The sequence below is a fragment of the Danio rerio genome, chromosome 6, assembly GCF_049306965.1.
Source record: "Danio rerio strain Tuebingen ecotype United States chromosome 6, GRCz12tu, whole genome shotgun sequence".
NCBI lineage: Eukaryota > Metazoa > Chordata > Actinopteri > Cypriniformes > Danionidae > Danio > Danio rerio.
The window spans coordinates 44,504,255-44,576,343 of NC_133181.1; the positions used below are offsets into that span (position 1 = coordinate 44,504,255).

At 34.1% G+C, this 72,089-nt stretch overlaps 3 protein-coding genes across 7 annotated transcripts; 1 reads left to right on the forward strand and 2 right to left on the reverse strand.

Moving 5' to 3' along the window:
* The first annotated feature begins 404 nt into the window (after positions 1 to 404).
* On the forward strand, positions 405 to 21,130 carry oxtra (oxytocin receptor a). Of its 3 annotated transcripts, XR_012407138.1 has the most exons (4): positions 405 to 506; positions 713 to 1,793; positions 17,552 to 18,807; positions 19,945 to 21,130. XR_012407138.1 is itself a non-coding variant. In XM_005166001.6 (3 exons), the coding sequence occupies exons 2-3, from the start codon at positions 878 to 880 to the stop codon at positions 17,800 to 17,802; spliced, it is 1,167 nt and encodes a 388-aa protein (XP_005166058.1). In that variant the 5' UTR covers positions 405 to 506; positions 713 to 877; the 3' UTR covers positions 17,803 to 21,130. The 3 variants fall into 3 exon arrangements, 2 of the variants coding, with proteins under 2 accessions (XP_005166058.1, NP_001186299.1); XM_005166001.6 differs by having other exon boundaries at positions 17,552 to 21,130; NM_001199370.1 differs by lacking the exons at positions 405 to 506; positions 19,945 to 21,130 and having other exon boundaries at positions 878 to 1,793; positions 17,552 to 17,802.
* Positions 21,131 to 27,490: 6,360 nt separating this feature from the next.
* On the reverse strand, positions 27,491 to 33,796 carry LOC141375079 (uncharacterized). Of its 3 annotated transcripts, none has more exons than XM_073905888.1 (7): positions 33,413 to 33,796; positions 32,953 to 33,012; positions 32,728 to 32,846; positions 32,248 to 32,362; positions 31,439 to 31,548; positions 28,881 to 30,522; positions 27,491 to 28,747 (listed from the first exon to the last, which is right to left on the reverse strand). In XM_073905888.1, exons 6-7 carry the CDS (start codon positions 29,205 to 29,207, stop codon positions 28,088 to 28,090), a joined length of 987 nt encoding a protein of 328 aa, XP_073761989.1. In that variant the 5' UTR covers positions 29,208 to 30,522; positions 31,439 to 31,548; positions 32,248 to 32,362; positions 32,728 to 32,846; positions 32,953 to 33,012; positions 33,413 to 33,796; the 3' UTR covers positions 27,491 to 28,087. The 3 variants fall into 3 exon arrangements, 1 of the variants encoding a protein (XP_073761989.1); XR_012382227.1 differs by lacking the exon at positions 27,491 to 28,747 and having other exon boundaries at positions 30,279 to 30,522; positions 33,413 to 33,468; positions 33,741 to 33,796; XR_012382226.1 differs by lacking the exon at positions 27,491 to 28,747 and having other exon boundaries at positions 30,279 to 30,522; positions 32,728 to 32,849; positions 33,413 to 33,468; positions 33,566 to 33,796.
* Positions 33,797 to 40,457: 6,661 nt separating this feature from the next.
* cav3 (caveolin 3) lies at positions 40,458 to 48,194 on the reverse strand. The gene is given in 2 exon segments (NM_205738.1): positions 40,458 to 41,140; positions 47,839 to 48,194. Coding segments are annotated over 2 exon segments (453 nt in total). The 5' UTR covers positions 47,950 to 48,194; the 3' UTR covers positions 40,458 to 40,798.
* Positions 48,195 to 72,089: the final 23,895 nt, after the last annotated feature.

Below are 72,089 nucleotides of genomic sequence, written 5' to 3' on the forward strand. Positions count from 1 at the left end.
CTGACTGCTATTTCACATGAATAAGTCAAATATTTTGTGTTGATGTCCTTGAGAGAAAAAGGCTGAAAAATATTATTCATATTTATTATTGCATGTAATTTAAGGATATTTCAGTTTTTTTTAAATATACAAAATAAGACCAGATTTTCCCAATATAAATCATTTGATTTAATTGCTGTAATAACTGCTCCATTTTCAGCATAAATGCCCCTTATGAAAAATGAAATATCGCCTAATTACAACGCAGTATGCAAGAAAACATACAGAGAATTCAGGCTATGACCAGAGGAGCTCAATGGTTTGTAATAGACCACACAGACCCCTAGTGGAAGTCACTGGTAAGGCAGGGTAGGGAGAACCATTGAGAAGATGTATAAGTGGTGATATCGTGACGCGATCCATTCAGTGTGAGCCGAGTGAGAGCAAAGCAGCTCCTCCACCTCCAGGACTCTCATTTACACCTACTCTGCATGCTGCTGGAGAACACCAAGCAATGGATAATAACTGTAAGTACTTGGTCTATTATGATTTAATTATTATTACAATATTTTAAGAAGTAGCCTGTTTTTAAGTTTGTTTAAAGAAATCCAAATGACTGTTTAATTGCATATTTAATACATTTTAGTTGTAAAAAGCGTGGTAATAATTACTCCCTAAAAACTTTAGGCAAAATGTCATATTTTTAAAAATAAAATCTGCTTATATCTCACAGTAAAGGTTGAAACGAGTTGAGGGATCACCACAACAGATCAGCAAAAGGAATATCCCTGTTCCTAGAGATCACCTGTTCGGTTAAAAGCTGCATTATGCGCGAGGAAAACTAGTTTCTGGCGTTTTTGTTTTGTTTTTGGAGACGCGGGCGTGCGCTTTGGACACCATGGAGGACATCTTCAAGGATCAAGACTTTTGGTCCTTTAATGAGTCATCCAGAAACGCCACCAATGAAACCTACGGCGTGAACCAGACGGTGAATCCCCTCAAGCGGAACGAAGAGGTGGCCAAAGTGGAAGTTACCGTGTTGGCCTTGGTGCTGTTCTTGGCGCTCGCCGGTAACCTTTGCGTCCTTATTGCAATCCACACAGCCAAGCACAGCCAGTCTCGCATGTATTACTTCATGAAGCACCTCAGCATTGCAGACCTGGTCGTGGCCGTCTTCCAGGTTCTTCCTCAACTCATTTGGGACATCACTTTTCGCTTTTATGGTCCGGACATCTTGTGTAGGTTGGTGAAGTATCTTCAGACTGTTGGGATGTTCGCCTCCACCTACATGCTGGTGCTGATGTCCATAGACAGATGCATGGCGATCTGCCAACCTCTTCGTTCTTTACACAAGAGAAAGGACCGCTGTTACGTGATTTGTTCATGGGCACTGAGCTTACTTTTCAGCATCCCGCAGGTTTATATCTTCTCCCTACGGGAGGTGGGTTCAGGAGTCTATGATTGCTGGGGAGATTTTGTTCAGCCTTGGGGAGCGAAAGCCTACATTACGTGGATTAGTCTGACAATATACATTATACCAGTGACCATTCTGAGTGTCTGCTACGGGCTGATAAGCTTTAAAATATGGCAAAACTTTAAAAGGAAGACGAAGAGGGACCAGTGCATCACTCTCACACCCAAAGCATCCAAAGGCAACGCGCTCGCGCGGGTCAGCAGCGTCAAACTCATTTCCAAGGCCAAAATCACCACCGTTAAAATGACTTTTGTTATCGTACTGGCTTACATAGTGTGTTGGACTCCGTTTTTCTCCGTGCAGATGTGGTCAGCATGGGATCCTGAAGCACCGAGGGAAGGTGAGTTAATTTTTTTTGTGTGGTTTGATTTGTGTTTACGCACGTGCAAATGGATTCAAATGAAATTTGTTGTGATTATTAACTGTAAAATAAGGTAGTTTGTGGAATCAATCAAAAGTTTGAATAATCTGTTTACTTTATTATCTTCTGTTCAAATTGCAAATGTTGTCCACCGTGATTTTGCTTTGTTTTTAACATGTTTTGAACTAATATTCTTAGTGACTTTTTGTGATATTCTTTGGGTAGAAAGATTGAGACTACCGAAAATTATCTTGAATTTACGATTTGTTATCGTTTTATTCTATTAAATACTAATGACATTTCTGCCAAATTTAAAAGCTATAAAATATTGATTAATTAATTGATTGATTTATTGATTGATTGATTGCACGATTACTGCCAAGTTTTGAGATATCTTTAATAAACACAATACGTTTTAGTTTTGAAGTGTTAAGAAATAATATAGCCCTGATTTTCTGTCACAACAAAACATTTGATATTTTTAGCAATTGTAAATTTCTTTTAAAAATCGTCACGTGAAAATGTTTATGCATTTTGAAGAAATTTTGACTTCAGACAATGTATCTTACTTACTGAAAATATATATATAAATGTAAATATATACACACACACACACACACACACACACACAGACAGACAGACAGACAGACAGACAGACAGACAGACAGACAGACAGACAGACAGACAGACAGACAGACAGATAGATAGATAGATAGATAGATAGATAGATAGATAGATAGATAGATAGATAGATAGATAGATAGATAGATAATTCTGCAGGGATATATTTGTTGTCTGTAATATTGCTGTTAAATAGGCTAGTTACCAAGCCTTTAGTGTTATTAAATATATAGCAATTTAAACAATTAAACTTTCTTCTAATATTTAGTATTGTCAGGGTACAAAAATGTCAAAGAATACAAAAATGTAAATGGTTGTACCAAGTTTTTAAAATTCATTCACAGAGCAAACATTTCGGCACTTGTTTACATTTTAACTGATGTTTTTCCTTATTTTTTGGCAAAACATGATGGGCTGTAAAAAAAAAAAAGTGCATACACTCTCGAAAATAAAGGTAGGAGAGCTGTCACTGGGGTGGTACCTTTTCAGAAGATACACATTTGTACTTAAAGGGTCCTTATTGGTATCTCAAAAGCTTACTTGTACCTACAAATTTGAAGTGGTAAACTTTTCTACTTTTAGGTACTAATATGTACCTTTGAGGTATCTTTAGGGAACCTATAGGTACAAATGTGTACTTTTGAAAAGGTACTACCCCAGTTCTTTGATGACATCGATTTTGAGGTCAACCTGGAAGTTTAGTTGATTTGAAAGTTTTCTCAGGGATGGTGGTGATATAATATGGAATAATTCAGCTTTAAAAGACCCTCAAAAACAGGTTACGTAGTCATGCATCAGAAATCAATAAAAAAATTGGCTTAAAGAAATAATCTACTGTCATCTGGACGGTGTTTTCAAGCACTGATGTTTTCACACCATCTAATATCTTTTTTCAGCTGATAAACATTTTCAGCTACCACTTAAACACACTTTTCAAAAAGTCCAAAGGTGAAAACTGTGGTTATCAGTCTGGTCTTGTCAGATAACCAACACATTTTAAAGGGCAGCCTAATGAGTTTTCAGCACTACGTTAAACGCTTCCTGACCATGATATTGTGTTCTTTCAAAAGCTAAGGTGCTTTTAATTTTTTTGTAATTCAAGGTATGAGATGAATAAGATTCTATCAGTCCAGAGCTGGTATTGCTGTGATGGGTATCTCACTTTTAAATCACTACAGATGTAGTCCACTATAAACAGCAGAGCCATAAAGACCGGCCTCGGGGAAACATTAATATTCAGCAGAGCAGCACCGCTTAAATCATGAGCGTCTGTATGAGAAATCACCCACCCAAATAAAACCCCAGACACAACTCCAGATTAAAAAAAATGCTGTTTTGAATATATAAGCATAATGAAGCTAGAAGACATTATTTGCACTGCATATGATGAGATCAATGGCTTGACGTTTACAAATAGAGACATCCAGTAGCTCTAAAACTTACAGAGATATTGCATTTTATAGAAATAGTAAGTGACAAATTTGACGTTTTGGTAAACTCAAAAGTTCAAGGTTACAGTAACTGCATTTCTCCTCTTGTGTGTTTTAAAGAAAATGTCAATGAGCTAGATTCTTGCCAGGAGTTTTACTATGTTTGTCTTGTAGCAATAAAAAGAGTAAGGCATGGTCACACGTCATACACTTCAGAGAGACAAAATACACACTGTAAACCCCAACAGTCTACTTTAAAATTGACTAAAAGTTAATTCTACTCATTTGAAAAGAGTTTTGAACTCAGTGTTGAAGGTAATGATCTAATTAAATACCTCATTACTTTAACTTAAATGGAGTAAGTTCACAGTCCCATTAGGATTAGTTTTTTTTACTCAATGGTTTGTTGCAATAGGTTTCCTCAATTAGTTTTACAGTGCATACTTTTAGAAATGCAACTAATTCTAAGTTCAATTAAGTTCATTGGATTTCACGCAATTCCTTTATGTTCTTAACACAAATCTATTAAGTTAACTTGTTTTTACAAATTTAAATTGATTGAACATAAAACAATTAAGTTATCCCACAAAAACCCCAAGAATTGTCTTGATTCAGCTCATTATAAATAAAGACTGTAGTTTGAAAAAGCAGCAAAAAATATTAGTTACTTAAAGCAAGTAAACCAATGGCATTAAAAGCAACAAGTTAACTTTAGAAAAATAATGTAAGTAAACCCATTGTAACTTGGAACTCCAAAGTTGACCTAATTTTTATAATTATGCTTATTGTTCTTAGTTTTTTTTAAGTCAACTAATCCCTTTTTACTGTGTCAGACTATTTTAGAACGTTTGTTTTCAAATAATTACTGAAATTATCACAATATCTCATATTTGGTGGTTCATTAAGTCTACTGTATGAAATGTACAATTATAGACTGAACACACACTGGAGTCTGGAAGAGCAGATTTAATTTACTATATGTCATTTTGCTTGATACAGAAAAGCTTGGGGAGAAAATCAAATATAATAAAGGTGTATTGGATAAAAAGTGATTAGTTTACTTTTATTTATTTATTTTTTTTAAAGTGAGTACAATTTGCATAATTATAAAAATTAGGTCAACTTAACAGTTTCAAGTTACAATGGGTTTACTTACACTATTTTATAATCAAGTCAACTTGTTGTTTTTAAGGCGGTTGGTTTACTCGCTTTAAGTAACTAATCACTTTTTACAGTTTGTTTATTTAATAATTTTAAGGTGTACTCATTTTTCAAAGTAAAGTCATCTAAACACTTTTTACTGTGTATGAGATACACACAGCCTCACAGCAAGTAACTGGTTCAAATCCTGGCTGGGCAAGTTGGCATTTCTGTGTGAAGTTTGCTTGTTCTCCTGTGTTTGTGTGGGGTTCCTCCGGGTGCTCTGGTTTCCCTACAGTCTATAGGTGAATTGGATAAACTATTGGGCATAGTGTATGGTTGGCGGTTCATTCTGCTGTGTCAGTCTCTGACGATTAAAGGGACAATGCTAAGGAGAATGAATGATTAATTTTTTTTTTTTTTCAAATTTAAGTGGATTGTTAACTTAAAACAATTAAGTTGGCCCCCAAAACACTTGAGAATTGTGTTGTTTCAACTCATTTTAAATTAAAAAAGCAAAAGTCATTTTTTAGTGTACTGACTTGTTTAATAAAAAAGTAACTCTGATGATGCACACATCATGGCAAAACATAAATATTAAGACAACACAGATTTATGCATTTACAGTGGCTGACATCACAGCTATAGAAAAACCCATGACATTTCTATAAATGTGTGGGGAAAAGCAGTTTCTTTTGGCTGAGAGCCGTGTTGTGTTTGGAAACATTGAAGATATAATGCTCAAAGCTCAGATCTAATAAGATTAAATGAGAGCTTTATGTTGAGACTCTTCTGGGTTTGGCAGTGTCATGGCAGGTTTGGCTTCTAGTGTTGTTCTTCTCTCCATGGCACTTACTTAAATTGCAAGAGCAAAACAGCTTTCCAGTAAGTCTTCCAAACTTTAGGAGTCAAAACATTTGGACAAATGAGAGTAATTGACCTGTTGGACTACAATAGGAACATGCGTAGAGTTAATTTCATTTTATGCAATGGAGATCAAATATTTTGGGTTAGTAGGATTTTTTTGAAAGAAAATCATGCATTTGTTCAGCAAGTGTGCATTCAATAGAACCCTATTTTTTGTTTGTTTGTGACGCAGTCATAATTTGTTGCTGTTATATATTGAATGCTATCAATTTGTCACATTTTTAATGAATCAAAAGAAGGTCAGTGCACTTAAATTAAACTGTGATTTACACTATTAACCACAAAAAGACTATTTGGGTGCAAACACTTGTCTGCTTTTGGGGATGTTTTCATCCACTCTGGGGTGATTTTAAAGCTTAATTTGGCCACAACTGTCTCTGTGTTTCAGCAAATGAAATGATTTTTGGTGACAAGTCTAAATTTGGGAGAAGTTTCAAAAACACAATAATACACTTTGGGCAAATCTGTCCTTTGTTTTAGTGGCTGCTTTTGCCCCATTGACTTCCATTATAATGACATTTTCTGATTTCAAAGCCTTGACATCATATTATTATGTGTCTTTATTGTTGGTGGTTTTCCAGTTGGGAAGAGGTCAAATTTTTCATTTTTTTGCTGTTGATCATCAGTTACAGTTCAAAGAAAGCTTAGTTTCCTGTCGGTGTGTCTGCATGTGTGAGTGAGTTTTGCGCACTTATCTTGGTGTGTCTGAGAAACCAAATCAAAATAAGCACCTCAGCTCTCAGAACACAGTAAACACAGTAAGTGTATTTATGCATGCAAACTAAAATCTGCTGTTTTATTCTATATAAAATACAGACACTTTTTTTAAGGCCCATCTAAAGGGTGTATGGTGCCAACTGACGATCAGTAAGAATTATACATTTTTAACTTTTACCAGCGGTACACTGCAAGAGGGTTGCTGGTTCGAGTCCTGTCTGGAAAAGTTGGCTTTTCTGTGTGGAGTTTGCATGTTCTCCCTGTGTTTGCGTGTGTTTCCTCTCGGTGCTCCGGTTTCCCCTACAGTCCAAAGAGCTATAGGTGAGTTGAATAAGCTAAATTGGCCAGAGTGTATGTGTGGGTTTAATTCAAGAGTGTATAGGTGTTTCCCAGTGCTGGGTTGTGGCTGGAAGGACATCTGCTGTGTAAAACATATGCTGGATAAGTTGGCGGTTCATTCTGCTGTGGGGACCCCTGAATAATAATAAGACTAAGCCAAAAAAATGAATGAATGGACTTTTGCCAACAGGGAAAAACACCAGCAATCAAAAATGCATGATCATTTGATGTCAAGGCTTTGCAATAGAAAAATGTTGTTATAATGGAAGTCAATAGGGCAAAAACAGCTACAAACATAACAAAAGGTAGTCAATTTGAACAATACACAAGGCTTAATGTCTTTGTGCATTTTAACATTTTATGTGAGAAAAAAGCATTTTCATAATGCGCACAGAACTCAAGAATTGTTATGAATGTTACTATCATGCAGATTAAGGTTAATCTTATTTTAATAATATTATAATATTAGACGGCACGGTGGCTTAGTGGTTAGCACTGTGACCTGACAGCAAGAAGGCCGCTGGTTTGAGTCCCGGCTGGACCAGTTGGCATTTCTGTGTGGAGTTTGCATGTTCTCCACATGTTGGCATGGATTTCCTAAAGTTGCTCCGGTTAAATAAGCTAAATTGGCCATGGTGTAGGAGTGTGTATGTAAATGTGAGAGTGTATGAGTGTTTTCCAATGCTGGGTTGCGACTGGAAGGGCATTCGCTGTGTAAAACATATGCTGGAATAGTTGGCGATTCATTCCACTGTGGCAAATCCTGATAAATCAGGGACTAAGCTGAAGTAAATGAATAATAATAATAATAAAAGAGCATAAATTATCCCCATGTTGTAATTACAATAGTACTTTGCCAAAAGAAAAAATAATAATAATAATATTTCATTTGAATAAAAGATACATTTATGAATTATTAATTAACAATTTATTAATTCATTTACAAAACAAAGTTACATAACACAGAACTTCTTTTTAAAAAGTTAATACTAAAAACACATTTATGGGACTTTTATTACAAAAACAAAGTACAATAAATGATAAAATGTAATGCAGTAATGTAACAATTTACACATTTTAATATTTCATTATTAACTCGCATAACTTATGCTTTCAACTTAAAAAAATTGTTTAACCATTAAAACATATCCTTTTTTTCTTTGCACCCTATTTTTTTTAAACCTTTTCATTCTCTCTTTCTTTGTGTTCATTGATCTCCTTTCGATGGTACAGAGATGTGCTTGCCCAGTTTAACTGAGGCCTGTGATCTCAGCACAAATAGAAAGTAGCAAACAGAAAAGCAATACACTTGACTGAAGCCCCATCTGGGTTTGTTGCTTACTCCTTTATTTCTAAATTCAATTTCCACTTCTCCGAGACAGAAGGCTCAAATACTGAATCTTTATGTCTTAACATTTGCTGTGAGTGACCACACAGATACGTACACCAAAAAATAAGTTCTTGCCAACCTGTTTGACTCTCAGTTAATCATTTATTTGCTTACATGTGATCCATATGTCTTATTTTCCAAGCTTGTTTTCCCAGTGCTTGCTCTTATTTAAAATGTGCCACTGCTAATAGGGGCACCCTTGATAAATACAAAGCAAAGAAGGCTGTGAAAAAAATGTTTAAATTGTCTAACCATTTGCAATTATTCTTTTTATTTTATAATAATATTATTAATATTATTTAAATTTTATTTAATTAATAGTAATAATTAATATTATTATTATTCACAAAACAAATATCTTATTGTTTAATACATGAGTGCTACAAGTATTGGCTCCCCTATGATTTTATATGACCAAAATATTTTTAATGTATATTGATATCTCTCATATAGTACACCTAATTAATGAGGAAGTTGAAATTGTTCAAACATGATATACTGTTTGACAGGACTTTACATATAAATAAACACACATAGTTCAGACTGTCAGTCATTCATCACAGTGGGAAAAACAAAGAACAGAGCTGTGATTAAAGGCAAAGGATTGTTGAGCTTCACAAAATAGAAAGCAGCGTTAAGTAAACAGTAAAAACATTAAATATGACCATTTCCAGAATCAAGGAAGTAATGAAGAAATTCTAGTCAGCTGTAAGTGTTATGGATCAGTCTGGAAGAGTCATGTGTCTGTCTTTTAGGAGGATGGTTTGAGTAGGTAGAGAAATCGCCAAGAATCACAGATGATGGATAATTGCTAAATTTAGTTTGATCTTAAGGTAAGAAAATCTACAAAACTACAACACAATATCACAAACATCACCACAAAGTGTTTGAAAGGGTTTCGTTTTATTTTTTTTTTGTACTATTATAATAAAAAATAATGTCTGTTAGACTAAAGCAATTCACAGCACTGGCAGGATCAAATATATAAATATATGATAGCTTAGGAGTGACCAAAATTGCTTGGATATTGGACAATCAAAAAACATATATACTAATGTCTCTGCTTGTTTGCAAAAAGAACAGGAGCTATCGATGTCCAAAAATGTAGAAATACTGGAATTTACTGGATAAATTTTATGTAAAATTTTACAATTAATTATTTATTTTATCTTGTTGGAAATACAGTATTTCCCAGGTAAAAGCCATGTTAGCCTTCATTGCTCATATAGCTTATAAAGTGCCAGTATACTGAAAGGCAGTATAAATGAATGCACTGAAAAATGTGGTCCTACACATTTGTTTATTTGTTTTAAATCCCTATTGCTGTTTCCATATAAGCAAAAAATCATTTTAGATATTTAAATTCTGCATCGATTGATTTTTTTTATTTTCAAAAATCATTGATGTTCTGTCTTGAATTGATTCTGAGCTTAGTTCTTTACAGCAGATGGCGCTGTATGATTTACAAACAGCCGTACTCTGCTTGCATTCAATTCCTTACAAATACCGCCTGAACCAAAAATACTTAATACATTTTGGAAAGTTGAAGTGCATAACAAGAGTTTGCATTATTTTTGGATCATAAAAACCAGCTTGCACAATGGCTCTTCCTTATAAGTGTTTGAGCGTACACATAAAAACTAGCCTAGAGCGCCATCTGCTCAGAATGATTCAAAAGAGAAAATACCAATGCATTTTTTAAATCTCCAAATCGTTTCATTTTTTTCACAATTCTAATGCTGTGTTCACACCATTCACAATGCACATGAATAAATCGCATGTAAACAAACTTTCTGAGTTTAACTGCTTTAAATACTATTAAATCCTGTGTTAAATTCACTTCTGAGTTGACGCGAATTCGCATCAGGGGCAGGGATTCTGTCTGCCTGGTGACCCCAGCTTTTTGTTGCTAAATGACTAACATGGATTTTATTGAGAGAGTAGCAGTGTGCTTTATGTGCTTTAGGAATGTTGAAAAACAGTGTAGATTCTTTCAGCGTCGTGTCTGAGTCCACTAGATCCTTTCTGAGGTGCACACAGCTCTGTGAGTTCATAAACTCCTCCAAAAACTATACCAGCAGGAGGATTTCCCGTCGAGACACCAACAACAGGTGCTATGTCCTAATCAGGCTTCTACAAGAGCAAGCTCCTGATTAGTTAAGTTCAGATCTTCCAACTCAAGCTAATCACTTGATTCGTGCATCAAACATGCAAAATGCTCAATTTGCATTGCTTCATTTGCACGAATCGCATGGTACAAGACGCCTCATTTGCACAAATCGTGCAGTAGGAAGTCTAATTGTGTGTATGCATTGTATTAACATGTAAATCACTCACGCTTGATGCTTCATCCACATCTGGTGTGAATGCACCATTGTGGTGTGTTTTTGTTGATCTCCAATATTCATTCCTTCATATGTTTTTTTTTCTTTCCACTGGGTTATTCTTTTCTTTCTATGTAGCCTTACAAGCACAACTTAGCTGTTTCTCTATTCCTGACACAGACCGATCTTTTTAAAATGCACCACAGTTTTTGGGGAAAGGTCTGTGGTACAGTAGGTGCATGGTTCATGTCTCAGATTCTTCTTTTTCACCCAGATGCATCATCCTTTTTTGTCAGTGTGTGGACATCACTGGAGTTGATATCATACAAGCCAATATACTTTAGTATGCAATAGGCATGTTTAATTTAAAACAGTCTACTTGCCAGCTAAATATTAATCAAAATATTGTCCCCTCTTTTCCTCTTTTCATCTTAACAATCATATTTAAGGACTACTCAAGGTGCCAAGCACTGCAGTCATGCCGGTATTTCTAATGATAAACATTATTCATTTATTCATTATTCATGTTTGGATTCACAGAATTTGCAATATATAATTTTCTTTTTTTTAGCTGAAAACAGGTTTGCTCAATGCCAGAATTCTCAGAACTCATAGTAGTAAGCAAAACTCAGTGCTTTATTTAATTAATTTAGATTAATGGGACCGCACCATGATCAAAACTGACAGAGGGGTCACCCACACTCAAATACAGTACATTACAATAATATACTGTAACAAAAAAATAATTTAACACAAAAACAACTAATTCAAAAACAAATAATGAACATAACATACATAAATCATATTCATTTATACATAAATCATAAAAATAAACAATTAATTTTTCTCATTGTTTTTAATATTTACCAGCATGCACTATAGCAAATTAATAATTAGGAACTCATTGTCACCCTTTTCCATGCAAAAAAAAAAAAAAAAAAAACTAAACAAAAACATAAACTGCATAACTTAGCACACAAATGAAATATAAAAATGAAAATGAAAACATAACAAAACAAACAAATAAATAAGCAATCTTAACTTTTAAATAAACCTTTTTAATTTAAATTCTTTTGGCTTCAGTCCTCACACCATAAACTGTAAAAAATATGTACATAGTATCCGCGACATCACCCATAGGTTTCTGAAGCTACAAGTGGGCATGGCCAATGGTTGCCATTTTGTCCACGGGTCATCGCACCGACTGGGGGTAACCAAAAATGGGCAAAGAGGCGGGGCATGAGCGAGCTACAGATGCCTGCTAGCATTTTGCTTAGATGAGTTTTTCTTTTCTTTGTTTGTGTTCTGACTAGGCATGGGCTGGTATAAGATTCTGACGGTATGATAACCTTGGATATAAATATCACAGTTTCACGGTATGACAGTATTGAGATTACTGCTCTAAAATATATTCTTTTTAAATGTCTGAGTAAAAAACAAAACCTTTTTTCTTCTTTGTACACAATATATTTTAATTGATAACACTTTACAATAAGGTTCATTAGTTAATGCATTTACTAACATGAACTAATCATGAACAACACATGTACTGCATTTATTAATCATAATTAAACATTTACTAATGCATTAATAACACCCAAGTCCATGCTTGTTAACATTAGTTAATGCACCATGAGTTAACATGAACTAACAATGAACTACTCCATTTTTATTAACTAACATTAACTAACATGAACAAATACAGTAGCAGATGTATTGTTCACTGTTTGTTCATGTTAGTAAATGCATTAATTAACATTAACTAATGAACCTTATTGTAAAGTGTGACCTTTCAATTTGAGGAACATTTAAAGTGTTTTGGAACAGTAAGGTAATTCAAAAAATTATTGACTTCTGTTGCCTTCATTTGTTTCAAAAACATTTTTTTTTACAATTTAAAACGACATCTTTAGAGATCTTTTCTGCTGGAGATACTGCTGTCCTAAAAAAAAATGTAAGAACAGTATAGCAGAAAATTTTGATGGTTTTAAAACCTTGACTTTTCCAAACCGTGGCATACCTTGAACACAGTTATCGTCCCATGCTTAGTTCTGACCATGTGCTTGGTTGTGTACTAAAATAACAAATTCTGTTTGGTCTTTTAAAAACACTGTTGTAATACACTGAGCCACTAAGCATTGTTCTTATGATATTTTTCCACAGGAGGAAATTGCGAATTACTTCCAAATACTTTAAATATAGTCTGTGCTAGCAAAAGCAACGCTATTTATGAAATCCTATCATGACACTGCATGACAGTGTTTCAGATGACTGTTAAAGAATTTTTAAGAATAAAAATTTCACTCACCTGGGAAAAAGAGATCACTTGAAAGGTTTGTGAGCACAATTATGTGTACACAGCAAGCCATATTATCTAATAATTGTAAGAAATAATCCCAAAAGGCCACATAATATGTGTATAGCAACATATAACAAAACAAAAATATGATATATGTGCAGAGCTCAGTGGCTAATCAGCTGAGGTGAAGTGACAGCGACCGGCAACATCTAGCTGTCACTCAAATGGCCATGCCTTTAATTATGCAAACTTAATTTAAATAAAATGTAAAAAAACAATACTGGTTGAAACTGGCTGTAAACATGTTTGTATCAGCTGTAAAATTGGCCAGTTTGGCATAGCAGTCAGTGGATATCTGGAGTTTCTGGAGCCAGCCCCCTAAGGTCAGTTAAGGAATTGCAGTTTCAGTTACGTCTGTATTAGCTTCAAAAGGGAGAGCTGGATGTTGCCACTTGCCTCGCTTTCTCTTTATATATTTGTTCATTTGAGTTGCAAGTTCTGTTTGTTTTTTTCTCCAGGTTTCTTTTTTTTTATCATAGATTCATTGCTAAAACATTTTTTATGAAAAGATTTCACATAACAAGTCCAGTTTTCCGATTCTAATTAGATGAGCTGCTCTCTCTTTTCTATTCTGATCAGCTCTGAAAATGCAACTCAAATTTGAGTAAAATGTTGATAAACCAAACTGTTGTTTCTTTATTGTTACTTGAACAGTTTAACTCATCCTTGCTAAAGTATGTCATTCTTATGCATCGCAGTGTTCTGTAAACTACGGTATACAGTGTTATTAAAAAGCAAAATCGACAGTTAACCCTCTAATGCACGGCGTAACCATATGGTAACATGATACTCATATTCATTTCCCTGCCCCTGTTTCTTTGAAACCAACATATTATTTTTTTGAGCAGCCAATGATGTGCTTTGGTTAAGCCACATGACATCGAGTGTTTTTCTGTAGCTCGATTCCTGACAGACTGGCTTTTATTGTGTGTAGTTGTTAAATGCAAATGTAAACGTCAATAAAAGCAAAGGATCAAATTATGTCAGATCCACAAAAAAATCTGAAACATCACCTCCAGTAAGTTATGATGACATATTCACAACTCAAAATTTTTTAAATCAATTTAGTTTTTTTGTATGTTACCAAATGGCAACACTTTGCAATAGTGGAACATGCAATATTGCAAGGGGTTAGCTAGATAGCAAGGTCAGCTGTGAACTTTTAAGTTGTAACAATAACAACATAAATGCTAGTAATATAATGTTGAATTCTTGTATGTTAATGACAGTTGCATTATGGATAAAATCTAGTTTTAATGGCAATACTTTTGAATAGATATGAATACAGGGAACAGTGTATTAGCAAGCACCATGTTCTATGGTAATTTAAAAAAGAAAAGGACAGAACTGCTCTTCCTGCAGATGAAAATGAGGATGAGAAGGGTTTAGTGACCATGAGAATAATGCAGACTGGACATTTGATAGGGACAGTTCAGGTAAGTTAGCTCAAACGCAGATAAGACAGGCATAGTATAGTATATAGGATAATATATTTAAACATTGTTAGCTAGTAGCTGATGCATCTGGATATACTAGACTTGTTATTTATTTGTTATAATATTTACTGGAGAAAATATTTATATTTACTGTATGTTGTATATGTGATTCATTCATTTTCTTGTCGGCTTAGTCCCTTTAATAATCCGGGGTCGCCACAGCGGAATGCACCGCCAACTTATCCAGCAAGTTTTTACGCAGCGGATGCCCTTCCAGCCACAACCCATCTCTGGGAAACATCCACACACACATTCACACACACACTCATACACTACGGACAATTTAGCCTACCCAATTCACCTATACTACATGTCTTTGGACTGTGGGGGAAACCAGAGCACCCGTAGGAAACCCACGCGAAGGCAGGGAGAACATGCAAACTCCACACAGAAACGCCAACTGAGCCGAGGTTCGAACCAGCGACCTTCTTGCTGTGAGGTGACAGCACTACCTACTGCGCCACTGCCTTGCCGTTGTAAATATGATAATACAATTTTATGATTGTTTTTAATAATATTCAGCAAAAAAATAAAAAATAAATAAATGAAAGCTGTTGGAATATGAGTTGTGGTAAAGTATGTATAAGGTGTCATTTATAAGTTCTAAAGCTCATAATGCTGCAACACCAATTAAATTATTTTAACTAAATAAATGATTAATTATGCGGAAAGTTTTAAATTTGAAATTTCTCAGGTAGATCCACTGTTGGACGTTGTTGCCATACGGCAACATTTCATAAAGTACCTTAAAAAAAAAGAATTGTTTCCTTTTTTTTTTTTTTTTTACAGCACTTTAAGTTAAGCCATTTTAAGAAAAGAAAGTCAAATATTTTTTTTACAGGTTTATCAAAATGTGTGCGGTGGAGGGTTAAATCTCACAGTTAAGGGTTTTCTCACTTCAGCTCTTGCTTGCGAACACTCCTTTCCCATGATGAAAATCACAACAACTTTGACCTCGAGTAGCTTATTGCTTAAATGTAAATAGGAGCATAATGAGTTTACCTCTTTCAGTCATCTCCTGCTTTCTAGCTTAGCAGATCTTTCAGCATTGTTATGAGCTAGCAAACAAGTTCTTGTTTATTCTGTCTATATGCGTCTGTTTGTAAAGCAAGGACAGCTCAGTGACAGATTCCACAGGCCGCTAACACTGTTTTTATAATAAAGAAGTCACATGACATCATGCAGTTTTGCAGTGCAAAACAAGATTGTCGGAAATGATAAAGCATGTCTGATTTTGGGGCTCAATGCTGAATGACACCAAAGCTTTTCACATATTTCTGAACTTCTTAGATAAATAAAACAGTGGCGCAGGCCCTTATCAAGATACATAACCAAAATAAATTGCTTCATTTGCAATGACTGTTGTATTAGTGTGCAACGTTTTCCCAGTGACATGTTTTCATCTTTCCTTCTGCAGTTGCTCATTCAGACCTAATCTGTGCTAATATGAGATCTGAGAGATTGCTCTGTATGAGGTTAGATATAGGACACAGCCTATGTCATTCATCTTAATTTTACAGTTTGGCACTGAATATCACTCTTATTTGATGTAAGGTTTACTTAAAAATATTCAGAAATTGCTAACAAACAGTAGATTTGCCTAATGAATCTTTGTTAAAAGTTTGTAGTCTTCTTGATTCAGACACCCGTGTCATAGTAATTTTATTATTTCAGTCACACATCCTTCAAACAATACTTACACTGTAAAAAAAGTTGATTCAACTCAAAATTGTAAGGCAACTTGCTGCAGAACTTTTTTGAGTTTACTCAACTTAAATTGTCAAGTGCAGTACTCGGGTTAAGACAATTAAAAAAGCTCTGCAGCAAGTTGCCTTACAATTTTGAGTTGAATCAACTTTTTTTACAGTGTGTGTCTTGTCTAGTTACTGCAGCTTAAATTTTCTAGTTAGCTCAAATTTAACTTTCTAGTTAACGCAACTTCATTTTTATAGTTCTCATAGATTATTCTTTTTCTACTTACAAAACTTAATTTTTCTAGTTACTGCCACTTAATTTTTACCGTTATAACAGCTTTTTTTCTAGTTACCGCATGTTACATTTTCTAGTTACTGCAACATAATTTTTATAGTTCTCATAGCTTTTTTCTAGCTACTAAAACTTTTTTTCTAATTACTGAAATTGTGTTCTTATAACTTTCTTTCTAGTTACAGAAATTTAATTTTTCTTGTTACAGCATGTTATGTTTTCTAGTTACTGCAACTTCATTTTTATAGTTCTTATAGCTTTTTTTCTTGTTACTGAAAATAAGTTTTTCTAGTTACCACAAATTCTTTTTTTTCTAGTTGCCGCAACTTAATTTTTTTGGTTACTGCATATTGTTTTCTAGTTACCGCAACGTCATTTTCATCATTCTCATAGCTTTTTTCTAGTTACCGAAACGTAATTTTTTCTAGTTACTGCAAATTATTTTTTAGTTACTGCAGTTTTATTTTTCTAGTTACTGCAAAATAAGTTTTTTAGTTACTGCAACTCTATTTTTATCGTTCTCATAGCTTCTTTTTTCTAGTTACCAAAATTAAATTTTCTAGTTACTATAACATATTTTTTCTAGTTTCTGCAACTTATACTTTTCTAGTTATAATTACAAAATGATTACGACAAAATTATTAGCCCCTTTAAGCTATTTTTCCCCAATAGTCTACAGAACAAACCATAACTATACAATAACTTGCCTAGTTACCCTAGCCTGCCCTGTTAACCTTATTAACCTAGTTAAGCCATTAAATGTCACTTTAAGCTGTGTAGAAGTGTCTTGAAAAATATCTAGTAAAATATTATTCTAAAATATTATTATTAATATTATACTGTCATTGTGGCAAAAATAAAATAAATCAGTTATTAGAGATGAGTTAATAAAACTGCTGTTTAGAAATGTGTTGAAAAAATCTTCTCTCAGTTAAACAGAAATTGTGAAAAAAAACAATAGGGGGCTAATAATTCTGACTTTTAAAGCTGTTTTCTTCTCCTCCAAAGCGATGCCCTTTATCATCTCCATGTTGCTGGCCAGTCTGAACAGCTGCTGCAACCCCTGGATCTACATGTTTTTTGCTGGCCATCTCTTCCATGACCTGAAGCAGAATCTGTTTTGCTGCTCCACGCTCTATCTGAAGTCCTCTCAATGCCGCTATGATCCAGAGCAAGATTCCCGTAAGAGCAACTCCTCCACCTACGTCATCAAAAGCACCAGCAGCCAGCGGAGCATCACCCAAACCTCCATCACATAAACCAGACATACAATCCCGAACCCATATACACCACAGGAAAGCTAAGAGACTGCGATGCAAGCTAAATGTCACAATCGGTTTGCTTCAGCTGTGTTTTCATCTGGGAAAAATTCAGAATGTCAGTTTAATTACTCCACTTGTGTTTCACCCATTTTCTTATCTCCAAGGACCTCGAGTGGCAGTAATCTGTTTTTTCTAGCTTCATGTTTTGTGTTTCTAGACTTTACAGAAGGAATGTTCTTTAATTCTGGTTCATGTTTACACTTAAAACCTGTTTACACACATTACTAAAATGCAGTTTAGGCTTGAAACACAATTAGACTTGGGAGACATTTCATTTTACACGTGGCATTTTAACCTGTACTTTTTGTCCACTTTTGACCATTTTCCTGATTTCCTTGAAGGGAGGATCTATGGGTGGGTGTATATCTGGGCTTTCAATTTGATATTGCAAAGTAAAGTGTACAAATTATACAATGCATCCGGAAAGTATTTATAGCGCTTAGTTTTTCCACCTTTTTTAAAGTTACAGCCTTATTTCAAAATGGATTAAATTCATTTATTTTCTACACACAATACCCTATAATGACAATGTGAAAGAAGAGTTTTTGAAATTGTTGCAAATTTATTGAAAAATAAAAAACCTGAAAATCACATGTACATAAGTATTCTGTGAAACTCAAAAGTAAGCTCAGGTACATTCTGTTTTCACTGATCATTCTTGAGATGTTTCAGCAGCTTAATTGTTGTTCATCTTTGGTAAATTTAGTTGATTGAACTTGATTTGAAAAGGCATACACCTGTCTATATAAAGTCCCAGGGTTGACAGTGCATGTCAAAGCACAAATCAAGCATGAAGACAAAGGAATTGTCTGTAGACCTCTGAGACAGAATTGCCTCGAGGCACAAGGCTGGGGAAGGTTACAGAAAAAAAAATTCTGCTGCTTCCAATGAGCACAGTGGTCTGCATCATCCGTAAGTGGAAGATGTTTGGAACCACCAGGGGCCTCATGTATCAATGCTGCGTACGCACAAAAGCTTTGCGTACGCCAGGTTTCACACTCAGAATCACTCACGTTAGGATTTACTAACGATGAACTGAACGTGGGAATGTGCGCAGCTCCACGCCAGCTTTATGGCTGGCGTATGCACATTTTTTGTGCGTGTCTGTTTTATTTCCATTGGCGACTCCTAGAGGCAGTTGTGTTAAATTGCTCTCTACAAAGTGTCTTTGAGCCTTGCAATGGCAGCTGTATGAGACGGGTTCAGCAGGTATATAAGGTTTCCATACCATACAGTTGACCAGCCAAACATTAAAGCGCAATTTGCAGCGGTCGCCTGTTTTCCCAATGTAATCTGAGCGATCTACTGCACGCACATTGCTATAAAGACACTATCTGAAGATGAATTTGCATGCGTGAATCAGAAACATTTCCATTCAATAAATGTGCAAATAAAATATGATGCACAAACTTATTAATGATTCCTACTTGTCTTTCTCTTGATAAATAGTTGACAAAATCTGATATGTAGTGGGAAAAAGAAAAATGAGTTCATCAGACGCTGGATTCGAACCGAGTTCAAGCTTGAACGTGTCAAAACATGTTGACATGCGTATTACAAGCTGCACCACTGAGACTGTTAAGGGTATAGCAACATTTTACACCTATAAACCACACTATTTCCTTTTTAATTCACTCAGTGCGATGTTCAGACCCAACTGTGTTAACCGCATCAGCAAAACTCTCCCACTCTATTTTTTTCTTTTGTTGTTAATTCTGGAGGACAAACTCGCAAATAACAGTTTTTCTCCGATCTACCTCCGAAAGCAGCACCTCCAATTCACATTCTGTTCAAAGTTTCTCTTTTTGCTTGCTTTTGCCATTGCTTTTTCATTGGGTTTTGCCAAAGTAGAGTCATTAGCATATTCATACGGGGGAGGAGGCAGGGAGGGGTTTTGTGCTCGTGCATGTTGCGCTCAGTTTCACGTTCATTCGGATGTACAAAAGAATGTGCGTGAGATTCGGCGTACGCAGTGTTTCATACATTTGAATTTTTTTCTGTGTACGCACATTTACAGCTTTGTGCGTACGCAATGTTTTAGTATGATTTCCACGCAAGTCTTCGTACATGAGGCCCCAGGACTCCTAGAGCTGACCGGCCATCTAAGCAGAGTGGTCGGGGGAGAAGGGCCTTAGTCAGGGAGGCGATCAATAACCTGATGGTTATTCTGCCTGAGCTCCAGCGTTTTTCTTTGGAGAGAGGAGAACCTTACATGGACAACCATCTGTGCAGCAATCCACCAATCAGGCCTGTACGGTAGAGTGGCTAGACTTCCAGACGGAAGCCTCTCCCTGCCTGGAATTTACCAGAAAGCATCTGACGGACTCTCAGTCCATAAGAAACTAAATTCTCTGGTCTGGTGAGATTAAAATTGAACACTTTGGAGTGAATGCCAGGCGTTACGTTTGGAGAAAACCAGGTACTGCTTATCACCAGGCTAATAACATCCCTACAGTGAAGCATGGTGGTGGCAGCATCATGCTGTGGGGATATTTTTTTAACAGCAGGAACTGGAAGACTAGTGAGGATAGAGAGAAATTTGAATGCAGTAATGTACAGAGACATCCTGAATGAAATGCTGCCTCAGAGTGCTTTTGACCTCAGACTGGGAAGATGGTTCATCTTTCAGCAGGATAATGACTCAAAGCATACCACCTAAATTTCAATGGAGTGGCTTCACAACAACTCTGTGAATGTCCTTGAGTGGCCCATCCAGAGCCCAGACCTAAATACTATTGAACATCTCTGGAGAGATATGAAAATGGCTGTACACTGTTGCTTCCCATCCAACCTGATAGAGCTTGAGAGGTACTGCAAAGAGAAATGGGCAAAAATTCCCAAAGACAGGTGTGCCAAGCTTGTGGCATCATATTCAAAAAGACTTGAGGCTGTAATTGCTGCCAAACATGCAGCAACAAATGCTTAAGTGTGAATACTTATGTATATGCGATTTTCAGTTTTTTTTTTTTTTTAATACATTTGCAGCAATTTCATAAAATCTTTTTTCACATTTTCATTATGGGGTATTGTGTGTAGAACTTTGAGGAAATAAATGAATTTAATTAATTTTGAATTAAGGCTGTAACATTAAAAATGTGAAAAAAGTGAAGTGCTATCAATACTTTCCGGATGCACTGTATTTAAACACAACTGGAGGCAACAGAAAATTATACAGACAGCAGTAGATTTTGTTCCTTCTTTCTGAACACTGTGGGTTTGTGTTAGAGATGGATGATAATACAATTATACACCTAGCAATGTGAAACGCTACAGTTGTATTTTTCTTAAATTTTTAACGATACTGATGCCAATGCCAATACTACTTTTTATTTTAAAAGTGAATGTCATTTTTCAAAATAATGTTTTTGAATAAGATTATTACAAATTATCTAATGCAAATTATTAAATATATAGCAGTGTGATATGGCTGTATGTCAGCACTGATGGGACACTGTTAGTGTCTTACCAGTGATGATATACAGCCATATCGCACTGCTGTGAGAGTAATATTGCGATAATACAACAGTTCGATGGCATAATCATATGTCACAAAATCCTTTTGCATGAGGAACTACTTCCATTTATTCTTAGGTGATTTTGTTCACATGTTAAGATTTTAAGGCTTAACGGCATGCAAATGCATCAGTCTAGAGACATTTCCCTGCATTTCTCTGTTGCAATTGGGATGTAGCAATAATTAACCCCAAAAAATCAAAAGCAAAGCAAAAACTATCAGACCACTGTATAAATACAGCACTACAACAAACAAGAGAGAGATCAACTTAGAGGAGAAAAACTCAATCAAATTGAGGTAAGCGACTTTCTAAGCGCTTATTATGCAGTCTCTGTTGCCATCTTGTGGTGGAACATCAACCTCCTCTGTTCAGTATGACAGGCTGATGGATGCCAAGGCACTGTATCTCAGAAATTATAAATATTTAAAATAGGCACTATCCTCATAAATAAACTGCATAAATAAACTACATTCTTGACTAAAAAAAGCCTCAAACGTACATTATGTTGTCCAACAGCTGCAATATTTGTCAAACTGTAGTGAGTTTATTAATCTGCGGTCACTCTATGTGGGCGGAGTAATACAGAAGGGTAAAGAGGCTATACGAGTACTGTTATTAATATTGTTAATTTTTTTTACTTTGATACTTTATATAAAACTACTTATTTCGATTTTAAAACTAACAATTTATAATGCTTAAACAACTTAAACATAAATCTTAATAAGGAACAACAGCACCAACAAAAACTGCTAGCAAACATTCACTGATTTCTTAATTTAAAGCGACTTTTTGTCTTCAGCATTCAACTGTCTAGATTTTTGTAGTTTTTATTTAGGCTCTGAAGATCACTAATTTCAGAAAAGCAAGTCTAATTAGATGTGAGTCTGACCAATCAAGAAATAGCAATATGCTGTATCTTTAGATGCAAGTCTGACCAATCATAAAAGACCAGTATATCATCGTCTGACTGTCCGATGATCATCCAGCACACAGTACTAAAAACATTTAGTTCTGAATTAACTATTAATATAGTTAAAATATCAATACTTTTAGAAAATAGCAATGCTGAATAAGTAGCTTTGGAGTATTGATTTATTATTGATACACACATCCCTGGTTGAGCTTAGAATCAGGAATGGTATGAGTGAATTCAAGCCATATTTACGTTTTAAAATAGAAAAAAAAATGTAGATCCTTTCTGCTACAGAGCTTCTACACTCCCCGTATAGACTCCCTGTGGAGGTGGTTCAAAGTGGACAAGCTCACAACATTTCAGACAATGTATTCACCTGTATTTTACATTGTCTATTCATGGTCGTATTCACAGAAACACGTTTTAATATCAGTTGTAAACAGTAAATTATTTACAGATCTTTATGATTTGAATGATTGTCTGATTGTGCATGGCTACATAAGTGTGTTTTGGTGCTGGGCATCAAAATTTGCTACATTTAACATGGCTGCTAAAAGCACGACGTGGCTGAATTAGCTTTGACATTTGTGGTACAGAGAATATTGTGTGCCACATTCTCTTATAAGACATCCGTACACTGAGACAGATCTGTTCAGGAGCAGCAAAGTTTGCATATGTGGCCTGAACAGCCAGATGGATTTACACTTGGCTAAATCTCTAAGCACCAGATCGGGTTTCTGTCGGTTTTAAATGTGTCTTAGAGTTTCCAAGTGTAAATATCCCCGCTGTGATGTAAACATGCAAAATCCACTGAACTTTAAAGGCATAGTTCATTCATGTCATTATTTACTTCTCTTAAATTAATTCATTTTTCCCATTAAAATGCCCATTCAAGAAAAAAAAAGCATAAAAAAGATCATCGTGTGTTCACACTGTCAATGTTTTTATTGACAGCCTTGTTTACTTATATACAGTAGATGTGAATCTCAAAATATTCACACAACAGCTTAAGATAAAGGCTTAACCATCTGTATAAACGCTGAACTAAAGTTGAGCTTGTGCAGAGCTTAGTGAGGAGAGCATATTAAATTTCTGACAGGAATGAAAACAAGGCTCTGAAGGATATTAGTACAGAATGTTCAATGGATTTAATTGTTGTTTGATTTAAAGTGTTAGACCTTTACATGTAAACTTTAAAGTTTAAGCAAAATGATAATTAAACAAAATGACAATGGTACAAGGCTTTAATGAGGAAAACGAATGTAATTCCATGAAGCACTGTAAACAACATAATAAAGAAAAATTATGGGGAAATATAAATATATTTAATAAATAAAAAATATAAAATAAATATAAATATAAAATATGAATAAAAAATATAAAATATTATAGTATTAATTTAAATAAATATACCTCTATAATAAAATTGTTGGTTGTATAGCTACAGGAACAGTATTTCAATATGTAACTATATACTGTAACTTTATATAATATTATTGTAGTACTGTATATACAAGCCAGTTTACAGATATTAAAGTTTCTGAGAGTTTAGAGAGATCAGCTTTTTTTTCTTCTTTGCTGTGCTTCATGGGAGATGGCGGAGCTAAAGATTACTAATAGCTGGTGGATTTGGTTGAAGACATTTACAATTTTTTTGATGTCTATGGGAAAAATTCTTAAGGACTGCTGGGAAAAAGTGTACAGACACTTTATTTACAACTCTTCTAGATTGTGACTTTAGTAGATATCAGATATGGCAATGCAGAAAAGGGCAAAGTCACAACCAAAGTTCAAATGATGCACAATTTAATCCATTCATTTTTAATTAACCTACAGAATGTTTATACTTCAGTAAAATCTTGACGTGGTTTATATCAGCCTCTGTAAATTACCCAAACCACACATCACAATGCACATGCAGCATACCTCTAGCTTTTTTTGCACTGTTTGATGTTCATTACACGTTCAACAATGCTATCTCCCAGCAATTTGTACAGTTTAGTCGGATTTGCTCATCCCCAATGATGGTTGGGTTTAGGGGTGAGGTTTGGTGCCATGCCTCCTTTAAAAAAATTTGTACGATGAAACTGACAAAACGTAAAATAGTTAAGTTTCCAAGTGACATCAGGCTGGAATGGAAACTTCATCAGGCTTAAAACCCAAGGTAGGGCTTTAGTTAAAATATGGTCATGACCTGAACATTTAAAGGTGTGAACTGTTCGACACTAAGTTAAAGGAGTGGTTCACTCAAAAATGAACATTTTCCCGTTCCAATTTGTTCCTTTTTTTAATCTGATGTATACACACAGACTCACACAAACAAAGACTTTTCGAAGAATGCTGGAAACTAGTAGTAGTGGAAAGAGTACTGAAAAATCATACTCAAGTAAAAGTCCCATTACTTGGCCAAAAATGTGCCAGTCGTGTTTAATGATCTTAAATACTTTTGAAAGTGCTCAAGAGTAGTGATTAGTGAGTATTACGCTGGGAAAGGTTGATGAGTTACATGTAATTTGTACATATGTAAACGTAACATTCTGTAGTGCATTTAGTGATTGTTTAAGACCATTTCGGTCATCATCTAGTCAACATCTGCCATATTCTCACCAGTGACATGCAGTCTAAAACAAAACGGTCTCTTAGTAATTGCGTGTAAAGTATCTTCTTGGACACTTTTAATGTCTCCAAACAATTTGCTGCATTTCTTAAAGTAGTTCAGTATGATGTAATTTACTTTCTATATGTAATTTGATTGGACAGGAATCACAGGATTAATTTTTTTAACCCACATAGACCGGAAATAATAAAGTAGTGACTGCAGAATAAAGGAAAGTAACGGATGAAAAGTACAAATACAGCACTAAAATGTCCTCAAGGGCAGTGGTCCCCAACCTTTTTATCACCACGGACCGGTCAACGGTTGTCAATTTTACAACGGACCGGTGTGGGCCGGGGGGGCTTGGGTCTTCACGTGAACACAGCTGCTGCGCTCGTGCATCCAGGTTAATCATGAACAACTCAGTGTGCATGCGCTAGTTGCACTTTCACGGTCTGATTATGTTTCAATTAAGGTTTATATGCATCAAATACATAACATTTGTGCCAAACATTTCAACTGATGAACATAATAACAATAATACAACCGTATAGCCGAATTAAATGTATGCATTGACATGTTACAGCCCTAATGAGTATGATTATGAGAAACTCCATATAGATACATATTGCAATGATTTCGGGTACTTACTTAGCGATGCACGCACACAACGTTATAAGCACAATCCTTAAATGCTCTGCTGATATGGACTCTATACCTGTTTTATAACTTTAAACTATCAACAACCACTATGTTCTTCCCGCTTCGTGGTGAATTTTGGCATAGTCCATTTCAAGTGAGATGAAGGGGGTGAGTGGAAGAAACCAAGGGGAATATTTTCTACAGAAATAATTTATGATTTCTTATGTGGCCCAGTACCAATTGTTACACGGAGGTGGTTGGGGACCACTGCTCAAGGGAAAGTAAAAGTACATGTTTTTAAAACTACTCACTAAATTACAATTTCTGAAAAAAACTACTTAGTTTGAGTATTTGTAGTTCATTACTTTACACTACTAGAAACTAGCCATTGAATTCTATAGTTATTTTTTCTGCTTTGGGTTTCAATGGGTAACAATTTCCAACGATCTTCAAAATGTCTTCATTTGTGTTCAAGAGTAATTGAAAATGAAGATTTACTCATCCGCAAGTGGTTACAAGCTAAGCTTTTTTAAGTTCCAGTACTGACCAGCGCATTCTGCTTATTGCGGCTGATGAAGTTTGACATCATTGGTAGGCCTACTAAAGATGTTATATAATTTTATGGGTTATATGGAAGCCGCTGTCGGACACTGCACAAAACTGCTCATGTGGTTTTGAGCTGAGGAGGTTAACAACACGCAGATGAAAACAAGATGTTGATGAGACACAAAATGTTTCTTCTCTTTCTTTCGTAACCTAATGAGAAACACGGCCAGTCACTCTTCATAGTGAACATGGACTTGTCAAAAGAGAACTTTTTTTTGTTGTTTATATTATAAACACAAGCACTTTTATTTTTGGCACATCTACATGTTCTTGATGTTATCACTGTTCTTTATCATTTTACATGTAAACTTTACTGTCAAGCCCACAGGACCACATTCTCTTTGCACAATGTTTCTGCAACGCATCACAGTAATCAAACATGACAAACGAGCAAATCGTTTTTAAAAGTGAAGGACTGGTTGTTTGTTTTGTAAGACAGTGTTTGTAATCGATGAGATTAAAGTGTTTATTGCAGTTACATATTTTTTGCTTAATATTGCTCTAAGGAACATGATTTCAGTCTAAGTTTGTTGCTTCATCTTTATATAAAAAGCAGGTTTACAAGAGGACAAGTACATTTCATATAATTGTTTTTGAGGGTTGTCAGATGAGGATAAAGAAAATGATAATGGCAGTATTATCACAAAAGATATTTATTTGATAAGATTCAATACACTATTAACTCTTATTTTTGACCGTTATAAAGCTGCTGATTTTCCTTCTGAATAATACACTGCTTATTTACATTCAATATGTGTAGTTGTAGCTTTTATTTATTGAAATAAATGTTATGTGTTGATGTCTTACTGTGCATAAATGTGTTGACAAGACGAGTATAATTAGCCAGCTAAAGTGAGGAATTAAAATCTAGTCATGTACACGCACGCACACACACACACACACACACACACACACACACACACACACACACACACACACACACACACACACACACACACACACACACACACACACACACACACACACACACACACGTACAAGAAACATTTCTTACTATGAATGATAGAAACAGTTGTGCTGCTTTAAATTTCTGTAGGGGACACGTTAATTTATCAAAGTGAGCAGTTTTATTTCGGGTAAAATCTGTTATTTGTAAAGTTCCTAATCATGAAAGCTAACTGAGATGTGAGAGGTATTACAACTACGTGGAAAAATAAAGCAAAAAATATATATTTTTTCAACACTGAACTTGAGCAGGAATTATAATTGATCATAATATATCAGAAAATCTGCATATTTTTATGGTTTCTGAAAGTTCATGTGACATAAAGAGAACACTGTAATAATGCTGGGTTTAACACAATTCCTTTATGTTGCTCCAACTCAAATCAATTACAGTTTTTTACAATGGCTATGACACTTTTTTCAATACATTTAACAAGTTTGCTAAACTCTTAACGCAGCAACACACCTAAAATACACAATTGACAAAACAGTTAATTTCATGCTCAAAATCACACATTATAAACTAAACCTCTAAACTTATTTTCAAAATACAATAATAAACGAACACACTACACCACATCTAACAAAACACTATAAACATGTTTCAAAATGACATAATTGTTCAAAACACTAACACATGTTCTCTTCCAACAGAAACATTTAGTCAATCAGAATACACTGACAATAAAAACACTAGCATCAGCTGATATTACAGAAACTCCATTAGTTTATGTGTCAGCTCTGCCCTCATATTTGAAGCCTCTTTACAGTTTTGTGTTGTTGGGTTTAGTAAATGCATGCATTTTGTTTCTTTTGCTGCAGAAATTCAATACAAAAAACAACCATCTCAGAGCAGCTTTATAAAATGTACAGTTTATGTAAAAAAAAAAAAAATACAGAAACAGAATTGCTGCAGTACAGACTTTATTTGCAAAAATAAAACAGAAAAAAATGGAATTATAATAAAATAAAAAAAGTAATCCTCTATTCTGCCCGGTCTTCTGCATTTGGCCACATGTTCTCATCCACATCACACCTAATATCTTCTCTGGCAAGGCACCGTGGGAAGAATCTTTTGGCATGCCTTATCCACCCCTGGCAGTGTTCAGTTGTGATGTCTTGGCATGCAGCATCCATTGCATCCAGGAGGGCCATTTGGTCATGTGGACGATGGTCAAAAACCTTCCATCTCCAGGCTGAGAAAAACTCCTCAATAGGGTTGAGGAAAGGGGAGTAAGGGGCAAGGAAATGGGACATCATCCTCGGATTAGCGTCAAACCAGGCTGTGACTGCACGAGAATGGTGGAATGCCACATTGTCCCACGTGATAACATATACAGGCAAGTGGTCTCCCACCTGTCCCCTTTCCACCTCTGGCACCAGTCTTTCATGCAGGTCTTCTAAAAACAGGAGAAGGCGGTCGGTGTTGTAGGGGCCAATCTGACATTTATGCAGGAGTGCACCATTGTTGGAGATTGCGGCACACATGGTGATGTTGGCTCCTCTCTGGCCCGGCACGGTAACTGTGGCCCTTTTGCCTATTATATTTCTCCCACGGCGACGCCTTTTCGCCAAGTTGAAGCCAGCCTCATCAACATAGATTATTTCATGTGGGACTTGATTGGCCTCCAACTCCATGACTCTCTGAAAGTAATTAGACACATAGATGTACAGTACAGCATTTACACTATGTACTAATGAACTCCAGGTTTATAGAGTAGTTTACTTCAAAACACACTGTGTATATTAGAGTAATGACTGTATTGCATAACCTTACCTGGACATATTGGTGACGGAGTTCTTTGATGCGCTCACTGTTCCTTTCAAAAGGAACTTTGTATAGATGTTTCATTCTGACTCTGTGTTTAGCTAGAGTCCGAGAAATTGATGTTAAGCTAATTGCTGCAATATTCCCAAAGACAAAGTTGTCCTCTACAACTCTGGACTGAATTTCCTTCAGTTTTATTTCATTGTCAGCAATAACCATGTTGACAATAGCAAGTTCCTGTTCTTCATTCAGGAGCTTTCCTCTGCCCCCTGAAGGAGGTAAACGTTGAATCCTTAGAGGGACAAAATACAGATACTTTTTAGAGACCGGAGGCATACAGTTACTCTAATACAGTAAATGGTTAGTTACACTTTACTGTAGGAGAAGCAATATCCTACCTGTTGGTTTCTCTGAAAATGCGGACAATGGATGCCACTGTGTCCCGGCTGAGATTTGGCTGTACTCGTTCACCAGCCTCTCTGTATGATAGCCCGTGGTTTATGACATGATCAATAATAGTAGCTCTTATCTGATCAGTTACCCTAGCTCTGGTCCTTCTTTGAGCGCCACCATGCATTCTAACTCCTCTCCTTCTACCTTGCCCCACTCCTCTCCCTCTACCTTGCCCCACTCCTCTCCCTCTACCTTGCCCCACTCCTCTCCCTCTACCTTGCCCCACTCCTCTCCCTGGTCCTTGTCCCACTCCTCTCCCTCTACCTTGTCCCACTCCTCTCCCTTGTCCTGGTACTCGTCTTCCTCTCCCTCGTGCAGGCATTCTTTCTTTCTTTCTTTCTTTCTTTCTTTCTTTCTTTGTGTTGCTGTATATTGTTCCTTTTCCACACAAGATCAGCTCAAATAGTCCTCTTTTATAACATATGATCATGTAATTGGAAAAACCTTACAGTTTTTTACAACTGCTATGACACTTTTTTCAATACATTTAACAAGTTTTCTAAACTCTTAACAGAGTTAGCACAACATCCGTCTTCATGCACTGTAAACGATTTCCTGTTAAATTAACAGTAAGTTACTGGCAACAATTATCCAGTAGCTGCTGTATTTCATAAAACAGTAACATTACTGTAATACTAATTACTTTAGTATTACATTTACTGTAAAATGTATTACATCATTTTACTGTTTTATTTTTTTTACTGTAACACCAATTACAGTACTGATACACATACTGCAAAACTGAAAACAGTATTTTACTGTTCATTTTTACCATGCAGAACTACGGTATTTTAACGTTACTTTCATTATTACTGTAAAGTATTTTACAGTTATTAAATGTTATTTTATTGTATTTAATAGTGCTACTTTATAATGAGCAAAAAAATGTTTAAAAATTGCACAAATGTTATTTTAACTGTTCAAGAAATGCAAGAAAAATAAAGAAACTGAAACTTTAACTTCACAATAAAAGTTTATTGTGTAAACCATACTGAAACAGTAGCAATTATTCAATATAACACAGCAACAGAACACTAATGAAAAATTGATCATTAAAACCAGTCAACAATTAATGCATCAAAAAGTATTACAATTTTAAAAACAGGTGAAAATACTGCTACAAGACACGAAATGATGAAGGCCAAATGATGTTGTAGAAAAGGGACAGTGAAAAAGGGCAGGAGCACTTCTGATGATCCTACAAAAATGACAAGCAAAATCAATCACTGGAGTAAAAACTAATCATGCCTCAAATTATTTCATTCATTCAGAAAATAAACACCGCACTGCTGTTTTATATAAATAAAACACTGTTTTTTTTGTCGTTTTTGTTGGCAAAATACAGATTGTTGTCTATTTACAATTACACTAACAGTAATGGGGAAAAGATCAGTCAAGTCAACACTAGTCAAGTGTCCACACAGGTATGTAAAAAATAAAGTCTCATCTTAACTTAATGTCTGACTCTGTATAGCTTGAATATCTGATTCCATGACCACCCTAGAGCTTCCACGAATTTAAGAGGGGTGAACACAGTTAATTCTAATTTACTAATTTACTAATTTAATTAATATTAAAAATAAATAAATAAATAAATAAAATAATCTAATTTAACGTGACTAATGTTAATTAAGTACTTTTAAGCTTTTAACATGTGAAAATCTACTTCTAACTAAAAAAATAATGCTAATGATGAGTTACTGACATTTGGTTCGCATAAAACAAAGTAATCACTAAGCATTCATTTTTGGCAAAATCTGCTGAAAGGCGCAGCAACACGAACAAATGTGTTAAAGTTGAGCAGAGAACTGAAGAGTAGTCAAGCAGTCTACTACTAGAAATGTTTGTGATAATATTTTGCAGTCAATTCGTTTTACTGTATTTTAATATGCAGTGATGGCATGTCAGTGAAACAAATAAATATTATTACATCTCACCAGTGACATTTCCTCAAATTAAATCATCATGACGTTACTGTGCACAGCATCAGTAAAACGTTAAGAATAATTTAAATACCACATTTTTTAAAACAGTCACTGCTGATTACAAACTTAAATTAAAGATAGGCTTACAGAAATCCTGAATGCATGATAATATGAAGATTTATTACTCACTGATGTCGAAGCACTTTCAGGTTGTCAGAGATGTAGACAGGACAGAATGTGCCATCAAATGAGCTCTTGTGCAGTCTTTGTTGGACATCCAGGTAGTATGTTCACCCACACTGTAAAAAAAAAAAAAAAAAAAACAAATCTGTTATTTTACATGTTTTTTTCCCAGCAGCTAGGTTAATAGAGTCATTTGGTTAAATAATTTTATTTATTAAATACTTGCTTACCCATATATATATATATATATATATATATATATATATATATATATATATATATATATATATATATATATATATATGTGTGTGTGTGTGTAAAAGTAACCAAAATGAATAATTTATTAAAATGTGTGGGATACTAAGCATGTTTGGTCTACAGAGAGAAGTAAACATTTACTTTAAGCATTAATCCTTATGAATCTATTTCAGCATTTTTGAGCATTTAGATCAGGGGTGCTCAACCCTGTTCCTGGAGATTTACCTTTCCGCAGAGCTCACCTGCAACCTTGATCAAGAACACCTGTCTTTATTTACCAAGTGCTCCTTCAGATACTATTTAGTTTGTTTAGTTGCGTTTGATCAGGGTTGGAGCTAAACTCTGCAGAAAGGTCGATCTCCAGGAACAGGGTTGAGCACCCCTGTTTAAGACAATGAAAAATAAGACATCTAGATGATATTTTATATTCAATCATTTGTGAAATTTAAATGACTTATATTCAGTATATACATTACATAAAATTAGAATAAGAATAAAAAAATAATACTCTATGCCAAATAAAATACTTCAGATCTAAATAAGGCAGGTGTTTTTACCTAAAGGTTCCTTTCCTCCAGTTAGTTTAGTTGTAGATCCCTCCACATCTGTGCTTTATTTGGTTCTTGACTTAAGAGTAACTGGTGTCGCATTCCAGGTTCATCACAATCTGAGCTAGAAAGACAATATGGCAAAAGACAAGACACATATAAAATAAGTCTCAGAATAAAATATTTAAAAGGATAGTTTACTTTTCTGCCACCATTACTCCATGTGTTTTAAACCAGTTTGAATTTCTGTTGAACACTAAAGCAGATATTTTGAAGAATGTTAGAAACCAGTAACTATTGACATCTATATTTGAACCAAATTTCTTTAAAAAAAATATATGAGTTTGTGTTAAATGCAACAAAAAAAATCTATTTTTAACTATTTTGAAACCATTATTTTCATTTTTGGGTGAACTGTCCCTTCAATTCAAGTGTCACGCATTACTCATAAAAACTGATGTATCGCTTGAGGAAAACTAAATCAAGTACCTCCTGTGAGCAAGCAGAATCATTATGCCATTGTATTCAGCCAACTGACCCAGTCGAGGCTTGAACCAGCAACCTTCTTGCTGTGAGGCGACAGCACTACCTACTGTGCCACTGCGTCGCTACTGGAAGAAGAAAAAGAGGTTGTACATGAAACTCCTCACAACAAATCTGTGAACAACTTGACATTTTATAATCTAATCAAAATGAGGAAGACATCAACATTACCTTGAATAATCAAGTGAGGAGAGATTGGTAGCATCAGTTTTTCAACATCAATTGCTGTAGCTGCAAAAAAGATAAATATGATAAGAGTAAAATAAGACTTAACATTTAATAATCTAAATCTATGGTACAACCATACCAATCTGTATGGGGTTCAAATAAATTTGTATACAAATCATTCCCTACACCTGAACACCAAAAATAAAATGTACAATTAATGACACACTAACGTTATACAATAAGCTCATTAACCAGTGAGAAATAGACAATTAATATGAATTATGTTAATATTAACGTTAGCTTAAAAGACATCAACTGAATTTTATTATCAGCTCAATTTAATAAAACAGTTTAGACTTGTTTCATTGTGAGTTTAGTTTGAATAAGTAAGTTAACCTACAGTTTACAAATTTAACCATAATGATAACTTCGTCAAAATGACCACATGAAGACCAGAGCTTACCTTAACGTTAAACGTTTAACTTTTCATGGTGACTTTGCCTTCATCTCAGTGTTGTGCTGAAATACAGAATTCATTAATGTAGTTAACCCCAAGTAAAAGTTTTTTTTTCAGGTAACGTTACTATGGTCAAAAACTCACTTAAGATAAACTCACTTAACGTTATCTAATACCTCGCAAACACTACAAACACGGTCTGGCGTCGAATAACGTGACATAAGAACCTACAACTGAAGTAACTTGGTTAATTATTTTAAATTACACACACACTACACGGAAATATACACAAAACAACCCTTTAACGAACAGAATTTGACTTTTAAACACTTACCGAGGATGAATTCACTGGAGGAAAAGGCGACAGGTGGATTTCAAATTAGAAGAGCCGTTGCATGCCTGGTGAAGGTCGAATCGAGTCGGCTCGGCTTTATGAATCGACTCCTTAGAACAGTAAAGAGTCGAATCCGCCTAAAACCGATTCCTTTTTGTAAATTATTCTAAGACACAACAATAAATTATTACTATTTCGTTATACTGCTCGGCCACATACATTTATACACATATTGCTGAATGTGCTTGTGAACACGTGTGATAAAATAATTCCCGAGCAAACGGTTCAATCCGATTCGGTCTCGTTTGAGTGCTGAACCAAACCAGTGCAAACGTGATATTGATAAAATAGTAATATTGTTGTTGTTTTTTCACTTTACCAGCGAAAATATTACATGTATCTGACTTAAACAATACGAATAAGGTTCGCTTGAAGTGTTTTGAGAATTAATATTTTTTTCTCCCAGAGTTCATTTCACACCAACAAGCAAATATAATGGCGAATGAGAAAAGCCAGATCATATCATAAATATTGCGTTTAATATGTCACGAAATGAAGTTTTAACGGGTTTTCATGCGAAAATATAGTTCTTCCAAACTCAAATCTGTGGTTTGTTTATAGATATCATGACTACTTTTAAGTGTGCTTTGCCGATAGGGGAGATTCTGACCTCCAGGGGTTGACGGCGCTCCATCGATCATGTATCCGGCAAACCTCATGCTTTAATCGGCCTAGACATTATTGAGACATGCCCCTGTCTTCGATGACTAGATAATAAATGTGTTATGAAATAAAGTTTTAACCGTTTTTCATGCGAGAATGTTGTTGTTTTAAACTCAATTCTGTGGTTTATTTATTAAGATAGTGCGTATTTTAAAATGTTGTTTTGAAAATGCGGAGATATGTGCCCTCTACGGTGGCCCATATGGGTGCCCAATATTCTTGAATCCGTCTAAAGCAGGTTGGTCACTCTGACATTTAAGCTGACTTTGAAATCATTTTGTGTTTAACAGCCCTTGGTTACGTGAATCAATTATTTTTGTTCCAATTTACGTTTTGGTTTAGCACAAAGTTATGTTTATTAAATATTATTTCATATTTCCATGTTACCTTATAAAATGAAGGTGCAGTGCACCCAAAAATGGAAAACCAGGGGACAGTTTAATGCACTGAACAGTCTGAAGAAACTGGTTAGGTTATTTACTTCACAAAATAATTTGTCTAAAAATAAGTAAACATAATAATCATAATATATAGTGTGTGTGGAGTTGTTCTTGGTCATTTGCAGTACTGTATTTAGATGCACAGTAACTGATTTTTCCCCAAAATTCATTGTAAAATCTACAGTAACATACTGTTAACCATGTTCACAGTATAGAAAAGTTGAAAATACATTATTATACTGTGAAAACAACAATATATACAGTAACACACTGTGCACAGCTTATACAGTAAAAAACTGTTGAGAAATGCAGTATAATACTGTGAAAACAACAGAAATCGTTTACAGTGTGGGCTATACAATTAACACATTTCTTGTTGCTTTGACACAAAATGCATCCAGTTAACACAAATTTAAAATGCTTGAACTTCTTTTACACACAAGCACAACCAAGACCAAAACTATGTAATTTCGCAGTTCAATTTACCAATGCTTTACAGTTTTTTACAATGGCTATGCCACTTTTTTCAATACATTTAACAAGTTTGCTAAACTCTTAACGCAGTAACACACCTAAAATACACAATTGGCAAAACAGTTAATTTCATGCTCAAAATCACACATTATAAACTAAACCTCTAAACTACTTTTCAAAATACAATAATAAACGAACACACTACACCATGTCTAACAAAACACTGCAATCATGTTTCAAAATGAAATTATTGTTCAAAACACAAACACATGTTCTCTTCCAACATAAACATTCAGTCAGTCAGAACACACTGACAATAAAAACACTATCATCAGCTGACATTACAGAAACTCCATTAGTTTATGTGTCAGCTCTGCCCTTATATTTGAAGTCTCGTTACAGTTTTGTTTAGTTGGGTTAAGTAAATGCGTGCATTTTCTTTCATTTACGGCAAAAATTCTATACAAAACGAAGAAAAAAAAATTGCTTTATAAAATTTACAGTTTATGTAAAAAAAAAAAAATACAGACACAGAATTTCTGCAGTACAGACTTTTTTTGCAGAAGGACATCACTGCAAACAGAAAAAGCACCACAATTATAATAAAATAACAAAGTAATCTTTTATTCTGCCCGGTCTTTTGCCACATGTTCTCATCCACATTATACTTGATATCTTCTGTGGCCCGGCACGGTAACTGTGGCCCTTTGGCCTATTATGTTTTTCCTACGGCGACATCCTCAGCCTTGTCAACATTGAAAATTTCATGTGGTACTTGATTGGCCTCTAACTTCATGACTCTCTGAAAGTAATTAGACTCAGTGTATGCAAATGCTGTACTGTATATGTACTGTATGTACTAATGAACTCCAGGTTTAAAGAGTAGTTTACTGCAAAACACTGTGTATAGTACAGTAATGACTGTAATGCATAATCTTACATGGACGTATTGGTGACAGAGTTCTTTGATGTTCCTTTCAAAAACCTCAAGAGTCCTCTATTAGAACATATGATCATGTGATTGGAAAAACCAAAACAAGACATGATTGTGCTTCCTAGATATATATATATATATATATATATATATATATATATATATATATATATATATATATATATATATATATATATATTTTTTTTTTTTTTTTCAGTTGCCAATGAGAAATAGCATATTGCGGTTATATAAATAAATAAAGAAATATAAGGTCAAAGTGAACAGCTGTTCTAATTGTGAATAGAAACACAAATATATTCCCTGTATTTTATTCAATTGCCAATGAGAAACATCATATTGCGGTTATATAAATAAATAAAAAAAGAAAGAAATATATATATATATATATATATATATATATATATATATATATATATATATATATATATATATGTATATATAAAATATATGTATAAAATAAATATATATATATATATATATATATATATATATATATATATATATATATATGTGTGTGTGTGTGTGTGTGTGTGTGTGTGTGTGTGTAATCGCAATATGATGTTTCGCATTGGCAATTGTGAATAAAATACAGGGAATATATTTGTGTTTCAATTCACAATTAGAACAGCTGTTCACTTTGACTTTATCCTATATAATTTCTGTTTAGAACATGGTGTTATCTGTTCTGACATACTGTGTTAAAGCATTTGTAAATTTGACTGTAAAATTACAATGTTTTGTTCTTGGTTGTGCTTGTGTGTAAAAGAAGTTAAAGCATTTTAAATTTGTGTTAACTGGATGCATTTTGTGTCAAAACAACAAGAAATGTGTTAATTGTATAGCCCACGAAGACGGAGGTTGTGCTAATTGTGTTAAGAGTTTAGGAAACTTGTTAAATGTATTGATAAAAGTGTCATAGCAATTGTAAAAAACTGTAACACAGTATGTCAGAACAGATAACATCATGTTCTAAACAGAACCCATATAGGCTAAAGCCAAAGTAAACGGCTGTTCATATTGTCAATTGAAACACAAATATATTCCCTGTGTATATATATATATATATATATATATATATATATATATATATATATATATATATATATATATATATATATATATGTGTGTGTGTGTGTGTGTGTGTGTGTGTTTGTGTGTGTGTGTATATACCGCTGTCAATCCGCTGTAATCTGTCATATATAGACACACACACACACATACATGTATGTATATATACATACACACACACACACACACACACATATATATATATATATATATATATATATATATATATATATATATATATATATATATATATATATGACAGCTCCCATCTCCCATATGAACATGATTCCCATCTAGAAAGCACACTCCTGTGTTGAGATTTTTCAAATCACATGATCATACTGTATGTTCTAAAAAAAAGACTCATGAGGTTTTTGAAAGGAACAAGGAGCACATTGCAGAACTCCGTCACTAATACGTCCAGGTAAGGTTATGCAATACAGTCATTACTTTACTATGCACAGTGTGTTTTGCAGTAATAAACTCTATAAACCTGGCGTTCATTAGTACATACATTAGTTATAGTACAGTGAAGTTGGAGGTCAATCAAGTCCCACATGAAATTATCTATGTTGACGAGGCTGGCTTCAACTTGGCGAAAAGGCGTCGCCGTAGGAGAAACATAATAGGTTAAAGGGCCATCGTTACCATGCCGGGCCAGAGAAGAAGTCGGGCAAAGGCAGAAGACCAGGCAGTATAGAAAACTATTTAGTTTTTTATTATAATTGTGATGCTTTTTCTGTTTGTAAATCTTGCAGTGATTGCCTTTTGCAAATAAAGTCTACTGCAGCAATTATGTGCCTGTATTTTTTTACATCAACTGTAAATGTTATAAAGCAATTTTTTTCTTTATTTTTGTATTGAACTTTTGCAGTAAAATAAAAGAAAATGCATTTACTAAACCCAACAAAATGAAAATGTAGAGAGTCTTAAAATATAAGGGCAAAGCTGACACATAAACTAATGCAGTTTCTGTAAATTTAACTGATGCTAGTGTTTTTATTGTCAGTGTTTTCTGATTGACTAAATGTTTCTGTTGGAAGAGAACATGTGTTAGTGTTTTGAACAATTATGTCATTTTGAAACATGTTTGCAGTGTTTTGTTAGACATGGTGTAGTGTGTTTGTTTATTATTGTATTTTGAAAAGTAGTTTAGAGGTTTAGTTTACAATGTGTGATTTTGAGCATAAAATTAACTGTTTTGTCAATTGTGTGTTTTAGGTGTGCTGCTGCGTTAAGAGTTTAGCAAACTTGTTAAATGTTTTGGAAAAACTGTCATAGCCATTGTAAAAAACTGTAACACCTGAGTTTGGTTGCTAGATGGGAATCAGCTGTGATTTATATATTTACATAACTGCAATAAGCTGTTTGTCATTGGCGATGGAAAAAAAAAACAGGGAATATATTTGTGTTTCAATTGACTTTAGCCTATATAAGTTCTGTTTAGAACATAAAGTTATCTGTTCTGACATACTGTGTGAAAGCATTTGTAAATTTGACTTTAAAATTACATTGTTTTGGTCTTAGTTGTGTTTGTGTGTAAAAGAAGTTTAAGCATTTTAAATTAGTGTTAACTGGATGCATTTTGTGTTAAAGCAACAAGAAATGTGTTAATTGTATAGCCCACGAAGACGGATGTTGTGCTAACTGCGTTAAGAGTTTAGCAAATTTGTTAAATGTATTGAAAAAAGTGTCATAGCCATTGTAAAAAAACTGTAAGTTAACTTATTCATTTTTACAAATAAAAGTGGATTAAACATAAAAATTAAGTTGGCTGCCCCAAAATCCTGATGAATTGTGTTGTTCTAACTCATTTTAAATTCACTCATTTTTGAGTGTAGTTACAATTATATTTAACAGTACATGCATGTATTAAATATTTTAAATTGAATGTTATAAAATAACATTACTGTATTTTTAATGTAATAAATGCAGTTGTAAATATAAATTTATAGTTATTTAGACTAGTTTCACTAAATCATTTGGACGTTTCAGAAAGACACAAAAGACTTTATGAATTCATGACAGCAGTTTATGATACAAAATCACACCCATCTATGGGTACAGAATTTCTCATGACCCTAAAATATCACTAAAACATTATTTCATGATGATTATTTATCACTATGAATATTTACACATATGCCTACATACTCTGTAGAAAATGCAGGGTTTCACACACAATTCCTTCATGTTGCTCCAACTCAAATCAATTAAGTTAACTTAAACATTTTCACAAAAAAGTGGATTTAACGTAAAACAATTAAGTTGTCTGCCAAAAATTGTGTTGTTTCAACCCATTTTAAATATGTAGTTTAAAAAAGCACAAAAAGTCATTTTTTTTTACTGTAGTTACAATTATATTTTCCGATAAATACAGGTATAAAATATTTATTTTAAATTAAAATGTTATAAAATACTGTTACTGTATTTGTAATGTAATAAATGCAGTTGTAAGTATAAATATATATATAGTACTTAGACTAGTTCAATCAATGTATTTGAAAGTTTCAGAAGAACTGAAAAGATTTAATAAATTAATGTCTGCAGTTTTTGATGCAAAATCATACCCAAAATCATTGAAACTAAAACATTATTTAAAATGTGATATTTATCACTATGAATATTTATGCCCACACTCAAAAAAATGATGTTTGTTGTTTGTTCAAACTATTAAAATATGCTGAAACAACACAACTCTTGTGGGTTTTTTGGGGGACAACTTAATTGTTTTAGGTTCAAACTTTTTAAATTAGTAAAAACTAATAAGTTAACTTATATTTTCCATGTTGCCTGAACACAAATCGATTGTGTGGAACCCAGCAAAAATGCTGGGTTCCACACAATTCCTATATGTTGTCCAGACACAAATCGATTAAGCTAGCTTAATCAGTTTTACAAATGTAAGTTGATTAAACATAAAACAATGAAGTTGTCCCCCCATGAACAAAATAAGAATTGTTTTGCATCAACTTATTTTAAATAAGTAGTTTGAATAAGTCATTTTTGACTATCTTAGCACATATTTGATAATAAAATACACTAATTCAAAGCATTGTTGTTTAAATTGAAAAGTTTAATTAGCAATTGCTCAGAATACATCTGACATTGATCATGATAAAAATACCACACTCAACAGAACCCCCATTTTAAACCTGTCACACATCGAGAGAGATGATATCACATCAGCTTCACTCTCCGTCGTCTTCCAGAAAGGTCTTTTTCATTGTTCTCTCTGAACAAGCACTTGACTTAATCCTAAATTGCTCCCAAAGCCTCACATACACATACAGAAAATATTTCTTTTCATTTTTGGGCACCTCGAAACCCACTAACCCAAAACAAATAACTGTAAAACAAAAGGACCAAACATGTAAACCTTGATTTGTCGAAGCAATCTAAACCTCTTTGCGTAAGGCCACCCGAACACTGCTAAAGATCTTCCCTAGGGCTTCAAACAAGGGGTCACAGAAGGTGTGGATGCAGAGAGAGTAGATGCGGCTCAGGCATTGCGTCTCGATCAGATAGCTTTTAATGCAAGGCATCACGGCCCATATGTGACAGAAGGAGATGCAGGCGAAGCAGAAGCCCCACAGCAGTGCCACCGGGATGCCAAAGACAGCTGATAGCACACGGTAGCACCAGTACTTGGAGACGGTGAAGGTGGTGTAACTGGCCTTCCACACGCCGTCCATACTGTGGGTGCCATCAGGCTCGGCGATCACATCCTCGAAATCCACCTTACGTTATTGGGAGAATGAAAAAAAAAGATGCAACGATTCTGGTTAGTACAATTTTATAAGAGCAAACTACATTACAGACTTTAAAAGGGATAGTTTATCCAAAAAATGATCATTAATTTACCCTGACTGAAGATTACTTTTTTGGTAGCACTTCATAAAAATACTCTAGGCAATGAAATATTTATTAAGCATTAGTTACTTCATTATTTGTTTAACATTAACTGTCCATTAACAGACATTAGTAAACAGTTCATAAAAACATGTACAAATGCTGTATACCTGACTTATAAACACATGTATAATGTGTTAATATTGATTATGTTTTTACTTTGTTAATGATTAATTTTTCATTAAATTAATAATTGCATTATTTACAAACCAGTTATTTAAGAATAGATGGTGTTTTTCTGATAAACTATTCAGTAATAAACTATAAGTGTTACCCTTTTTTCTTTAGTAGAACATTTTAGCTGAATCTGGGTTCCTTGATGATCTGTATAATGTAAGTCAATGGTTACAGGTTTTTGAGCTTAAAAATAAGCGCATACAACTAACTCCAAATAAATCTCTGTGGTTCCTGATGAAACATTGAGGTCTTATGCCAGAAGCTAAGTCTCAGGGTGCACTCACACTATGCTATCCAAACCATGCCCAGGCACATTTCCTGGTTCTTTTGAGAAGTGTGAGTGCTCCGAATCAGGCTCAGACTTAGGCGCAGCTCAGTTGGAAGAGGTGTGCCAGAGCATGGTTCACTTGGGCTTTGGTGCGGTATACTTGTAGTGTGAGCCCGAAACTGAAGACTCAATGTCACTTTTAAGGAGCTATTTCATATGGATCTATCAATCATTCTTACTTTTCAATGAAGGGGAATGGTCGCAGTTTAATAAAGATGCAAACCACTCACTGCACGTCAGCTGCACCTTCAGCAAACCTCCAAATAACTGCAGCACAATGACTTTTATGATAATTTATGAGCGTCAAAACTGGTGTATCTGATGAGCAAAATGTTTGATTGCATGTCAATTGCAATCATGCATGTCATTGACTGCATCCCAAATGGTTAAAAATAATAAAAAACGATATAACTAGAACAATCTCCACTGTGCTGAAGGAGAGCGCTTCTCTTACTGTTAAACTGATCAGTCACATCATTGATGATATAAGCGTGCTCAGGTTTTGTAGGTAAAAATGCAATGTGAGGGCAGGCCGATGGGAAAAGGGGAGGGGGAGGACAATCGCGCCTCAGCACAGTTCAGGCACCTAATGTGAGTTAGCCCTCACATGGTTGCCCACTGAAGCCAAGCAGGGCTGCTGTTGGTCAGTACCTGGATGGAGGACCACATTGGAAAGCTTGGTTACTGTGGTTAAGTGGTCTTAATGAGACCAGCAGAGGGCACTCAACCTGCATTCTATGTGGGTCCTAACACCGCAGTATATTGATGGGCACTCTAAACTTCTCAGTATGCATCATCTCTTTGGATGAGACATTAAACTGAGGTCCTGACTCTCTGTGGTCATTAAAAATCACAGGATGTCCTTCATAAAAGTGTAGGGGTTTAACCCCGGCATCCAGGTCAAATTTGCCTCTGCCCATTATGGCCTCCTAATTATCACCATATCATAATTGGCTTTATCACTCTTCTCTCCACCAATCAGCTGGTATGTTGTTTGGTGCAATATGGCTGCAGTTGCGTCATCTAGGTGAATGCTGCACACTTGTGATGGATAAAGAGATTCTCCCCCAAAATGTGCTTTGAGTGTCCAGAAAAGCGCTGTATAAATGTAATGAGTTATTATTATTATTATAATGAAGAAAGTCAGTCTGTGCAAGAAACTAAACATTATTTAGAAAATTGAAGCACATGTCATCAAGCGAACGGAAGCTCACGCTCACTAAATTTGTGTGTTTGCTTAGAAGTATTTGCTTATAGATGTTAGCTAATAATAGTGTAAATAATGTTCAATTTCTTGCACAGACCAAATGTTAACTTTCTAAGACCGCAGTGGATCACCAGGACCATTGGGATCTGGCTTGTGTAATTTTTAATGTCAAAAACCGATAACCACTGACTGCCATGATAAGAATCACCAAGGAACATGGATTAATCTTCTTTAATGTTCTTGAAGAAAAAAAAAACAGTAATAATCTATAATGGCTTGAGTGTGAGTAAAGCGGCTATAAACTTTCATTTTCAAATAAACTACTCCTTTAAGAAGTTTGTTTTCCATTCTTTTAACTTATTAATTCACCATAATTTTGTCATTTATTATTATTAATGATGTTGTTGTTCTATATTCCAATGCAAGTCTGTATACCAGTTTAATAACATGCAACTAGCAATATTTATCTTTCTTATTTTTGTTACATATTTGATCACACTTTATTTTAATGGTGCGTTTGTTGAATTTAAGTTACATTGCAACTAATTCTCAGTAGATTATAAGAAGACTGTTAGGCTGGGGTTAGGGTTAGTGTAAGTTGACATTTACTTGCAAAGTTTCTTATAATCAATTAAATGTCTGCTAGAAGATCAGTAGAAACAGATATGAAGCAGCCACCTAAAACTCAAATGGACCATCAAAATAAAGTGTTTCCAGATATTTCTTTGTGTTTTTTTTTTAAGTTTACAATTTTCTTGAACAAATTTAAAATTAGTAGTAGTATTTAATTTACATTTATTTATTGCTATTCTGTAAACAAGTGCAAGCAAATGGCAGTGTATAATATCTGTCGTCTGTTTCTTTCTTTCTTTTAAGTCATTAATTAACCACTCTTATTTTAATTATATATAATATAATTACATTTTTATTTTATTTAAATTCATTTAATATGTATTTGCTTTTATTAGTTTTTGTTATGCCCTTTAAGCTACGAATAATGAAAACTATTAATAATTAATAATTTCCTCTGTAATTGTCATTATACCAATAGGATTCAAAATAAAGACTTAAAAACCAGAGAAGTGTTGCCAAAACCTGTTTGTCATTTTGTGCAGAAGTCAATGTCAGCGATCTGGCAGTGATGGGCTCTTTTCTAGTTGAGCTCCTAAAATGGATGATGATTAATTCTCTAAACAGCGACATTGGATATCAAAATCCCCCATCAGTAGAGGCAGTCTGGCACCTTGTTTATTTTAGCTTCAATCTCATAACAACTCCAGAGTATTAAGACCAACTATTTCAGTAAGTTATTTCAAATCTTTATGTAGCCTCTATTTAAAATATACTGAAACAAATATCAGTCTTCTACAAATGGGGCAAAGGCCAGGTGTCTTATTTTGGAGTTTGCATCTGAACACATATTAACTCCATGTAAAGGTCTGCTTTGATGTTTAGTTGGTTAAATTCCAAGTGATCATACTAAATTTGAAAAACTATCATTAAACTTTTTGGTTTAAAACATGTGAATGATAGTGACAAAGATTAAGAAATAATCGTAATAATCTTATATAGAGATTAAAATTATAATTTAAGTAGAATTTTAGGAATTTAGAGACTTTTTTTTATTTTTTTTTTATTTTGTATATTATTAATAATTATTAATAATATTAATAATTTGAAAATATATATTATATTAACCTGGCAATATTTTGGTATATAAACTTAATAATAATTTAAAAGGGTAAAAAAATTTAGTCATTGTTATTTGCAAATTGTGGCAAAAATGAATGATAATCACACATTTAGCATACGGAATAAAAACAGAAAAACAGTGACATTAAAGACAATGTAACATTGTAAATTGACATTGTTACAAAAAGTCTTTCAGAAAAAAAAATCAGTTCTTTTAACGTTCTGAAAGAAAATGTATAATCATTTTTAAAAACATGGCACATTTTGCAATATTGATAGCAGCAAAACGGCATTAGCATGACTTCTAAAGGATAAAGTGAAAGCAAAGACTGAAGTATTGGTGTTAAAAACTTTGCAATCAAAAAAATGTATTATATTTAAAAACACATTAAGATAGTTAATAAGTTCAAGTGATTAAAAAATCACCATACTTTTAGAATTTTTATTAAACAAATCCAGCCTTAATGAGCATAAACATTTCTTTCAAAATCAAAACCTAATACATAAAACAGTGACAAGTACTAAGCTTTCATGTTGTTTAAAAACTATTCCTCCCACATAATCCCCTGTAGGCCTGATATGTACTTACAAATGGAGCTTTAATTGTTCTATAAACATAATCTCATCATAGCAACAAGTGTTTCTAACCACAACATTGATCATCGACTCACAGTCAACAGCAAAAAAATACCAATTGATGATTTGTATTATACATAGCACAGTGGTCAGTATAAACTGAACGTTTTCTTCTACTAATCTCGTGAATTATTAAAAGTCATGGGAAGAAGTAATAGGTTTGAATGTCTGACACACCCTTTGAGCTCCTTCTATAAATACTGATAATATGGCCTGTCCTGACAGATGAAGGAGGTTCACTGCTATTTTTGGCTCTACAGCATAAAGTGTTGTGCTTCTCACACGCAAGCAACTCGGTCTCCATGCTCCAGATCACCAGTGCACTCCTATCAACTTCGCCATTTAGGAAGTTACTGGATAGTTTGCATGCTTTATCAGTTTCTCCAAATCTATTTATAGTTATGTGTACATTACATATTTTTGACAAGTAACATATGCCTAATGGGCTTAATTACTGATATATACAGTTGAAGTCAGAATTTATAGCCCTCTGAATTATTAGCCCTCCTGTTAATTTTTTTCCCCCAAAAAGATTTTTTTTCAACACATTTCTAAACATCATAGTTTTAATAACTCATTTCTAATAACTGATTTATTTTACCTTTGCCATGATGACCATACATAATATTTTACTAGATATTTTTCAAGACACTTCTATACAGCTTAAAGTGACATTTAAAGGCTTAAGGTTAATCAGGTTAACTAGGCAGGTTAGGGTCATTAGGCAAGTATTTTACAATGATGGTTTGTTCTCTATCGAAAAAAAAAAACTTATAGGGGCTAATAATTTTGACCTTAAAATGTAAAAAACAATAAAATAAAAACTGCATTTATACTAGCCGAAATAAAACAAAAAATACTTTTTTCCAGAAGAAAAAATATTATGAGACATACTATGAAATTTTATTTATTTATATATAATAAATAAATAAATGGGGGCTAATAATTCTGACTTCAACTGTATATATATTAAAAAATGTAATGTTGTTATGATTTTTTCTGTGGAAGCTTTCTGAAAATGTTTGCTTAGATGGCATTTAAATACAAATCAGCCACCACATGAAAGAAAAGCAAATTGTAAATACTTTACCTTGCAAATATATGTCAACTAACTTTTGTTGCTTATAAAAATTAACTATGCTTTTACTTAAACTTAAAAAACCAAGTTAGTTTATTTAAACTATGGTAATCACATGGTTTTAATACACTAGTTTAATTCCAGTACTTGCAGTAAAACTATGGTTTCACTTTGTAATTACAAAACAAACATGATGTACTCAGAAAAAAAAAACATGGTTCATACACTTTTACAATAATAAAACCATGATAGAAGTGTGTAGGGGATTAAAGTATTAGTAGACTTTTAGGTTAAGGTTTTTGGCTTGTATACTTGACATTTGTACACTCTCACAAATAAAGGTACTATAGCTGTCCCTGCGGTAGTACCTTTTCAAAAGGTACAAACTGGTACCTCAGCAGTCCATATTAATACCCCCAGGGTACATATTAATATCTAAAACGTACAAAAAATGTTCTCATAAAATTTGTAGGTACTAATATATCCTTCTGAGGTAACAATATGGATTCTTCAAGTACAAATGTGTACCTTTTGAAAAGGTACCACCCCAGTGACAGCTAGTGTTCTTTTATTTCTGAGAGTGTAAGTTACTTACAGTCAGTTTAATGTCTGTTTGCTGACCTTCAAAGTAAAAATTGTTTTAAAATATGATATGATTGTGATATTAAGAAGATGGTGTACAAATACTGTAACTACTGCTCATTGACTTACTTATAGGCTACTTCTAGTTGTAGGATGGTTATACTTTAAAATATAAAATAAACACCGTAAAAAACATGATGAAGTGCTTATATTCATCAATGTTCTCATATCTTGATTAGCGATAATTTGTCTAACTAACAAGTTTTGGATTCGTAATGGTGTTCCTGAGGTACTAAATATAACATGTTATGCGACTTGAAATTTACAAGCTGTTTTATTGATGCCTTTTCAGGTATGAAACAGATTAAGAAATAACATGAGACGCATACATTTCAGTAAGTTGTATCATTTCTTTTAACATACCATCTAAAATTCATTGATGTTCTTATTCTAACTTTATATCACTGTAGTGTCCAACTTAATTTCCTTACTCTCTCTACTAACAACCGATGACCCCGCCTTCCCCAACTACAAGTTAATCGATATAAAAATGTGATTGGATTGTAATCTTGTTCGTCAAAATATACTGTAACACGATTGGCTACAACTGATTAGGCCATTTTCACCTAACAGAAAAACTGTTATACTACTACTGTATCTACTACGATCATCAACTACTTTCTCTCAGCAATTTTAGACAGGAATACTGTACAAAACATGGTTTTACTTATAAGTAATGACACTAATAAGTTATGACACTAAAAATAGAGGTGACTGTAATAACCAAAAGAAGCCATGCCAAAATAAAGTGTTACTAATGCCATACCTTCACGACATCTTCGTTGATTTGCTTGGGGTCCCTGTTGATCAAGTCGATCTCTTTGGTGTGACTGTCCCTCAGGATCTTCTCCTCGTTAGTGTTGTACTGGTCCGCCATATTGGGCGCCTCTGGCCCAAGAGCTGTCAAAAAGTAATAGTACTGCAGAAGTGTCCGATAGGAGAAGAGTAAAGCAAACTAAGTGAGCGAGTGAAGAAAAAGTGGGGCAGCCTTCAGTCCCTCTTAATTCTCCAATGTGTGGACTGTCGACAGGCCAGGAATGGTAGAGACAGCTGCGGCGGCCAGAGCTCCTGTCTAAAGAAGGCTCCTGTCTCCCTCTCTCTCCTGTCTCACCCTGCTGTGTTAACCCTCCTCTACACCCACACATTACCTATTCTGCCCCACACTGCCCAAACTGCCTGCTCCATAACTCACACACTGGGTAAAACCAGCGTCACATTTCACACACGGCTGTAGGGTCAGCCCGGCAGCAGTTGCACAGTGGCATGAATTTCCACTGTCAAGTGTTGCTCCGAAAGTCAGATAATAATAGTTGTGTATTTCAATACTGACAGTTGCTAGAGCTTGTATGTACAGTATAGTCAATATTTGAAGTAGATTACAAGAGATTTTTAAAATTGTAAATCACAACAATGGGTATAATTCGAAAGTTTTACTTTGATGAAAGAGTTTGATCCACTTAAAATTAAATTAAATTAAAAAAATAAATAAAACGTAACATACAAAATATTTAATGTATTACATTTAAGTACACAATTTATTAAATAGGTATTGTTTATTTTTAATATTTTGTTCATATTTCTTTATCAAATTATGTTATTAAAATTTCAGTGCTGACTTACTGTGATTTTTTCTTTGTTTACTGTTTTTTTTTCTTACAAATATTTCAATTGTTAATAAAACTACAAATTATTATTGTAATTTTATTGGAAAAAAAAAATAACTTACTCAGAACCATGGAGCCAGATCAGTCTCAAAAATAATACATTTACAAAATAAAATACAATTTGTAAATTAAAAACACGATTCAAAAATACACAAATTAATTTCATTTGCTGGAAAATTAATGCTTTTTAATTGTGAATTCACAAACTGTGTATTTATAAATTGGATTATGTAAATTTGAATTGTGTTGTGCATGTATGAATTTTAGTTTATAAATTTATTGTTTTTGAGACTAATCTGGCTTCATAAGAACTGTCTGAGATTTTGAACAAATAGATTAGCTTTATAATGTTAAAATAATTTTAATCTTCAAAATCAGATATTTTACTTAAGCAAATAAATAAATAAATTAATAAATAAAGCTGGTTGTTCTAATAAAATTCTTATTTTTAACTTTTGCATTTTGTTTTAATTTTTTATTTAGTAGTCACTGATTAAGTAACAGGTTTAGATGTTCTGTATTCTGCAGATACTAAACACTTGATTATACACACTCAATAAGATTGAAAAAAAAAAATCAGTAATTGAAGAGGTCCCTTTTTTAAATGTACATGTTAGGCACATATGATTTCCTACTAAACAAAATGAATATTAGCTTTAATATTTATCTTAATGATAAACATTAATGGCTTCTAAAAATACCATCTCAGTGACCAAAAGTTTGTGGTCAGTAGGATTTTGAAATGTTTTAAAATAAGCTAATCCTGCTCACCAAGGCTGCATTAATTTAATCAAAAATACAGTACAAATTGTAAAACTGTGAAATGTTATTGCACTATAAAATAAACATTCAAAAGTAGTTTATAATTTAATTTATTCATTTACTCCAGTGATTTTAAAGATGATTTTTCAGCTTCATTACTCCAGTCTTCAGTCAGAAATCACTCTAATATTAATTATTATTATTCATTCATTTATTTTCTTTTTGGCTTAGTCCTTTCAATAATCCGGGTTGGCCACAGCGGAGTGAACCGCCATCTTATCCAGCACATGTTTTATGCAGCGGATGCCCTTTCAGCTGCAACCCATCACTGGGAAACATCCACACACACCCATTCACACATTTACTGTAAACTGTAGACAATTTAGCCTACCCAACTCACCTATACCACAAGTCTTTGGACTTGTGGTGGAAACCGGATCACCCAGACGAACCCACGCCAACACGGGGAGAACATGCAAACTTCACACAAAGACGCCAACTGACCCAGCCAGAGCTCGAACCAGCGATTTTCTTGCTGTGAGGCGAACGTGCTACTCACTGCGTCACCGTGCAGCCATTATTATTATTTTTAAATATTAATTATTAATGGTAATAGTAATAAAATCAATAATGATTAGAATAATAATTTCTATTGAAACTACATATATTAAGTAAGCAGTAATTTATCATTTTAATAAATATTTAACAATTTAACATTTTATTTTACATGTAATACTTCATAAACAGAATAACTTTCTTTAAAAAAACATGGGAAAAAAAACTGACCGGTAGTGTAAATTATATTGTTTTTCTGTGCAGCATCATTATGTGTCTTATATAATGAATGATGTTCTTATTGTGAAAAAAACAAATCAAAGGCATTTTTTGAACTTATTTTTCCCTCAGATGTGCCAAAAATAGGAACGGGGGTTGTAAATGTGCCGGAGGTGTGTGTGGAATGTCTTTCTGCTAATTAGAGAAACATTTGACAGTGTTTTGTGAGTTGGGATGGGGTTCAGGTCCTGAGGGAGAGAGAAGCACAAAAATACCCCACCCAGACATGCCTGTGTCTACTGTTTATATCTGTGCCACTGTTATAACTGTGCATAAGGTGTCAACTATACCAGATACTCACGGTCCACTAAGCTCTTTACAACACAACAAGTTAAAAGTTGAAGTATGACATTCTTTGTTTCTAAAAGAAGTCTATTCGGCTCTCCAAGACTACTCTCCATTATAATCTAAAATACAAACAGTAAAACAGTGAAATAACATTCATTCATTCATTCATTTTCCTTTTGCTTAGTCTCTAACTCAGAAGTTACCACAGCGGAATAAACCGTCAACTATTCCAGCATCTTTTTTACACAGCGGATGCTCTTTAAGCTGCAACCCAGTACTGGGAAACACCCTCATACACTATGGCCAATTTGGTTTATTAAATTAAAACCAAAGTCTTTGGACTTTGGGGGAAAGCAGAGCACCCGAAGGAAATATAAAAAAACATGTGGAGAACATGCAATCTCCACACAGAAATGTCTCCTTGCCCAGCCGGGACTCGAAGCAATGACCTTTTCAATCTTTTTGACAGTGCTAACCACTGAGCCATCATACTACCAGTGAAATATTATTACAATTTATAATGTTTCTTATTAAATGTAGCATAAAATGTCATATGTTCCTCTGAATTTTCTGATTTACTCCAGTCTACAGTCACATTAACCTTAATAAATCATTGTAATATGCTGATGTGCTGTTCTATCATGATATTATTTAAACTCAAACATAATGACTCATATTGTTGTCAATGCTAAAAAACATTCCTTTGCAGCTTTGTAACTGATAAATTTGAGTATTTTTTATAAGAGTCCAAATAACATTTAATTTAAACAAAACCGGGTGTCACGGTGGCGCAGTGGGTAGAACGATCGCCTCACAGCAAGAAAATCGCTGGTTCGAGCTCTGGCTGGGTCAGTTGGCATTTCTGTGGAGTTCGCAAGTTCTCTTAATGTTCACGTGAGCTTCCTTTGTTCACAAAACCTTTTTACATTATAACTGTCTAACTGTATCTTGGAAATCAATGTACCCTCGATGAATAAAATATAATACATATTTCATTGTATTTTTTAATGGTACTGTATTGCAGTTGCAAATTTTATGAAGCAGCCCAACAGCTTGCAATGCTGATAACAAATATAAATGTATCCTGAGCCACAGATCATCATATTAGAATAATTTCTGAATAATTATGCTACACTAAAGACTGGAATAATGATAATTCACAATTAAAATTAATACTAATACAAAAAAACTTTCATTTTAAATAGCAATATTTTTTAATTATATGGAGTTAACTATTTAACAAAGATTTGGCAGTGGGACCATGCCTCGCTTTGGTTCCTTAACCAATCACCTACTCCCTAAAAACTTATTTAAGGCAGACCAGCCCTCTAGAACTGTTCTTCTCGTTCTTTCGAGCCCACCCTCCCTCTATTTCCTTGCTTCCCAATAACAATCCTTATAACCTTTCTTCCCTTCTAGGTTGAATTGGGGGGTCCAATTACTCCACCAAAATATTACAGAGACAGTATCCCCACCTAAAGTCTCTGGGCATCATCGTAGGATGCCTGATCAACCTACATGTTCACTGTTTATCCTCTTGCATTCCCCTTCAGCCCATTGTTCCCTTACCATCCTTTTCATCCCTATAATAAAGTCTAGCTCAAGGTTAGGCTTGGTTCATGCTGCTGAACATATATTTATTTCGTTTTTACATTTACCAATTAAATTCAGCTTTGTAAAGACATCATTGTAATATATCCATCCAATTCATTCATTTGATCAGTATAGTTTCATACAATTGAAGTCAAAATTATTAGCCCTCCTTTGATTTATTATTTTTTTTATTAAAAAATTATTATTTCCCAAATGAGGCTTAACAGAGCAAAAAATTTTCACAGTAATTCCTATAATATTTTTTTTTCTAGAGAAAGTCTTATTTGTTTTATTTCGGCTAGAAAAAAAACTAAATTTATTTTTTTTTTAAAAATAATTTAAGGTGAATGTTATTATTCTTAAGTTAAGCTACAGTTAAGCCTTTAAACTGCACTTTAAGCTGAATACTAGGATCTTGAAAAATATCTAGTGAAATGTACTGTCATCATGGCAAAGATAAAAAAAAATCAGTTATTAGGAGTGAGTCATTAAAACTATTATGTTTAGAAATGTGTTAAAAAATGCTTTTCATTAAACAGAAATTAGCAAAAAATATTCAGGGCGGCTAATAATTCAGGAGGGCTAATAATTCTGACTTCAACTGTACATTAATAAGCACTGATATTAAAGTCAGAATAAAATCTGAAAGAAAATGATATTCAAAAGTGCAAACCAAAATTAGAACCTAGTGGTTGTATTGATATGCAAAGCTAGCAGCAGCCAATGCTCTGTTAATTTTTTATTTTTTTTAAAGCAACAGATTTCCTAGGCTTATAAAACACTGCGTGTGAAAAAAGTAAGATGAGATTATTCCCAAACTCTCCCATGTGCAGTTTCATTATATTCTTTTTGAATGTTTCTGAATGAAGGAAGGAATGTTGTTGATGCTCATCTATCAGCCATTCTGCATTTTTGCTGTCCCAAGTGTGAAGCATGCAGGGAATTGCCGTAGCTCATCTTTATACATAATATCTCATAAGCCGCATGGTGGAAGAGATGACTACTATTAAAAAGGTGACAAAGAAAGTAGATCGGATGGTTGCAAGCATCATTGATATGCAAATGTGGCTTTTCAAGATTGTGTGTCTTTTTTAAAAGGCCACCATGACAGGCCTCTTATAGGCATGTAACTGTCAATCATAGCATAAGCATGCACAATATTCATCCCAATTTCACTCTTGCTCACAATATGTCATCTATAAACATGTGTATGCTTAAATGATCTATACTCCACCCACATGGTCTGCCTTTTAGTGTGTTGATTATTTTGTGCCTAGCCATCTGTCATTAGTGCAAAACTGTTAACTATTTAAACAAAAATAAATGAATAAATAAATGGTACAGAATTAGCAATTAATTTTTAACATCTAATAAATAAATGGTACAAAATTAGCAATTAATTATAATGTCTAATAAATAAATGGTACAGAATTAGCAATGAATTATAACGTCTAATTATTGTTACAATTTATGAACAAGTATGAATTAGATTTTAATATAATTTAATGTAGTATATACTCACCGGCCACTTTATTAGGTACACCTTACTAGTACTAGGTTGGACCCCCTTTTGCCTTCAGAACTGCTTTAATGATTCATGGCAGAGATTCAACAAGGTACTGGAAAAATTCCTCAGGGATTTTGACATGATAGCATCATGCAGTTGCTGCAGATTTGTCAAATGCACATCCATGATGCGAATCTCATATTCCACCACATCCCAAAGGTGCTCTATTGGATTGAAACCTGATAACTGTGGAGGCCATTTGAGTACAGTGAACTAATTGTCATGTTCAAGAAATCAGGCTGGGATGATTAACATTTTAGGGCATAGCATGTTATTCTGCTGGAAGTAGCCATCACTGTGGTTATAAAGGGATGGACATGGTCAGCAAAAATACTCAGGTAGGCTGTGGTGTTGACACAATGCTCAGTTGGTACTTATGGGCCCAAAGTGTGCCAAGAAAACATCCTCCACTTCATTACACCACCCCCATCAACAACCACGCCATGTTCAAAGTCACTTAATCATCTTTTTCCCCATTCTGATGCTCGATTTGCAGCAGATTGTCTTGACCATGTCTACATGACAATGCATTGAGTTGCTGACATGTAATTGGCTGATTAGAAATTTGCATTAACGAGCAGTTGGACAGCTGCCAATAAGTGTAAATTTATTATATTATTATTGAGTCTACGAGTCTTCAAAACAAGCATTAATTTAAGATAATAACAAAATCTAAAATACTGCCATTATATTTTTTATTTAATTAGTTGCCTTCAAAATGACGGTGTGATTTTAGACCTGGATAAACATGAAAATCCTAAATGTCAAAAGTTTTTCTACTTACAACAAGATTTGAAACCAGACCAGGCTATTTGTGACTAAATTAAACTAAAATATATAATAAATAACAATAACTATAATAATAAAAAAATCAGAAATTACTAGAAAAGTTTTATATATAAAAAAATATTTTTGGAAGAACATGCAATTATTAAAATATTTATTTTGGAATTATTTAATTCACTAAATTAATAATAATTACTTGTTTAAATTATTATAATATGTTGTACTATATTAGGGGTGTCACAGTGGCTCAGTGGATAGCACTGTTGCCTCTCAGCAAGAAGGTCGCTGGTCTGAGTCCCGACTAGGCCAGTTGGCATATCTGTGTGGAGTTTGCATTTTTGCTGTAAGAGTGTGTATGCGAATGCTAGAGTGTATGGGTGTTTCCCATATTGGGTTGAAGCTGGCAGAGCGTCCGCTGTGTAAAACCTATGCAGAAATAGTCATTAGATTCATTCCGCAGTGGAATTATATTATATTATATATTGTAATATATACTTTCTATAAATAAACTTTAAAAGATGAAACAAGCAGGTTGTTCATTTCAGCAGATCTTAGGTACAGAAGCTCAAACTTACCCATGGCAAATGAAATTAGTGGTCGCCTCACAGCAAGAAGGTCACTGGTTTCAGCCCTGGCTGGGTCAGCTGGCATTTCTGTGTGGAGTTTGCATGTTCTCCCTGTGTTCACGTGGGTTTCCAACGGGTGCTCCGGTTTCCCCCAAAGTCCAAAGACATGGTGAATTAAATAAATTGGTTGTAGTGTTTGTGTGTAATTCAGTGTGTATGGCCGTTTCCCAGTACTGGGTTGCGGCTGTAAAGGCATCTGCTGTGTAAAACATATGCTGTATAAATTGGTGCATCATTCTGATGTGGCGACCCCTGATGAATAAAAGGAGAAGTCGAAGGAAAATGAATGAATGAATGAATGAATGAATGAATGAATGAATGAATGAATGAAAAGTAACAAGATCAAGTTATACTATTGATTTGTGCTTTAATTGAAATGGTGCTGCCAAAGATGACCCCAAGTTCCTAACATTAGAAGGAGAAAGTGGAGCCATCAATATAGATAAAGAAAAACTACAGGACCTGGAAAGGCTAGATTAGACTAGACTGAAGACAAGAGTCTCTATAGGTAGTTCAAGAAAATTAAGTTTAAGAAAATAAACAGAGAATGTCAGAGGTTTTAATTTTGTGGAGACAAGTAAGAAAGCCATGTGGAAGAATGGAGTCAGGTTTAAAAGACATATAAAGCTGCGTGTCATTATAATACCAATGAAAGTCATAACCAAATTCAGAAATTACCAATTGGGAGAAGATGGATCAGGAAGAGTATAGAGAATCAACGAAAGAACCTTGAGGGACACCACAGCTAACTTTTAGAGTTCAAACTTTTTAGTTGTACAAACTGTGTACGGTTAGAAGGATAAGAAGAAAACCAGACAAGAGGAATACAACAGTGATGCTGACAGCAGAAAAATGCTTCAAAAAGATAGGATTGTTGATTTAAGAAATGATCTAAGGATGTTTTTTTGACCTAGGATATATATATATATATAAAGTTATTGTGGTCGACAAAATAAGGAACTGTTTAAATAGCATAAAAGGGGCACTTAAAGAAAAATAAAGAAAGAAAGCCACTGAGGTATAGATTCTGTATTTCTGTTATGTTCTCGAATATTTTAAATTGGATTCTTTAAAAACTTTTAATGAGTTTAGTTTTTCCAAACTGACTCTAATGAACCCACTGCACTTTCCCAACGCTTTTGAAGAAGGGTCAGATTGTGCTGTCCAGCACATTATCCCAGACCACCTTTATCTAGTGCAGGTTTATGACTGAGAACTGCGCACTGGGAACAATCAACCTAAAAAGAAGTGAAAGCAGATAAAACCTCATTAGCTTTCCACTCTTCTTTTACACTTTAGTCCAGATTTTTGACACCGCTAACTGCATTTTCTTGGCTGTACTCGTGGTGTCAGATAAGCCTTTGTGGCAAATATATTGATTTACTTGACAAACCATGCTATTTTAAGTGCACTTGGCAATTACTTCTCCAGAAGAAAAGTGACATCATATGCGAGTCTCTTATCCCCAATCCACGTGTTTCAAATGATCAGTCTTTACCAGCTTGGTCTGTTAAATCACCTCAAATGACTCACCTTGAACAAGTCTATTACTGGCCTTCATCTTTTTAAGCAAAACAAATGACTCTTGTGTAATGAAAACATCCATAGTAGAAATAAAAATCATCACACACACTAAAAGCTGTGATGCTTATTAGCCAGCAGCTAGCTCTCTGCAACTCTCACATGGTCGCCCACTGAAGCTAAGCAGGACTGCACCCGGTCAATACCTGGATGGGAGGCCAGCAGGGGGTGCTCAACCTGCAGTCTGTGTGGGTCCTAACACCCCAGTTTAGTGAAGAAGACTCTATACTGCTCAGTGAATGCCGTCTTTCAGATGTGGTGTCTTCGATAAAGAGTAGAGGTTTAATCCCGCTGTCCATCATGGCCTCCTAACTGTTCCCATATTATAATTGGCTTCATCACTTTCTCTCCTTTCCTCTTCACCAATTAGGTGGTGTGTGGTGTACATTCTTGTGAAATGTGGCTGCCGTTGTGTCATCCAGGTGGATACTGCACACTGGTGGTAAATGAGAAGATTGCCCCCAAAAAATGTGTAAACGCTTTGAGTGTCCAGAAAAGTGCAATATAAATGTAAGGAATTATTAATAATGAGGTGTAATTTTGGAAAATTTGAAAGATATGAGTGTGTTGCTACAGTAACTACTATTTTTATATGTTAACTGTAAATTACTGTATGTTTAGAAGTTCTTTTGTTTTGTTTTTTCTATATGATCAAGTTCTAGGTTACCCTTGGATAAAGCATTTAAACATTTACCAATATTTTTACAGTAACTGAAATATTAACACTTCAATAAATAATATACATATTTACATTTACATTTAGTGATTTAGCAGGTACTTTCATCTAAAGCAACATGAAATTGAGGATATAGAAGCATTCATGTCAGAGAACAGCAAAATATAAATGCCCTGAAATGGAGTGTGTCCTCACTGCAGTCTGTAGCCACCACGGCGACTGAAGCTCTGCACAAGACTTTTGGCCAGCGGAGAAATTAAAATGGTCGTGCCCAACTGAGTCTGGTTCTCAAGGTTTTTTTCTTCACTCCCATCAGGTGAAGTATTTTTTCCCTCTCCGCTGTCGCCACTGCCTCACATGGTTCAGGATTGGTAGAGCTACGCATCGATGAATTTGCTCTTCAGTGTTTGAACTCTCAGTAATGATTAAATCACACTGAACTGAGCTAAACTGAACTGAACTGAACTTAAACACTAAAACCTGAACCACACTGTTCCAGTTACTATGACCATTTATGTGAAGCTGCTTTGACACAATCTACATTGTAAAAGCGATATACAAATAAAGCTGAATTGAATTGAATTGAATTGAATTGTAGCATGATAACTGGATCAGATCCAATACGATGGGTGTGTATTTGCGAGCGGTTGTTTCAATAAAAAAAATTATTATTTACAATAATTATTAAATTAAGGCAGTCACGTTGTCGGTAGCACTGTCCCCTCACAGCAAGAAGGTCACTGGTTTGAGCCCTGGCTGGGTCAGTTGGCATTCCAAAGACATGTGCTATAAGTGAATTGGGTAAGCTAATTTGTCCGTAATGTATGTGTGTATGTCCTGGTCCTCCCGGTTAAGGGGTTGAGCATTGGGCTAATGACCCATCTCGTAAAAATTGGATGTTATAAATCTTAAACAGTGCGGCAAAATATCAACTTCGATATAAACGAGAGTGAGTAATTATTAAATTACCACTACTGTTTGTTATTAATTTCTACACCAACCCAGGTGAAAAAATATATAATTAAATGCAATTAAAATACACTTATATACCCGCAAATACATTTTTAGTACATTGTTATTTTTTTGTGTTAAATAAAAGTTTGATGGTTTTACACTATAAATATACTAATTAAAAGTATGTTTATACTTCAGTAGGACTTTAGTACACTTGACAAAAGTATGCTAAATACCAGTAATACTTAAATCAATTTTTAGTGTACTACAATAAAGTACACTACAAAAAAAACATACAAAACAGTTGTATTAGTGTAACCTGAGGAGTGACACAAACAACAGAGATAGGTTCCACGTGCAGGTTTGTAAGTATACTTAAATAAGTGTATTTTAGTGCACTTTTTTTTCACCTGGGTACCCCAACTCTGAACCCAACTTTCATAGTTATTAATGTCTAAAGCTACCCCAACCCTAAACCTAACCATCACAGTAACATAGGTGTTATAATGTCTACTGCGTATTGGACCTGATCCAAAACACAATTGTGCTAGAGACTGCAGCAATGACATCTTGCTGAATTACCCGGTTTGGCCTATTTTTTTCTAAACTAACTAACTAACTAACTAACTAACTAACTAACTAACTAACTAACTAACTAACTAACTAACTAACTAACTAACTAACTAACTAACTAGCAATTGCTATTGTTAGAAGTTAAGTGTTTATGTTATATATGTGTATTCTAATGTTTTTTTTAAAGATGGCCAGAGACTCATTTCATCTGGATGGGACGTTAAAGGTGAAAGTCTTGCAATTGATTTTGTGCCCCTCAGGGATGGGACCACAAAGCAATAATGCTCAGCAGCAAAACACAGAGCTCTGCTGGGCACATTAGCCTCAACTAGAGGATTAAGGTAAAGGGGTGATGAGTGGGGGGTTGTTTTGTAGGCAATTGACAGCGGCCTGAATTTGATGCAAGCATCGATTTTCAACCCATGTAAACAGAAGAAGAAGGGTGTGACATGCGCTCTTTTCGGTTTGTTGAAAACCATTCTTTCGGCTGCATTCTGGATCAGCTGCAGAGGCTTGATAGTGTTGGTTGGGAGGCCAGCCAAGAGAGCGTTGCAGTAGTCCAGCCTGGACAGGACAAGAATCTTGCCAATTAGTTGAGCAGCAAGCTCAAATAGAAAGGGTCCTCCTGTTATAGCAAATCAGTATGAACAGGTGACTGCAGTAATGTCAGTAAATTTCAACTCAAGAACCGCTCCTAGGTTCCTGATGGTCCTGGGAGGAGTGATGGTGAGGTGTCCAGCTGTGGTGAAATTGTGAGTAGGTGTTTGGAAGACTGGTATTACCAGCAGTTCAGTTTTTGAAAGTTTGTGGTAAAGGTGATTGTCCTTCATCAAGCAATAGATATCTGTTAGATATGTTTGTGCAGCAATTGTCAGGTCATCCGGCTGGAATGAGAGGTGTGTACAGTAGAATTGTGGTTCATCGACATAGACAAAGCTGGTTTTTTTTTTTTTTATGGAGAAATTAGTTAACAATTGCTTTAAAGTAGTATTTTTTTCCAGATATGGGAACTTCCATTTAAATCAACTGAAACAAGTAACTTCAAATAACGAAGTTGTGTTACAAATATTTCATTTACATATAGTGAAATTTGAGTAAATATCTTTGGATTTTCGTTAGGAAAATAAACATATGCTTCATATTTTAATGGTAAATAAGTAGGCCAAGCACAGGCCTATTTGTGACCAAGTTTTTATTTTTTAGTTCAGTGTCGTGTTTGTTCAGATTATTTTCCTTTTTGTATTTATTTTTTTTTTTTTCAGAGTGGTAATTCTACTGGGGGGTCCTAAATTGTTAGTTTGTCCAACCGCCCATTCAAAAAGTAGGTAGCACATTGATTCAATGCGCTATCAAATTTTGCTGCCAGTGTAAATTTTAATATGGAGTAGTGATATGAAGCTGTATCGGCCTAACCTACCTTATCCCTAACCCCAACCTCATACATATATAAGAAATTTTAGATATTTATACTAGAAACAAGACAAAAAAATCTAAGCAAGAAAAGCATTTTTTTGCAGTGTACCCATTCAAATACAACGTTGTTAGCATGCATACCGATGGGTTGGTTAAAACGTCAGGACAGACAGAGGCATAAAATTCCGCTACAAAAAACTATGCTAAAGAACGTGAAGTAAGCTTAAGTTGAACAGTAGCCTAGTGAGGATATAACATTGTGACTATGTAACGTTAACTGGCCATGTCGTAATGATGATTTTAATGACCATTTATGTTTCTTTATTTGTAATTTATCGTTCATTCACTGTGACTTACAATGAGCAGAGTGGTAACAGTTGATCACAGACCATATTCAGTTAATCATCCCTAACAGTTTCTGAAAACAACTTCTTGACTCACCACACCCACATCTACTGTAGGATATTTACATCCGTGCGTATTTATCTTTGCAAGTACTGCAATGCCGTTGTTAAACGTAAGAGGGCGGTGTAGCATTACAAACGCGCTATTTACGCTTATACCGTTCTTTCAAATGTAAGACTGTATGACAGCACCTGTTGTAAAAAATAATAATATTTAATCACACCCAGCAGAGGGTTAATTATATAATTAAGATACATTTCAAAACAAAAATAAGACGCCTATTGGAACAGTTTGATTCTCTAACTTCCCAGTTTAACTGGCCTACTGAAAGAATGATTTAAACATTGGTATGAAGTGCTATATTACTAATGAATAATACATTATTATAATACTTTTATCTCAGTTAAAAAAAAGAGGTTTTTATACTTTTTACACTTTTTATATGTTGCTTATTTATTTAGTTGAAAGTTACGTTTAAATAAACAATATTTTTAAATATATATACTGATACCATTTTAATGTAATGTTTATTTAAAAACAAATTTCTACTGAATAAAAAAGCAACATATAAAATCGTAAACAGACAAGATTGTTATTGTGTTAGTATATATAATTTGCATTTAGTCTGATATAGTGTATTTCAGCTCTGAAAAAAAAATGATTTACTATGCCTTAAAACTAAAAGTCAAAACTGAAATTCAACAGCCATAGAAATATAGATTAAAAACTCTATTAAAAAATGGCAAAACCACAACTGAATTATTAAAGCATAAAATTCTACCTATCAAAAAAATGCATATGTGTATATATGCATATATATATATATATATATATATATATATATATATATATATATATATATATATATATATATATATATATATATATATATATATATATATATATATATATAWWATAAAGTAAAACAATAAAATGTAATTAAATTAAAAAGAAATTAAAAAGATAAAACAGTAAAAAATAAAATAAAATAAAATAATAAAGCCCTGGCTGAGTCAGTTGCCATTTCTGTGTGGAGCTTGCATGTTCTCCACCTGTTTGCGTAGGTTTCCTCTGGGTGCTCCAGTTTCCCCCACAGTCCAAAAACATGTGGTATAATTGGGTAAGCTAAATTGTCTGTAGTGTATAGGTATTTCCCAGTGATGGGTTGCAGCTGGAAGGGCATCTGCTGTATAAAACATATGCTGGATAAGTTGGCGGTTCATTCCGCTGTGGCATTCCCAGATTAATAAACGGACTAAGCCGAAAACAAATGAATGAATGAAAATAAAATAAAACTATATTGTCCAAACAGAAAATGTTTGTTGTCCTCATAAGGCTTATTTTTTTCCACATATAAATGTGTGTGCGCGCGCGCGCGCGTGTGTGTGTGTGTGTGTGCGTGTGTGTGTGTGTGTCCAACAGGCCATTATGCTGCACTTTGTTGGTTAATTATATGACTCACTTTAAGACACTTGTTGATTCCCTTTGGGTCTCTGTCCAAGATCAGAGTCTTTGTGTTGCTGTGAATCGTGCCCTTCTGTCTGTATTTCTGTAGCATCAGAATAATTATTCAGATTAATGCCACACTCATCCAAGACTGAGATCCTTCTCAATTATCTCTGTGTCTGTATAGCAATCTCCTGCAGTGATGCTCCTTGTTGTGTTGTGTGCAGTTATATTTGCATGTTTGTGTGATTGTCTTTGTATAGTATTGAGGACAAGCATTCTTCCTATACAAGATGTAATCACTTACACCGGCATGGCACATTGCAGAAATATTTGTGGAGCATTATCACAGTCCTAATTAGCATTGTAGAGAACAGCTGACTTAAAATGAAAGAAAATATATATTTAGCACATGGCAGTGGTTAGTTAACTGACATAGGCTGAAACTGTTTAGAGCTGAATGAGTAAATATACAATGTGAAGTAATTTAGACATTACTTCATAGACTTTGTTGTTTGTATTTATGCACAATGGTTGGGCATATTCTGTGAATCCTATGGATGTTTTATATTAAATATTTTTTTATTTTATAGTACAAAAAAATTGATGTCATTGCCATTTTTTTAATTATTATTATTATTATTATTTTGCTATTTTTTAGCTAGGAATAACTTTTACTGAGATTTAAAATCTCTTTTACAAGAGAGACCTTGCCAAGGTAACAGCCATACAGTAAAACTATTTTAAATAAGCACTGCATAACATTTCATCAGTCCTCTCAAGAAAAACAATGACATGCTTTCAATACCACTCTCTTTATAATGCTTTCAAATTCATTGAAAGACACAATTTTATTTAGTTTGAAGTCTTTTTGCTAATTATTCCATGCCCAACATGCACAATAAAAAATGTAGTTTTTCCTAGCTCTGTACAAACTCGAGGTATATTAAAAAGCTAACATTTGGAAGAGCGTAGCTGGTAATTCCCAGAACCCAGAATATCGGGAAAACACTCACATCTTCGTTAATTAAATATGTGCCTTTGATGAATGGACACCTACTAACATCTATAATCAGGATTTTTGGGGGGACGGCAAAATTGCAAGAGGATGAAATTAAGTTTCAGTTGTATAACATTGATTATAGGATCAATTTCATCAATGTGTTTTTGCCGTAGTTTTTTTAATGTTTTTTTTTTTATTTTTTTTTTATAAATCTATTTTATATAAGACAAAAAAGAAAAGAGAGAAAAAATTCTCTCAGAAGAAAAAAGACTGGTAAAGAAATCTATAGTGAAATGCTTAAAGATTAAAGATAAGGATTTTTTAGTCCTTATTTATGTTCCCCACTGATTTTTTTTCAAGCAGTACTTCATCCAATAAAAAAGTATCTTTCATTTTAGTTTAATTTTATTTGTTTTATTTTTCAAGTAATAGATTTTAAGTTAAAATAAGTAAAACATGTTTTATATATAAAACTAAGAAATATTTGTTTTGACCTGTATGTGGACCCTTGTGTAGCTTTTTGTATTGACATACAATGATTAATTCTGGAAAATTTCTGGATATTTTTTCCAGAAAAGTCTGTACGTGTGAAAGAGGCTAATGTCTTTTTGGAGTAAATAGATGACAGTTAAATGACAGTAAAAAAAATCACAGATGTTTGCACAAATCTGTAATAGAAACCAGGCTACTGGCACCAAAAACAAGTTTAAAAAGGTGCACTGAGGAAAATCGTGAAGGACAGGGAATATCAAAGGTCACTGCCTACAAAATGAGAAGTGTGGAGTCTTTGTGTTTGGCTTTCATGGGAGTGAAGGAAGCATCTGTGTCGAGGAGTAAAGGTCAGGCCTGAAGGGTATCTGTGGTCATGAAGGTCCTTGAGGGAAAACAAAATAATCTGCATCATAATACTGTAGGGAAAATACAGCTGGACTGAATATTACTCTGTTTTTATTTTACTATAATACTGACGGGATTGACCTGAAGAAGCTCTTCATCAGGGTCTATGGATATTTGATGATGATTGCACCTTATAAATGACAATCTGATGCAATTTCAGGTCAAAGGTCACTGGTGCAATAGTCACTGGTACACCATTGCCCATACTGACCTTGAGGTGGGATGTTACTAGATTGGTTATTTTACATTATACTGCAGTATTTTTCTTGATGTAAGGTGACAGTGCTAACCACTGAGCCACCGTGTTGCCCAATATTCCACGTTATATCCAAACGTTTTCCATGTTTTGTGATTCATGTTTTTCCCTCTCACTTATTCATTGCTTTAGGGTACTTGATATTTCCTTAAAAAACTTTTGATGTTGAAAAGGTTACATTTATTGACATTTTTATCAGTTTGAGGTTATATATTGCCAATGTTTTCTGTTTTTTTATACTTCTGGTCTCATGTCTAATATTTTATAGGTTGAATTTTCAAACTCAAAAGTCGACAGACCAGAGATCAAGATCCCATAATGCAATCCATAACCATAAAAAAAGAAAAATATTTAAGAATCGCAAAGTTCTGAAACTGTTCTTTTTTTCCTTGTAGTAGTTCCACACTTTAATACTTTTTCTCTTATTTAAGGTTTATTACAGCATACAATAGTGAATATAAAAATGTAAATACAATAAACTGAACAAAAAATACATATTTTTCTTCCCCATTAAATTGTGTTTTAATTTTAGGCAAAATCACAGGATCAAATTCACATACAATAAAATTAGCATATTTTCAGCACAGGCACATGCTCACATACAGTACAAGCATCCATACATATTACAAATTAGTTATTTTACTGCAAATAAAAGGCTACAAGGGAGTCTCGGTGGCGCAATAAGTAGCACGATCGCCTCACAGCAAGAAGGTCACTGGTTTAAACCCCGGCTGAGTCAGTTGGCATTTCTGCATTTGCATGTTCTCTCTGTGTTCGTGTGGGTTTCCTCCGGGTGCTCCGGTTTCCCTCACAGTCCATAGACATGCGGTATAGGTGAATTGAATGAGGTCAATTGTCCGTAGTGTATGTGAGTGAATATAAGAGTGTATTGGTGTTTCCTAGTGTTGGGTTGCAGCTGGAAAAGCGTAAAACACATGCTGGATAAGTTGGCAGTTCATTCTGCTGTGCCAATCCCTGATTAATAAAGGGACTAAGCCGAACAGAAAATGAATGAATAAATAAAAGGCTACAAAAAATTGTGGTTGCTACTTTAATAAAACCACTTAATGACTAAATATAATGACTAATGCCAATAGTGCCATCTCAGATGCAAACGCTGGCAGCTGGTAAATGTATGTGTCCATATAGTGCAATTGGACTGATGATCTTAGTGTCCAAAATCAGGGTCTACAGGGTCTTAAAAAATCTTAAAATGTCATAAATTTCAAAAACCAAATTTTAGGCCTTAAAATATCTTAAATCTACTGAAATATCATGCTTAAATCATTTTGAACGGGTCTTAATTTTCCTATGTCCATGTAAAGCTATGCCCAATTAGCCCAACACCCATCCAAAAACAACAACAATATATTTCAATAAAAGTTTTAAGAAATGTTTATTTATTAACTCTATTTATTTATTAAAATGGACTAATTATCTTCTTTAAGTTGGCCATAAAAAATCTTTGGCGTTTACCTTGTGTAAGTCTGATATTTCATTCATTATGGTCCTAAAATGGCCTTAAAAATTCTTACATTTTACTTGACAAAACCTGTAGAAATACTGAAAATGGATGGTGGTGATACACACTCAACCTAAGATGACAAACTGATGCCCCATTCAGTTTCATAACATATCCAAATTTGAATAAATGAATGTGTCTCATAAGTATGCACGTTAATGATGCCCATCCTTAAATGACCATCAGTAATGTGTATAGATTTAAAGGTTTATTGACGATTAATCAGCAATTACTCATAGGCACGCCTAAAGCTACTAAATTACAATCAATATAACTGACTCTGGGACATTATTATTATTAGATTTATTAGTATGACAATGCACCCCTGAGGCTTCATTTCCTTGGTTATACAAATGTTTTTCACTTACATTATTCAAAGAAAATTACTCAACTCTAGTTATAAAAACACATCCCAGTAAGATACTGCATGTCAAAGTTACATCTGCTTTTTTTTTTTAATATGAGCTGAAACAACACAATTCCTTTGTGTTTTTGGGACCCCTTAATTGTTTTATGTTTAATCAGCTTAAATTTGTAAAAAAAAAAAAAAAAACATGATGAAGTTAACTAATTAATTTGTGTTAAAACAACACTGGAACTGTGTGGAACCCAGCATTATTTATTATATATTATATATTATAGCAATATACTTGGCTGTAATTTCTATGATATGATCTTAGTAGAGAATCTCCTGTTATACAAATGATATATTACAAGACTAATTTCTTCCAAAACTGTATTAAATACTGTTAACAAGTGATTTATAATCGATAATAAACACAAAAAACTCCATACGGTAAATATTATCCCTTTTTGTGTGTATGAAAGCTACTGTGGATTTTTAAAAACATCTGCATTGTCCAATCTTTCAGCCATGAAGAGATCATCTTCCAGAACCTCCTATTAATAACCACTGCCAGCCTTGACTGTCTGCACGAGGACGTTTTTTTTTTTTCATCTGAGAGCTGGAACATTGTTAATCTCTCCTGACTGTCCTTCCAGAGCAGAGACTCAGATGTGCAGGGATAGAAGATGACGAATTTCCACCCAAAAGATCCTGAATTATATGATATTTATTATGTCTTTAAGTGGAAAGCTCCTCATCTCTGAGATTCATTTTGTGTGTTATAGAGATACTACAGTGTTTCACCTTCATGCACCAGAGATGTTTCGATACTTCAGATAATCACACTGATTAGGTTAAAAATGGTTGTGTAACAGAACTAATTCCCCACACGGCTCAGCCTGGACACATCTGGCTTCTGCAAATGAAGGATTCAACTCTGCTCTGCCACTGACGCAGACTTGTGTGTGATTCAGAATGGAATTTAGTTTTACCCAAGTCTGCTTATAATGTTTTGAATGTGACTCTTTAGAAGTAAAAGTTTTTAAGGAGCTGAATTTTTATTTTTTTATCTGGCTATTTTTCCGTTTGACTAAGTCAGTAAACTAGTCTTGCTATTAGCGGAAATTTTCAATTAAAATTCCAACTTTAAATGGAGGCAATTCAGATTTTGATTCATAGTTCTTGAGTCTATATTTGCTATTTCTCTTTCAATTGTTCTCTATTTCCATCTGGGGATGTGCATCTCAATGCCTCTAGAGATTGTAAAGTGCCACTCGATCAGATCCCACAGCTATGAAGAGATGATGCCCACCAATGAGGACTTGAAAAGACGATGCCCACTCTTCAAGGACTTTGAGGAAAACACAAACCCTTAATACACAAATATACTTCATCAAACATGTATTACGCACAAAAACATAATTTGGAAAGACATTATCTACTGTATAACTGCAGTTTGAAGAGATTATGCCCACCCACTAAAGACTTTGAGAAAAACAGTAACCTTAATACACAAATATACTTCATTGAACATGTATTACACATACAGACATCGTTTGGAAAGACATTATATAGTGTATAACTGTATCTTAACTGTGTAATTTTGACTATAATGTATTAATGTTGCACACAGCGGTTTTGAAATGATACTTATTGTAAAAAGCACTATACAAATAAGCTTGAATTTAATATAACGAAGCTTATGAATAAACGGCCACTATTTTGTTCAGTTTATGACTATAAAAGAGAAATTCAGCACTACAGTAAGCAGTTTTATAGTATACAGCAGCAGTGTTGGGGAAAGTTACTTTTGAAAGTACTGCATTACAATATTGAGTTACTCCTCCAAAAAAGTAAATATTTGCATTACTTTGTTACTGTTTATGAGAATTAGTGTGTTATATTATTTTTGAGTTACTTTTGCATTACTTTTCCTTATCCCCAAATCAAAATAAATCTTTGAGCTTTAAACACTGAATAACTTGCTTCACGTTGCCTTAACAAATGTGTAAATAGTTTCATAAAAGAGAAAAAATCTGACTAGTGTCTGCATCTCCCAATGCAATCTCAAAGCAATTCGTAACTTTTTGATTTAGTGGCTAATTCGTATGAATTCGTACAATCTAATTCGTACAACTTAGTACAATTTGCTCACCTGGAGAACATGAACTGATGTCAATCGTTTGTTGTTTAGCTGGAGGTGGGGTGCGGGTGTTGGGCTTTGCATCCCTTTTTTATGTTTTGTTTCTTGCAGTTGTCAAGAGTTTTACTTACACATAATCTAAACTTAACAACAATCCACCACTTTTCTTTGATGAGTTCAAAATAACAAGAATCCATTGCAAAATGTAAGTCATTGCCATGGATTCTGTTACTGACTGTCTGTAGCATTGAAGGGTGATTCGCAAATGCATTGTATGTTTTTAACCGGATCTTCTATGTGAACGAGTCAAACCAGTTCAATAAATTGAACGGGGTTGTCATAAAAGGGTTTGCGTTTTTAGTACTAATAAACCTGACACCCGCTCTGACTCGAAATAAACCAATATCCAGAGTTATTCAGTTACTAGAACAGTACATTGACCTATGCTGTGAGAAAGTAGACCTGATGATGAGTGCGAGCCGACTGTCTGTTCCCTCACAGCACGCTCTCTCATTGAGTGTGTAATCAACTTGAGGTCATTTTCATTCCGCAATATATTTTAAAAGCCAATAAAGCAAAGTAAAAAGTTTTTTGCCTTATTAAAAGTAAACCACATAATATTATTTATATATTAAAAATAATCTGTTACTTTACTTGGTACTTAAAAAAGTTACATTACTACATAACGTGCGTTACTTACTGTATAATGCATTACCACCAACACTGCACAGTAGAAATATTATCTGGATTTGCATAAAATGGTGTGATGGTGATGGTTATGGTGTCAAAAAGGCCATCACATTGAGATCATGACATCCAACCGCCTTGTGCCAGTGAACTGATATAATAAAGTGCTATCCCATAGCATAAGTGGATTTCAACAGCTGGATTCAGAGCACAGTGTCCAACACTCACACCTGCCCGTCCAGCTGTTGCTGCGCTTATGGATCATTTTATTCCAGATCTGCCAAATCCAAAAACCTGATTTGAACCAGCAGCTTCACACTGCATTGCATTGAAACTGTTAAGCTTTTATGTGTCTGTATCATTAGATATTAGCCCTGTCTTTACTACAAATGGGTCAAAGCATCATAGAATATAAATAATACAGCTTTAAATTTAGTTTCCCTTCTCATACCAGGGGTGCCCAAACTTTTTCTTATGAAGCGCCAAAAACCAAACTTGATTGAGGCTAGTGGGCCAAAGGTAATTAGTTGCCATGGGTAATTTCCTAATTTATTAAATAATGTTTAAAAAAGACAAGAAAATATTGCTTTATCTAATATAAAGCAATATATATATATATATATATATATATATATATATATATATATATATATATATATATATATATATATATATTACATTTTATAATGAACTTATTACTTATAAAATAAAATAATCTAATTTAAAAAGAAAACAGAAATTATAAATTAAATTATTTTTAAAAATGTAAAAAGCAAATCAAGGCAAAAACTATGTAATTCTGTTACCTTCCTGTCGTGTTCAGGGTCAAATCTGACCGATTTACAACTTAGAACACTCACAAATATTGTGCTTTACATCTGATTGCCTCAAGGCCTTATGAAATACTCTACACTATGCACTTAAACATATAAAAGTGATGATCATCTCTTTTGTTGAATTTTGAGTGTTTTAATCACACTTGCAAAGATCCAGGTCAAAAGTGACCACCATAAAAAAAGAATGGTGTATCCAGACTATATTCAACCAACAAACAGAAAACATCCCCATACACGCCACTCCAACTCACACATTTCACACTGAACAACATCTTTTGTGGGTAAACATCTTATTCCTATGCATTTGTGCCGATCCTCCCATGTGATTACCCCCATGAAATTACATGTTCATTTTGTAATACATTTTCAGTGTCTATTTGTGTTTTCACTGCAGTTATTTCATGCCTATTTCTATGAATTCATGTTAAACACTAGTTTGAGACATTGTTCACAGCTAAAGAATGTTGAATAAATATTTGGTGGTGAAAAATGCTTTTTGAGCAATTTAAGAGCAGTTATAGAGAGCGGTCAATTTTGACCAGAAACACTAAAGTAAGGGGCGGGAACACGACAGCAGGGTTGAATTTGTTTTCGTGGCCAAAAATAATGACCATGATTTAGAGAAGATACCCAGTGAAATGTCAGTGCAACATTTGTTTATATATCAAAAACAAAAAACACCTGATGGCATATTAAGTCTTTATAAGGTATAGTTCAAATTCTGCCAATTTGTTCCAAAAGAAGATATTTTGAAAAATGTTGGAAACCTGTAAAAACTGACATCCTTAGTCAGTGGTTACAGATTTTCAAACAATCTTCAAAATATCTTCTTTTGTGTTCAATAATCAATATAATCCCTGGGTAAACACTGTCCTGGGTTATCTTGCATCCAACTTATATATTTTGACATTTAATCCTGGGTATTAGCCTACTGATGTTTTTTACACTATGCAATTATAAACCCTGGGTTAACCTTCTGATTTGCATATTTGCTGTGCCTGCTCATTGATTGAATGAAGAGCTGACTATATTATGTTTTTCATGAATGGTCTATTGGACTATAAAGGTAAATTCTTCACAAGTTCCACATTTTCCCCATTTGACTTTTTTTACTTAAATAAAATTTAAACCTTAAATAACTTTGTGGACTGCAAGTTTTTTTTTTTTTTTTTACTTCATTTTGCATTGTGTATGTAGGCCTATTTAAACTATTTTGTGAAACCTTTACTTGACTCAAAAACAAAAATTTTATTAAAACAAGTTTTCCTCATGTTGACTGTAGTGATTGATTCTGGATCTGAGAAGACAAATATTAATTAAACAATTTAATGAAAATAAATTAAGCAGCATTTCGTGAGTCGTGACCCCTATTTTAATGTGACATTTGGTCATTTGTAACCCACACACTCTTTACACCATTGCTTTATTTCTGTGTCCATTGTACAGAGCTGGAGTTTGTGCTGCTGATCATCTGACCATGGTTTCCCTCCTCTTTATACATTTTCCTTTAATCTTCACCTCAACATGTCTAAATCCTTTCAGGTTCTATTTTTGCCTGGCCTTGTTTTGATCATGACAGGGACACTCAAGTTTATGAATCCCTAATCATGCTTCGTGTACCTGTGCCTCTCTCTCTCTTTCTCTATTTCCCTCGCTCTCTCACTCTCTCTCCTCATGCATGGCTTTATTGTTTGAAGTAACAGATCAGGTCAGCCTCTATTGAATCACTGATGAGAAAGACCTGTTTTGAACTGGAGACTAATCCACAGCAAGAAAACCTCATGCTAGCTTCCGAGAATATGTTTTCATTCAATCTTTTTTCCTCTCCACATACAGTGGGCTATTCATAATGACTCTAAAAGGCATAGAGCTGCTTGATATTTAAAAACATGTTCACAATATATTTTAACCCTAAAAAGAAAGAAACGGAAATAAAAAAAGATTATGAATATAATTATTGCCAAATAATTTAAAAATATATTAAAAAATTATGCTTAAACTTTTAAATGTTAATTAAAAATCTCTAGTTTTTGTTGTAGTTCTAATTTATGCTAAAATGTAGCAGCAATGAGAATCACCAAACTAATAAAACAATTTCTTCATTCTGTTTTTTTTTTTTTTTTTTGGCTTAGTCCCTTTATTAATCAGAGGTCACCACA

Coding starts and splice junctions, on each gene's coding strand:
- oxtra (XM_005166001.6), top strand. CDS start 878: ATGGAGGACATCTTCAAGGATCAAGACTTTTGGTCCTTTAATGAGTCA. Junction 1,794..17,551: donor TCCTGAAGCACCGAGGGAAG/GTGAGTTAATTT, acceptor TCTCCTCCAAAG/CGATGCCCTTTATCATCTCC.
- LOC141375079 (XM_073905888.1), bottom strand. CDS start 29,207: ATGCCTCCGGTCTCTAAAAAGTATCTGTATTTTGTCCCTCTAAGGATT. Junction 28,748..28,880: donor TCCGTCACCAATATGTCCAG/GTAAGGTTATGC, acceptor AATTACTTTCAG/AGAGTCATGGAGTTGGAGGC.